Source organism: Vanellus vanellus (genome assembly GCF_965231255.1).
Source record: "Vanellus vanellus genome assembly, chromosome: 2".
In the NCBI taxonomy this organism is placed as follows: Eukaryota; Metazoa; Chordata; class Aves; order Charadriiformes; family Charadriidae; genus Vanellus; species Vanellus vanellus.
The window spans coordinates 168,894,520-168,964,819 of NC_138906.1; the positions used below are offsets into that span (position 1 = coordinate 168,894,520).

Genomic DNA, 70,300 nt, shown 5'->3' on the forward strand with positions numbered 1-70,300 from the left:
TTGAGAGCAGCTGCCGCAAGAGAGCAATGGCTTTGGGATTCAAATGCAGAGACCGGGACACCGGAGGTTGGTTTCCAGCTTTGCAACAGCTCTCCTTTGCTAGTCTGAGTAAAGGGTAAAAATGTCTTTGTCCACCTTCTACATTGAGCCTTCGTTTCAAAGTCCTGCTAGATACCACTCAGGTATCATGTTCTCAGCCTTTACAACTTCTCTGCATGCTTACAATTTGGGTGGAGCAGGAGCTGATAATTTCAGCCCTTCTGGGGCTTCCATCTGACTGCCTGTCCCACTTCTGCTCCCAAGGAAAGAGTTCCCAGGAAGTTTGGTGCTGAACATCAGCAGACATCTCCGTGAGTCACCACGTGACTGGCCTCCAAAGAGCAGAGAGGACAAAGCAGGAGCAGCCCCTTTGAATAAAGCTGCTTGGGCAATTGGCTGTCTTGCTCGCCCCTTCCTTCTCCACCCTGCAAGGCTCGGTCTGCAGGGAAGAGAAGAGGGATCCAACTGTAGCTAAACAGCCTGGGGTTTAGAAGGTGAAGATGCAGAAGGAGAAGAGGCAGAAGCTCAGAAAACATGTGGAAGAAAGAGCTTAGATGGACAAGGGGAGGGCTAAAATGATTGGGGGCCAACATTAGCTTCTGGGCAGGAGATCAGTCAGATGAGCAAGCATCCCTGAAGCAGGGCTTCTGCTCATCAGAGACATTTAGAGCACCTGATGGGGCTAATCATTGCTCATCACAGCAAAGGCGTGGCCAGAGGAAGTTCAAAGGGACACCAAACCCCATATCATCTTCCTTTTTAAGAAAAAAAAAAGGGGGGGGGGGGGGATCATTGAGGTGGGATTTTTTGGTTGATTTGCAGATATTTTTGAGGTTTCTGACACCAGCATTAAACCACTGGGTCTGCCAATATAGCTGACATAAAGCAGGATCAACAGGATGGTGAAGTCAGCCCTGATAACCTCATGAAGCACTAACCATTCCTCTCCAATGGACATACACCTTCTGGGCGTGGAGAGGATAAGCCACATCGCTCTTGCCCAACAGATGGAAGTTCTGCCAGACTCGGGGACTGCATGCCACCGTGGATGCCGGAGAAGGTGTGTCAGTCCTCCCAGATGTCACGAGGCAACAACAGAAGAGCGAGACCTATTCCAGGGAATACAGATTGCCCAGCGTGATTCACTGTGTGGTGTCCTCCTGCAGGGATGACCCTCTGGGGCAGTCTGGACTGAAGCCAAGCTTCAGTGTCCTGCAGCAGCAGGAGCACTCTGACAAAGGTCTGCGCTGATAAAGTAGTTTGCTTTAACCAAATATGACTGGTTTTTTGAGGAAGAAGGGAAAAATAATTGTGTTACTCACAAGTATGATTAACAAGGTGCATTCTTGACTGTTTTTTTTAAACAAAGAGATGTCTCTGACTCAGTTTATTCCCAAGGACTGATGGTGTGAATGTCTCCTCTCTGACACAGAGCTGGAGAAGAGTCACCCAGTCCCGGGATTCAAATCTGCTCCTCGCTGACAGCAGGAAGATGATCTGCAAGACCAAGGGAAGTGGTCCACCACTGGTCCACTGACAGGAGTGGTTTGATGGACAAGTGTGATGATGGACAAGAGGACACAATGGACCGCTTGGCATTTTGAGGGTTGCCGGTGGCCCATTGAGCCAGATAGTTGGGAAGTTACCATCCTGGCCTCAGGTATGTCTGATGCATATGTGTGAGGTGTGGGACTGCCGTGGCTGGCATTTCCTCAGAGGCACATGGGAGACTGAGGTTGGTGGTGTCACCCTGGGTGGCCAACACATGGAAGCAGTGGGACTGCAGCACAGAAGGCAACACTTGGCTGGGTCAGGGCCGGGAGATGCAAAAAAAGTCCCAGTATCCAGCATCACAGAGCAGAAATGAGGCTACAACTATAGCAGTAAATTAAATGTGTCCAGGACTATCTCCAGCATGGAGGCCAAGAGGTGGACATCAACAGGGCCTCTTGGGAATAGTCTTTCCCTTGTGCTATCTATCATCTCCTCTGTTTTTGTCCAGACACTTCATAGGGCAACGGTGGTTGGTCCATGTTAAAACCTTGCCAGGGAACATGCTAACAATTAAAATGATTAATTAAATGTTGTGCATGATGGCGTTCCAGATCAGGGATGTTCCTAGGAACTGTTTATTTCCCTAGCTTAGGTTCAGCCTTGGAGATCAGACTCTCGCAGGCACATGAATCACATCCTTCAGGATGAGAGCTCGGTCCCTGATTTTACCCTTGGCTGTGCCACACTGCACTACGCAACTGTGTTGGAGCTGGCTAGTAAACACAGCTTTATTTGGCTGCCCTCTGCAATGTTCTGGTCATTGAGTCTTTCTGGACGTAGAACAGAGATCAGAAGTCAATGAACAGAAGTCAGCCAGGGATCTGCTCATTTTCTGGGAGCCTCATGCTGGGTTCTTCTCACAAATGGCCTCGGGAGAAGTGTCCACATATGAAACCACAGCGACAAGGAGGGACAGAAACACCATGGCTTGGTCTCACGGGATCTCTTCCTTTTATTTGCCCTACAGTTTTTAACTACTCAGCTTCCCTCTGGTCAGAGCATGACGTCTCCCTCACCACTTCTTAGGTTCCCAAATATTTCCATCTATCCCAGAGTCATCCCAATAAGTTTGTATTTCCATTTCCCACCCAGTTGCTAATACACTAGGGGATGCCAGGAGTTGCAGGACTGAAGAGGTTCTCAGCATCAGGTATGATGGCACCACCAGGGATTTTCCAGCCCTATAAAATATAAAAATGGAAACAATTGCAGAGTCTGACCCTGTCTTGTTCCCCATCCTTCATTCTGGGTGGGGTTGTGAGGGAGGAAGAAACCAACATAGTACCACTTGTTTTTGGCAGGGAAGACAGTTTGAAGCATGCCCTGGGAGAACAAAAGGCAGCTGTGTGTGTTGAGCACCTCCTGGGTGAGGGCAAGCTCCAGCTCTTCCCATCCTTGAGCCCAATGACAGTGGCCAAATAGTGATTTTCCCTTCTGGCTCTTTCCCTCCATCCTTCTCCTCCTGCTCAGGGATTTACTTGTCCTTGGTCCTGCAAGGCTTGTTCTTTGTATCCTTCCTGGTCATGACCTCCCCAAAATCATTACAGCAAGGTGGGTTGTCATCACCATTCCCCTGACACAGAGCTGTCCCCACTTCAGACCCTTCACAGATGTTTCAGTGCTCAACCCCCAGGGAAGCCAAGGGGACCTCGGAGCTAATCCCACCCATAGGTTTACTGCAAACTAATATGGGCTTAAACATGGTCATGCCAAATCGCTGAAGGACTCAGACCCCATGGCTGCTCCTGCCACACCTCCCATGCACTCTCCATTCCATGTGAAGGTGGCCAGGTACTCGCCGAGGCAGTAACGCTGTGGGGCAGAGATACTTGAGTTCAAGAACACAATGTGGGCAGCCTGAGGCCAGGTTACACCAAGGTGTTGAAATCCTTCTGAGAACTTGCCCTTTGGCTTCCTCTCTTTCAAGCAGGGCAGGAAAATGGTGCCCCAGGGGCATCCCAAATCTCTGTCTACCAGTATTACCTGAATTTATGGTGTCTCTGGGACTCCTGTATTGCCCAAATCCCAGCTGGGTCTGGATGAAGTTACATGCAGGATCGTACCTTTACTCAGGGGCATTAATAGGGGTAACCAGCAGTGATGTCCTGGTCTCACAAGCTCCGGAGGAGGTCACCACCCTTCCAGCTGCCCTGGGGCTGGAACCACACTGCAGAAGTGCTGTCATGGAGGCGGCTAAGTCTATATCAATAATGCATGGAAAGTCCATTCACAGTTTCAAAGGCTGTCCCACAGTTGTCCACACTGTTTATTTTTTAGCGTGCTCCTTGGCACAGTTTTGTCTGACCAACTAGGACCATCCCTGACAATTCCAGATATACTTTCCAGCTGGTATTTTGGATTCAACCACCTTATTTTGGAGGGAGAGAGCTCAGCTATACAGATGGGCACCAGCTGACTGCAGGGCCAGGAACTGTCACAGGGTGTTTCATTTGAAAAGAGAAGGCTCCGAGGAGATCTTATTGCAGCCTTCCAGTATCTAAAGGAGGTGTCCAGAAGAGCTGGGGAAGGAATTTTTACTGGGGCGTGTAGTGATAGGACGAGAGGGAATGGCTTTAAAGTGGAAGAGGGCAGATTTAGATTAAACATTAGGAAGAAATTTTTCACTTGAGGGTGGTGAGGCACTGGAACAGGTTGCCCAGAGAGGTTGTTGAGGCCCCATCCCTGGAGGTGTTCAAGGCCAAGCTGGACATGGCCTTGGGTAACCTGGTCTAGTGGGAGGTGTCCCTGCCTATGGCAGGGGGGTTGGAACTGGATGATCTTCAAAGTCCTTTCCAACGTAATCCATTCTATGATTCTATGATTCTATTTGAGATCCCACCTGGAGTGCTGCGTCCAGCTCTGGAGCCCCCACAATAGGAAAGACATGGACCCGTTGAACTGTATCCTGGGCTACATCAAAAGAAGTGTGGCCAGCAGGTCAAGGGACGTGATTCTGCCCCTTTGCTCTGCTCTCTTGAAACCCCAACCGGAATACTGTGTCCAGCTCTGGAGGCCTCAGCATAAGAAGGACATAGACCAGGTGGATTAGGTCCAGAGGAGGGCCACAAAGATGATCAAAGGGCTGGAGCACCCCTGCTATGAGGAGAAGCTGAGAGAGTTGGGGTTGTTCAGCCTGGAGAAGAGAAGGCTCCATGGAGACCTTATTGCAGCCTTCCAGCCCCTAACGGGGCTACAGGAGAGCTGGGCAGGGACTTTTTACAAGGGCATGTAGTGATAGGACAAGGGGGAATGGCTTCAAACTGGAAGAAGGGAGATTTAGATTAAATATTAGGAAGAAATTCTTCACTCTGAGGGTGGTGAGACACTGGCCCAGGTTGCCCAAAGAAGTTGTGGAAGCTTCATCCCTGGAGGCTGGATGGGGCTTTGAACAACCTGGTGTAGTGAGAGTTGTCCCTGCCCATGGCAAGGGGGTTGGAACTGGATGATCTTCAAGGTCCTTTCCAACCTAAACCATTTTATGATTCTATGATTTGCTAATATGCGTTCCCCATGCTGTTCCAGACCTTGTCAAGACCAGAGTCTTGCCAGCATACTAGAACAATACAATTGAAGATGCAAATTCATTATTTTTCCAGACTTTTTTCTATAAGCCTTCAGAAATTTCTGCCTGGCTGAAACTGCAGGAGACATACTCTGATCCAGGGCTGTGCTGATCGGGCGGGATTGTATCCGCCTCCTACTCACCTCCATTTGTTTAGCTCTCTACGTACTTGCATGAACGACCTGACCATGCTGCTTGCAAAACCCCAGCCCTGCTGTGAGTCAGCACTCAATAAAAAAAGAGAATAAATAATAAACATCTTGGAATTTATTTTTTTAAATGGTGGCTGCAGAGCCCTGTTGCACAAGAAGCAATAAAAGAATAACTGAGGGGTCCCTTCTCCATCAAACTCAAGCTAGCTTCAGATTGGCCTTTCCATGACTGAACATCAGATGTTCAGAAGATGTTCTGGGAACAGATGGGCAAAATGACTGCAGGTGCTAGGGGACGAGGGTGGGTTAAGAATCTCGCATGGGTTATTCAACAGGGACCTCATCACTGTCCAGTCTAGGGAAGGGGCCTAGTAACACTGACCCCACTGCAGTTCCCAGCACCAGCGTGGGAGATCACATCCCAGATGCCTCATTGTGATTTCAGCAGCATTCATAAGAATCTCGAAACATACTGCAAGTTGAAATGCAGTTTTTGCAGATAAACTTCTGTTGGTGAGTGCCTGGATAAAAAATCAAATAAAACCAACCCAAGAATCTTTCTTCTAAGGGCAAATCCTGACCTTACTGTGTAAGCTGTGTGAGAGATCACCCAATTCTACATGGGTTACGGTGTTTATTTAACTACCGCTGCCTCACTGTTCAAGGAAAAATAATTGGTCTGTAATGCAGCACTATTTAAGTTCTCCCAAAACCTCCATGGAAGGGGAATGGTTTAGATATGAGTGCACAGGAACAGAAAAGGGGACAGCCCAGAAGGCCAACCATATCCTGGGCTGCATCAGAGGTGTGGCCAGCAGGGCGAGGGAGGGGATTCTGCCCCTCTACTCTTCTCTGGTGAGACCCCACCTGGAGTACTGCATCCAGCTCTGGAGCCCCCAACATAGGAAAGACAAGGACCTGTTGCAGTGGGTCCAGAGGAGGGCCACAAAGATGATCAGAGGGCTGGAGCACCTCTGCTATGAGGACAGGCTGAGAGAGTTGGGGGTGTTCAGCCTGGAGAAGAGAAGGCTTTGGGGACACCTTATAGCAGCTTTCCAGTATCTGAAGGTTGCCTACAAGAAAGCTGGAGAGGGACTTTTTACAAGGGCACATAATGATAGGATGAGGGGGAATGGCTTCAAGCTGGAAGAGGGGAGATTTGGATTAGATATTAGGAAGAAATTTTTCAGTGTGAGGGTGGTGAGCCCCTGGAGCAGGTTGCCCAGAGAAGCTGTGGCTGCCCCATCCCTGGAGGTGTTCAAGGCCAGGTTGGACGGGGCTTGGAGCAACCTGGTCTGGTGGGAGGTGTCCCTGCCTATGGCAGGGGGGTTGGAACTGGATGATCTTCAAAGTCCCTTCCAACCTAAACCATTCTATGATTCTATGAAGAACACAGACTCACTGAGAGCAAGGCTGGGGCAGGGACACACAGGAGCCTTGGACAGCAGAGCTGGGAGATAGCAACCCAGGCAGTTCATGGCAATGGGACACACCAGCACCTATCTTCTCAACTATAGTCACACAGGCTGTCTCATTTTTCGTGTGGAGAAGTCGTCACACACCATTTGGTGCTGGTCTCGTTGGTGCAGGTGCGGCATATCAGTGATTTGGCTACAGGAGAGGAACATAAATGATTAGCATAAGGTCAAAGCCAGAAACCCCTTCCCAGCTGGACCTGTTTCCCTCCTCATGCAGGGTATAGGACATAGAATAAGAAATGGAAGATTTGGCTGAGCCAGTTCTACCACTTCTACTATCCCACACCCAAAATTGCTAAACACACACTTCCTTGTAGAAAACCCCTCCTTCCAGGTGAGTGGGCAGCAGAGGTTTTCTGCAGACACTGATATTCATCTACCCCATTACAGCATTTAGGAAATGGTCATGGGATGAGAAGAGCAGCGAAAGCCACACTCAATTTTTAGCTCAAAGCTTAATTGCACCCCCATCCAAGAAGTGTAGCATTAGCTGCAGGTCTCAAGATGTGATTGTGTTTGCAGAGAAAACCCAAAGGGCTCCTTCCAGTTGCACATTGTGAGAATAGGGGAAGGTGACATATTTGGGCTTGCTCTGTGGGCAGCCCAAGGCTGCAGGGTACCTGCAGCACAAGTCCTTTGGCAGCAGGGCCCTGCTGTGACAGCATGAAGGAGAGGCAAAGCTGAAGATGCAGACCAGCTCTTTATCTGTCACCTTCTACTGACTTCTTAAAGACCACTGAACTTAGAAGTTATGGATACAGGTTCTCCCCAGAAAATACCAGCTCTCTCCACCCAGTGGTGTGGCTGACACACCTGAGAGATGGGATGCCATCTAGAAGGACCCAGACAAGCTCAAGAAGTGGGCCCATATGAATAGCATGAGGTTCAACAAGTGCAGGGTGCTGGACCCGAGTCAGGGTGACCCCTGGTATCAGCACAGGATGGGGGATGAAGGGATGGAGAGCAGCCCTGCTGAGAACTTGGTGGTACTGGTGGATAAAAAGCTGAACATGAGCTGGCAATATATGCTGGCAGCCCAGCAAGCCACCAGCATCTTGGGCTGCATCCCCAGCAGCATGGCCAGCAGAGCAAGGGAGGGGATTGTGCCCCTCTGCTGCGCTCTGCTCTGGGGAGACCCCCCTGCAGTGCTGCCTCCAGCTCGGGGGCTTCAGCACAGGAGAGACATGGACCTGGTGGAGCGGGGCCAGAGGAGGCCACTGAGATGCTGCGAGGGCTGGAGCCCCTCTGCTGGGAGGACAGGCTGGGAAAGTTGGGGGGGTTCAGCCTGGAGAAGAGAAGGCTCTGGGGACACTTTCTTATGACCTTTCAGTACCTGAAGGGGCTCCAGGAAAGATGGGGACAAACATTTTATCAGGGCCTGTTGCAATAGGACAACAGGTAATGGCATTAAACTGAGAGAGGGAAGATTTAGACTGGATCTAAGAAAGAAATTTTTTACTTTGAGGGTGATGAGACACTGGCCCAGGTTGCCCAGAGAGGTGGGAGATGCCCCATCCCAGGAAATATTCCAGGCCAGGCTGGACGGGGCTCTGAGCAACCAGATCTAGTGGAAGATGTCCTTGCTCATTGCAGGGGGGTTGGACTAGATGGCTTTTAAAGGTCCCTTCCAACCCAAACTATTCTATGATTTTCTGATTCAGTTATACTAATAATATACACACACACACACACACGGTGTGCTTTCTCTTTGCCCATAATGAGAATTTCAGGTTGAAGCAGCAGCACGGCCTCATTCTCTCAGTCTTTCTCTGGTTCTCTTGGGCTCTCCTGATCTTGCTGGTACAACACCAAGCTTAGAGTTGTGGTAAGAGAGCTGGTAGAGCAGCAATTGGGCCAAGTCATGGGATGGAAATCCGCATAGCCACAGGGGGAACAAGCTTTCCCAGTGCTAACCCAAGGCTCCAGTCTTGAGCCTCCTTGGGCAACCTAAGATGGGGGTCCAAATCCTCAGAGAGTGGCTCCTTCTTGCCGGACCCAGCATGAATATCTGCCTTTCTGTAGGACCAATGCACAGCATGCTTGGGCTGGGATTGTAATTGCAATCTTAACAATCTCATCCAAGAACGATTGTTGGTCTAGGTGTAACTACTACAGGAAAAGAAAGAATAATGCTATGCAGAATGATATTATTAAATTATTACACGCACTTAATGGCTTTTACCCCTTTTCTTGGTGTTATGCTCTCCTTTCCCACTCTCTGGGGGTTTCATGCTGGTGGCATTATGGTGAGTCATCAGCATCTGGAGCCCTGTGCCAGGAAAAATAAGATGTTCACGCTGATGTTTCCTTCCTCTCCCCAGGATCTAATGAGAGTCATTACAATTATGTTTAGTAACTTTTTTGTTGTTGTTACATAGCTTTTTTATTGGTCTGCAGCTGTATTACATCTCGGTATACTATATGCAATGCCTTTTACATATGTTAGGTGCTACATCTGTATTGTTTGTTGCCCCTAAAACCAGTCCGGTCCAGCTCCGGGTCTGCATTTCTTCAGCTGAGTGGTTTATCATAGAATCATAGAAAGGTTTGGTTTGGAAGGAACCTTTCTGGGCTGCAAGCGCTCGTTGCTGGCGCATGTTGAGCTTCTCATCCACCAACACCCCCAAGTCCTTCTCCTGAGGGCTGCTCCCCATCCATTCTCCACCCAGGCTGTATTTGTGCATGGGATTGCCCCGACTCATGTGCAGAACCTTGCACTTGGCCTTGTTGAACTTCATGAGGTTCACACAGGCCCACCTCTTGAGTCTGTCCAGGTCCCTCTGGATGGCATCCCTTCCCTCCAGCATGTTGACTGCTCCACACAGCTTGGTGTCATCGGCAGACTTGCTGAGGGTGCGCCCAATCCCAACATCCATGTCACCAACAAAGATGTTAAATAGTACCAGTCCCAGTACCGACCCCTGAGGAACACCACTCATCACTGCTGGCCACTTGGACATTGAGCCATTCACCAGTTTATAGCCAAGGAGTCTCCAGTTCCAGCTCAAGGCCCATCTCATTGCCCCATACCTGCACTCCTCTGCCCCACATCCCACATCTCCACTTCATAAGACCTTTCCTGTTGTTCCAAGCCTGCATTTCTCTACACTACGCCCTTGGGTCAGAATCATAAATACCTCATTCTACAGAAAATAAAGGCTTGTTACTGCTACCTGTATAAACTTAAAGCCGCATTATATAAAGACACACAAAAGCAAAACAAATTAGCCATAGCCGCTTCGTCAATTAGAAAAATTGCTCTTACCACACAGCCAAGCTAAAAAAAAAAGCCTCAGGCAGGTCAAGACAAGCTCAGTCAGAGCAAACCCAGCAAGCCTCAATCCTGAGCTCTCGCAAACCCAGTGCAAAGCTTACAGCCTGTTACTGGCAATGGCAATACCAAATCAAAGTGCTAAGGGCTAACGAACCATCTCGTCTTAGACTCTCAAAGAGGAAAAACTGGTCTTGTTTATAGAATTACAACTCCCATCTATTTTTCCTTTTCCAGCGCACAGAGAGGCACTATGAGGACAATCCGGCCCCATGTAGAAGTGCTTTCAAAGGTGACAATATAAAAGAGGGAGGGGGGAAAAAAGGGGGGGGAGGGAGGAATAGGACAAAAAAAAAAAAAGGGAGGGGGTGGGAAGAGTTATTTGCACAGCAAGTGAGTGAAGGGTTGTGCAGCCACAGTCGTCATGCCACTTGCTAAAGGGGTCACTCTGCAAAACCTACCTGACTAGCTGTAGGGTAAAGGAAATTCAATCAATCGCAGCTAAAAGCAATAAAGGAGGACATCACGGAAGGATTCAGGACTGAACCACAGCCTGTTGCAGCACAGACCACACTCCACGTCGCGAAGATGCTCGGCTCGTTGCCAAAACCCCATTGCATTCTCACATCACTACATCAGGACAAATCTGAGGTTGGTGACCCTCCATGAAAGACATGGGGGTGAAGCAGAGCGCTGGATGAGACGTGAGGACGTAGCCATTTAATACAGGGTCCCAAGGGAAAAGGAAGAGAAGCCTGACGCAAAAAAATTGGGATTGTGCCATGTGCCTGGGCTAGGAAGAGAGGCCAGACCTGCAAGGTCATCTCCCCCCACATCTCACCACCCTGGGAAAGGCAGCCAGCAGAGTTTGCTTTACCAGGCACTGGAAGTCATCCCGTGCCTGTTTTTGTGGGCAACCTTTGTGCGTGCAGAAGTGGGGACAGTGCTGGGTCTGAGGATGGGCAGGAGAGGGGGTGGTGGAGATTTAACCTCCCCCTTGGGGCCCATTTCTGACACAAGTGGGGTTTGCAGCACCAAGGACGAACCACGGGAAGTCAGGACATGTTTCTGCCTGGGGGACTACCAAGAACAAAATGTGAGCACTAATTAAAGCTGGTTGCATTCATTGCCACCTCATTCTCTTCCGCTTTGGCAAACTAAGCCTTCAGGAGTTGAAGAGGCCAGCGGTGGCTTGAGAAATAGATGGAAGAGATTACACAGAAGAGCTTTTAAAATAAAAACAACCAAAGCGCTCATTCATGTATCGGTGACCTGTGGGATCAGAGACTTCCTCGTCTGACCCACCTGGGCAGACAAGTAATCTGTCCTGTTTACAAGAGAAGGGGCGGTCTGGATGCAATCCACCAAACTAGAAACACAGCATTTTTTTTCTGAAAGGCATCAGCTATCTGCCTCACCATCCCTCCTGCAATACAGGGCGACCCCAGGGAACCACTGTGAGCCACCTCCGTTTGCAGAGAGCTCGCATCACACTCTTCTCAGGCTCATGGCAGCAGAAGGAATTTATGAGCCCTCCTGCAGCTGTGAGAGCAGTTATTCAAAGGCTTATTTCTGAGTCAAGACAATCACTCATAATTGCATCTTAATCCAGACTTGGATTAAAAATATTAATTAAGTAATTTATTGGAATTCCTCATGCCCCATCTTTCAGCAGCTCTGGATTAAGGTCTATAGAAGCCATTCTCAGAGCTGGGGACAAGCTGAGCTGAGCTGAGCTCTTCCTGATTCTTTGTTTTCTTTTGAATAACACATGCACTTGGCTGGCCAAAAATATCACTACTACGGCTAAAAAGAAGCCATAGGAAGAACCAGCCTATGTGTCATCTGTGGGACACCCACAATGGGGAAACCATCCCCCTTCCACAGCTGTGTGGAGCAAGTGCCAGGGGTTGTCCTTTGCAGGCCACAAACCTACCCAAGGTTTTATCCTTCCTTTGGAAGTCCTTGCTCTGCCTCTCGTTAGAATCATAGAATGGTTTAGGTTGGAAGGGACTTTGAAGATCATCCAGTTCCAACCCCCCTGCCATAGGCAGGGACACCTCCCACCAGACCAGGTTGCTCCAAGCCCCGTCCAACCTGGCCTTGAACACCTCCAGGGATGGGGCAGCCACAGCTTCTCTGGGCAACCTGCTCCAGGGGCTCACCACCCTCACACTGAAAAATTTCTTCCTAATATCTAATCCAAATCTCCCCTCTTCCAGTTTGAAGCCATTCCCCCTCATCCTATCATTATGTGCCCTTGTAAAAAGTCCCTCTCCAGCTTTCTTGTAGGCAACCTTCAGATACTGGAAAGCTGCTATAAGGTGTCCCCAAAGCCTTCTCTTCTCCAGGCTGAACACCCCCAACTCTCTCAGCCTGTCCTCACAGCAGAGGTGCTCCAGCCCTCTGATCATCTTTGTGGCCCTCCTCTGGACCCACTCCAACAGGTCCTTGTCTTTCCTATGTTGGGGGCTCCAGAGCTGGATGCAGTACTCCAGGTGGGGTCTCAGGAGAGTGGAGTAGAGGGACAGAATCACCTCCTCTGACCTGCTGGCCACAGTTCTTCTGATGCAGCCCAGGATACGGTTGGCCTTCTGGGCTCCGATCATGCATTGCTGGTCATGTTGAGCTTCTCATCAATCAGCATCCCCACATCCTTCTCCTCGGGGCTGCTCTCAATTAGACCAGCCTTCATTTTACCACAGGGATCCAACTTCTAGTAGGTTAATCATTTGCTTTCCTTCGCAGGCACTCTCCTCAGCATTAGCAGTGCCGCATTTACAAACACACAGCAAGGGCGAGTGTCTGTCCAATTTGAGCTTATTTTACAGCAGCCCAAACTTGGCTGACTGTTGATGGACACAGGCTATGACCGCGTAAACCCAGGGAGCTCCTTCAGCACATATTTTATTTATACCAATCCACTGATGTGATCTCTCCTGCTTAACCGCGTTGGAAAAGGAAATGCCTCCACTCATTGTGTTCAGAGACAGAGGGTCTGAAGCACAGCAGTGATGGTCTCAAATGTTTTCTACCCTTTTCCTCTCATACTGACTAAAGCATTCCCCTTTAAAGTTTCTCTTCTATTTTACCCAGTTTTGTGGTTGTTTGTGTTGTTTTTTTTTTTTTCATTTTTGCAACATCAGACCTCAAGGGAAGAAGGGAGGGAAGGAAAAACCCTCTGGAAACCCTTCACATTTCTCTTCCTCACATTCCCACAGGGGTTTCCCACCTCTCACATGTCTGCCAGACTACAGCTGTTTTGTTTTCCCCTTAATCTGATCACTCACCGGGGAGCAGATGCAGAGCATAAGCAGCAGTTCAACAGCAAGTGCTCCTCGCTGAGGAGTTTTCATCACACCCACTTCCCTCTCTGCACCAATTAAGATGAATCAGCCAAAAGCCCATCTCTCCGAACCACCTACGGGCGAGCATAGGCCCTGTCATTAAGCAGATGAAAGAGCAGCTAAGCAGCTCTGATGACTGCCCTTCCTCAGATCCCCCGCCAGGACCCCTTTCTCCATTCCATGCAGTCCCGATGGGCAGGGGAGCAGTGCTGCCCACCCCACTGCCAGCCCCCGCCGTGATGGAAAGCAGCTCTGGGAAACAGGAGGCCGATGTGCTTTTTTCCGTCAACGAGGATCAATAATCTGTTGGCTGCGCATCAAGAGCTTGACTCATCCCCAGGAGAAAGCACGACGTGGGGAGGTTTCTGATGAGCACAGCTCGGTCCAAGGGCTTTAGTGTCTGCAAAAGATGCCAACATGCAGGCTTTATATTCCCCATCACTCCAGGATGAAAGATGAGAGATGGCACTGGCACAGGTTGCCCAGAGAAGCTGTGGATGCCCCATCCCTGGAAGTGTTTAAGGCCCGATTAGAGCAACCTGGTCTAGTGGGAGGTGTCCCTGCCCATGGCAGGGGGGCTGGAACTGGATGATCTTTAAGGTCCTTTCCAACCTAAACTATTCTATCATGATGCAGAAGCAACAAGCGGGGATGGAGCCCCACCAGAGCCTTCAGTTGCTCCAACAACTTCCTAAGTGGGAGAGAGATTGCTCATACCCACCCCCAAGCTATAGATTGAGATGGTCCTAGGTTCTTCAGCCAAAAGCTCCTACCACATCGCTCCAAGGCTGAACAGGCTGGTGTTTGGTGGAAGGTGAAGTTCAGAGAAGCTCATGAAGTTCAGCAAAGTCCCAGATGTGGGGCTGAATGACCTCATGCAACAGAGCAGGCTGGAGGAGAGCAGGCTAAGGGGGATCAAGTTGCTGTCTTCAGCTATTTAATGGGGGTTGGATATTGAGAGGCCAGATCCAGACTTTCCTTGGACATGCACAGAGAAAGGACAAGCAGCTGCTTACAAGACGCAACAACGGAAATTCTGACCAGATATAAGGAGAAGAAAAAAAAAAAAAAAAAAAAGGCTTGCTAGGGTTGCTAGGGCAGTGATTAATTGCCAAACCCTGAGATATGGTGGAGGAATCTCCCTCCTTGGAGATACCGAAGTTTAGCCAGAAAAGGCCTTGAGCAACCCAATCAAAGCTGGCCCTCCTTTGAGCAGGAGGTTGGACTCGAGCCCTCCAGAGACCTTCCCACCCTCAGCATTTCTGGGAAAAGGCTGGGCATGGGCAGCAGATGCCAAAACAAAGACAAGAGGAACTTCTCACTACCTCCTACCACTCAGAGGTTCATCCTATCAAACAGTATCAGAGCTGTCCTTGTGCCTTCACACAGTGCAGGACATACCCAGCCTGCAGGCAGGGAGACAAACTCTCCAGGCCCCAGAAGGTTCGGGTTTTTTAAGCATCATTATGTATCTAGAGCAGCCCTAAGCCTGTCCCGTCCCAGCATGAGTGTGAGCAGTCAGCTTTGTTCCTGGTAAATTTGCCTTGAGGTCTTCTCCCAACCAATATGAACAACAGGCTTTTACGAAAAGCACATTAGTAACTTGAGAAGTTACAGCGGAACATACCACTTCTGGTTTTGCCTGAAACCAGATCTTCCCTTTTTGCATTTTTTTTTTTCTTTAAAACACACACACACACCAAAAGAAAAAAGGATGTAATTGCAAAGGAAAAATGCTAAACTTTTGGCTTTGCATTTCACTGTGTAAATACTGGCAAAAATGATAGTGTCTTGACTTTGGGCTACCAAGCGTCTTAGGCATCAAAGCACAGGCTTTTATGTGATTACAGAAAAGGCACTTCATTGGAGAAGCCGAGTTGAAAACATCCCTGTAAGGTCCAAAGCAGGTAGAATTCATCCGAGTGTGACATTATTGCTTGGAGTCACCAAATAACCCCAAACTATTGGTCTGGAAGAGGGATCCTACTCTCAGAGGTGTCCGAGATCCTGCTCCACAGGGTCTTGAGCAGTGGAAAATCCCCATCAGACTGAGCATTAGGACAGATTGCTGCTTCATGCCACTGTGATGTCAACAGCGAGTAGCTCAACTTCTCCAACCTGCATCTCCCTTGCTTATGGCTAAGGGCCAGGAGGACACTCCCCAGGCTTATCAGCCTCTCTTTAAAGCCTAGCTGTTCCAAACACACTGTGTTACTCACCCCAGTACGGGTTATTTGATACCTGGCAAAGCGCAAAAACTCTCCACCTTGGCTTTTGCTTCACACCTCCCGTGCATTTGGATTTCTAGCCTTGGTTTCACTAAGCTTTTTGACAGATATGCTCAAGCCCCACAGAACCGGTTTACAGGGCAACGCAGACAACAGGAACACCCTTTGGGGAAAGGGCGCTTCATTTAAGCTCCGGAAGAATAGCCAATAATTGCCGTTTAGCTGATGCTGGCAGGTCTTTGCAGCCCTGACATCCAGAGCATCTGAGCATTGTTCCCCTGTACTTGGCACTGGTGAGGCCGCACCTGGAATGTTGTGTTCAGTTTTGGGCACCTCACTACAAGAAAGACATGGAGGGGCTGGAGCATGTCCAGAGAAGGGCAACAGAGCTGGTGAGGGATCTGGAGAACAAGTCTTATGAGGAGCAGCGGAGGGAACTGGGGTTGTTTAGCCTGGAGAAAAGGAGGCTGAGGGGAGACCTTATTGCTCTCTACAACTACTTGAAAGGAGGTTGTAGAAAGGTCGGGGTGGGCCTCTTCTCCCCAGTAACAACTGATAGGACAAGAGGAAACGGCTCAAGTTGCCCCAAGGGAGGTTTAGATTGGATATCAGGAAAAAGTTCTTCACTGAAAGTGTTATCAAACATTGGAAGAGGCAGCCCAGGGAAGCGGTTGTGTCACCATCCCTGGAGGTATTTCAAAGACAGGTAAACATGGTGCACAGGGACATGGTTTAGTGGTGGTTTTGGCAGTGTTAGTTTGATGGTTGAACTCCATGATCTCAAAGGTCCCTTCCAACCTACACAATTCTGTGGCTGTGTCCTTCAGTACTGCACAGAGCCCATCTTCCAGCTTGTCTGGATCCTCCTTGTCTGCTGCAGCACAGGAGGTAAACACAAGGCCTCCAGCTTAATTAGCTGAGCTCTCACTGGGGCCGAACCACCTCGATTTTGCTCCAAGCATGACCTTTTGGAAAGAAGTAGGATGCTTTGATAGAGAAAGGAGAGCTGTTGAGGAAAGCACAGCCCTGTGAGTATGAAATGTTGCCAGCACCTACCTTGTGGATCCACCACCCCAGCAAAAACAGGCTGAGGATGTATAGGATGATGTGGGACAGCAATTAGCCAGCCTTTCCACCCCATTAACCCAGCAGAGGATCACAGCACTGATGGGAACCTGCTGGAGAAGAGGCCAACGACCACGTTACTCATTCCCCCCCCCCCCAAAAGCTGCAGTAGGATTTGCTTTCTGGGGTGATTTTTCCCCTGCTCCCCCAGCAGCTGTTCAAACTGCTGCAGCTGCTCTTACTAAAGCAGCTCCTTTCTCTCATATGGTACTAAAGAGACTTTCCTCTAGGAAGTACTTAAAAAAAACAAACAAAAAAAAACAAACAAAAAACACCCTTCAAAACTATTGGTTCAATGGAAAAAGCCACAGTGCTTATCAAATTGCATTTTGCTCCTATTTTTCTGGCAAAACAGGAGCACTGTTTCACTAAGGACTTGGCTAGAATTACTTCCTTACTTGGGAGGGAACAAACTTGCCACCGCAATTAGGAGCGAATATTCACTTTAAACTTTTTTTGAAAGCCAGAAAGCATTCAGCCGGGTGGGCATAAAAAAAACAAACAACATCTCCATCCACTGGGACCAAACTGGTTACACCTCTGTTTCACAGGTACAAATCCAACGTGGGGGTCAAGGCACACTTGGCAGCTCCCCCCTGGTGGTCATGCAGCTGGTAACTGGTCTACCTTTGCCAGAAAAAATAAATCTCACCACCGTTCAAGGCTGATTTAGAGCCCTCTTTTAAAAGTCAGTTGCCTCATTAAAACCAACGTGACCTCCTGGGGCTTGCAGAAACAGGCCGGTTAGAGTTTCACGAGCTGCCACATCTCAGCCAAGCGGTGGAGAACTCCCCCAGTGCGGCTGCGAGATAAAACAGCATTGGCTTTGCCCGTGCATTTTCCCCTTCCCGTTTGTCACGACTCTGCTATCCTGCAGCAATTCCATTTTGGTGGTTGGGTTTTGCATACGAGCCCTCGGGGACCAAGCCCAAATGGTTTTTGAGATCTGCAGGCAGGCTCTTTGCTTGAAGGCAAAGGATTTCCTACCAAGCCTAATCCTCGGGGTTCTAATTGACAAGCGGCTGAATATGAGCCGGCAGTGTGCCCAGGTGGCCAAGAAAGCCAACGGCATCCTGGCTTGTATTAGAAATAGCATGGCCAGCAGAAGTAGGGAGGTGATTGTGCCCCTGTACTCAGCACTGGTGAGGCCACACCTCGAGTATTGTGTCCAGTTTTGGGCACCTCAATACAAGAGAGATATGGAGGTGCTGGAGCGAGTGCAGAGGAGGGCAACGAAGCTGGTGAAGGGCCTAGCAGACAAATCATATGAAGAGCGGTTGAAGGAGCTGGGACTGTTTAGTTTGAGGAGGAGGAGGCTGAGGGGAGACCTCATCACTCTCTACAACTATTTGAAAGGACACTGTAGAGAGGTTGGTGCTGGTCTATTTTCACAGGTAATTAATGACAGAACAAGAGGGAATGGCTTCAAGCTCCAACAGGGTAGATTTAGACTGAACATTAGGAAAGAATTTTTCCCAGAAAGAGTGGTCGGGCATTGGAATAGACTGCCCAGGGAGGTGGTTGAGTCACCATCCCTGGATGTGTTTAAGAGACATTTAGATGCGGTGTTGGGGAATATGGTGTAGGGGAGGACTTTGCAGAGTAGGGTAGATGGTTGGACTCTATGATCCCAAAGGTCTCTTCCAACCTAGACAATTCTATGATTCTATTCTTTGCTGCCAACCGAGCATACGCAGACCCCATTATAGAGGCTGAGCCCTGGCTCAGACCTCTTCACATCAGCTGGCAGCAGAACGGCATCCTGGATGGGTTGCAGTCACCGGAGTGACTGCAGTGATCAGAGTCACCAACACTCAGAAAAAGAAAAAACAACCCACCTCACTTCCAGTTTTAGTGAAACGCATTTCAAGTACCTGACTTCCAACCAAAATGGCAGGAGTTTAAACACGAGAACAAGCGGCTGTCAACAAACACATGGGAAGCACCGAGAGCTTTGGACTTACAGCCACCTGAACATCAGCCCTGGGATGCCAGAAGGCTTTGCTGCCAATGCAGCAGCTTGCTTACACCTGAGACTCACCGATACGTAGGCTAACTGTTGCCAGGTACATGCTGATACCACTTTTTTCTTTCCCCTCCTCCTCTGAAAAAGCAGCCAATTAGGCAGCAAGCACCAGCAGTTTATCCTATCCATCCCTGCCTGCTCCGTGCCCAGCGGGAGCAGAGTGGGGAGGGATGCAGCCCGATGACGAAGCCATCATTCATCGCACGCAGGCACAGCTCCGGCAAGACTGGTACCATTCCCCAGCACGCTCACATCCCACCGTGGTCTGGTCCAGCCCCACAGCCAACACCACCCTTTCCCAGCGCTAAATCTGGGGCTGGACAGTTTAGTTTCTGCTACGGATCCAGTGAGCTGAACCAGAGACAGTCAAGGCACGTAGGGGGAAAGAAAGTATGACCCAAATGAGGTTTCGTCTCCCAGACCAAGGTTTAACCACGTAGGGATGATTAAAATACACTTTGCTCATGCCAAGGTGAATTTCAGCCCCCCCAGTGTGAAACCTTTTTAATCCAGCATCTTCCCCCCCCTCCCCCCTCTCCTCCCTCCTGCCAGGGCATTCGCTCCCTCCCACAACATTTTTCCATTTTGGTTTGTGCAACCGCACAATTTTCTCCTCTCCTGGAGGCGAAAGGGCAGAAAATACCCTGAACATGTAAAACCCTGAGATTTCTCCCCTCCCCCCCCCCCTTCCTCCCAGTGCATCCCTGACCCGAGCCTGGGTCTTCTACTGCAGCTGCCTGTTTCCACACTGTTATTGCCTTGTGTTTCCCCATCAAGCCAATTCAGAGAGTCCGAAAAGGGCAGCACAGCTCCACTACATCAAGGAGATAGGATTAGATCTAATCTTGTTTATCAGCACAATTAAGGTTCTCATTCAACCTGCTTCCCAGACTCCGGAGGAGGAAAGAAAAGATCCCGCTTGGCAACTCTGAAGAGGAATTAAAAGTTCACATCAAAGTCACTGCAGTCAGGATGAGTGTCACAAGTCAGCAGTACCTGTTTCAACTAGAAACTGCGTGTTTTCTTTTGTATACAAAAAAAAAAAAAGGCACAAAATACCCGTATTAAACATGAGACAGCCCCAACCCTGCATCAACTGCAGCAGCACGTTAAAAAAAAAAAAAAATAAATCCTTCCAACAGCACCAAACAAGTACATTTTAACGCGAAAGGCACTGCCTCAGAACTCAAAGTCCTCGTCGGCCATGTCGATGGCCCAGGCAAACTTCTCCCTCTGCGTCTTGTTGTAGATCTTCTCGATGGGCACGCCGAACTTCTTGCACCTGTACAAACCACAAGGCAGCTGTGGGGATGCACTACCCATCCCGCTCTGCTCCCACCACAGCGGTCCTCTTCCGCTCAGGGTGCAGCATCTTTCACCCAAACTCCTTAGCCCCGAGCTCTTTAACAAATTAGCTTTGTGCCACTGCTGATAAAGACATGCAAAGTGACCCTTTCTTGCCCTAAATCCAGAAGGAACGTCCTGCAAACAGTTATTTGCAGCAAGGGAAGCCTTAGCTTTGGATTTTGCTGGCTTCCACAAACACCTCCAGGTCTTAGGCGGGTTTCTCTGGGCTTCTCTGGGTTTCTTCTTCCTTTCCCCCAAAGGCTCAGGTGTGTGTTTATCCCCCTCCTGAAGCAGTGCTGGGTGATCTGCACATCTCTAGAGGAGCATCTGCCCCATCCCTGGAGGTGTTCAAGGCCAGGCTGGATGGGGCTTTGTGCAACCTGGTCTGGTGGGAGGTGTCGCTGCCCATGGTGGGGGGGTTGGAACTGGATGATCTTTAATGTGCCTTCCACCCTAAACCATTCTATGATTCTCTAATATGCCTAATTCTTACCAAGCTATGCTAATCCTGGGGTCCAGGTAGTTCAGCTTGGACGTGCCCAGAGCTATCTGCTTGTTCTCCTCCTTATCCGTGGCCTGGACGTTCAATTTGGCCAGCTGCTCTTCCAGCCGCTTCAACAGCTTCTTTTTCTTCTCCACGTTGCTGAGGGCAGAGGAAGAGCAACACAGACAGCATGTCACAGGGGAAAAGAAGCAGCAGAGGTAAAATACAGAGCAGTTCTTCTGGTCTGCTGTTGCCTGGGAGCATGATGGGAAACCAATGAGCTTCAGTTCAGAGTAGTCTCTACACTCACCTGAAGTCCTACAAGGCCTGAGCCTAGAAATATTCCATCCAGAATGGCAGAGTCAAAGATGCCATTCAGCACTAACCTATTTCTCAAGTACGTCGATGTGATAAGACACTTTTATAAGAACGTTGTTACCACCCAGGTTGGGGGAGCATGAAAGCCAGCATGCAGCAAAGACCATCTCCCTCACATGCACGCTCCATGAGCAAAGACCACCTCTGTTAACCTGCTCTGCACCTTACCAATGCAGGGCATGAGCGGAAAACAAGAAACCTCAGAGCAGAACATAAAATAAATGCCTCATTTGTCTCCTCCAGTTCCCTCCCGTCTCTGGGCAGCAAGTCACATTTGGGGTCTGGGACAGGGAGCAAATTTGGACAGACCCCATGCAATGACTATTGTAGAGATCAGAGAGGCCCCAATCCACCACTCAAGTGTCCCACAAGAAAAACAATACATCAAGACCAGTCTGCATATCCCTAGCTCTAACCTCAAGCGAGGCATCCTTTGCACCACAGCACTTGCCATTTCAGGCTGGGAGAGTTGGGGTTGTTCAGCCTGGAGAAGAGAAGGCTCCACGGAGACCTTATTGCGGCCTTCCAGTACTTAACTGGGGCCTACAGGAGAGCTGGGGAATGACTTTTTACAAGGGCATGTAGTGATAGGATGAGGGGGAATGGCTTCAAATTGGAAGACAGTACATTTAGATTAGATATTAGAAAGAAATTTTTCACTCTGAGGGTGGTAAGACACTAGCCCAGGTTGCCCAGAGAAGCTGTGACTGCCCCATCCCTGGAGGTGTTCAAGGCCAGGCTGGATGGGGCTTTGAGCAACCTGGGCTGGTGGGAGGTGTCCCTGCCCACAACAGGGGAGCTGGAACTGGATGATCTTCAAGGTCCCTTCCAACCTAAACCCTTCTCTGATTCTATGATTTGTAGGATAACTCCAAGGTTTGAAGTCTCAGTATTCAATGAGGTGTGCCCTATCACAAATAAATCCCCCCAGAGGAGCTCTTTGCAATCCTACTGTTACAAGGAACCTTCCACAACACCTCCACTCATCTGCCAGGCTGCCATGGGACAAGAGGCAACCGATACCCAGTTTCCGTTCTGATGAGCTGCACGTAGGGTGTTGGACCGCACTGTCCCCATTTGCGGGCCCACTGCACAGAGATCCCTCTGCCAAAGAAGATTGTAAGGAAGAGTCACTCACACTTCTGCTTTGGCATCTTTTGTGTCTTCGAACTCATCTTCAGCTTTTTTTAGCTCTTGCTGAGCTTCCTCCACCTGTTGCTTCTTGGCATCAATCTGGGAAGGTAAATACAAAGTCAGCCCATGCTCCTGTCCTCCCTGAAGGTTTCAGCTGCCTCCCTCTTGCCCTTTCCTTTGCCAGATTGCTCCTCAATTTCTCACCAGCCTTACTGCAGATGCTGCTGGAGCTCAAGTATTTCTTATCATCTTGCAAAAAATCCTTACAGCACGGATGCCAGAAACACTTGCAGCTCTTATCCATTCATCTTGTGCAACTGCTGGAGACTGACTGGTTCGTGATAGTGCTGGAGCCCTCTACAAAGTCCCAGCAGAGCATGAACAAAAGCTGAGGACAATTAAAAGTGGTAGTTTGAAGTATTTCCATAGCAGACCCATGAAATTTCAGCTGGTCCTCCTGCAAACAGCCAGAGGGGAAAACCAGTTTCCCTGGTCCTGAGCCAACTGTGTTGAAGCTGTGCCATCGTAAAAGGCACCCAGCTTGGTTTGAAGACACCAAGTCATGAAAAAATAACAAACACAAACTCTGTGCCAAGTATGCTTTATCCAGCATTTGAGCTTACTCCACCCCCCTCCACCACTGGGTTGCTAATGTCTCTGTTTAAATTTAAAAAAAGCCACTATTCCTGGTTCATTCCCCACCAAGCTTCACCAACGCATTCTCCTTTAGGCATCAGGTTATTCATAGAATCATAGAACTGTCTAGGTTGGAAAGGACCTTTAAAATCATCGAGTCCAACCAAACTAACACTGCCAAAACCACCACCAAACCATGTCCCTCAGCACCACGTCTACCCGTCTTTTCAATACCTCCAGGGATGGTGACTCAACCACTTCCCTGGGCAGCCTCTTCCAATGTTTGATGACCCTTTTAGTGAAGAATGTTTTCCTAATATCCAATCTAAAAAATTAGCTATTGTCCCCATATTCACGCTTTCCACTCTCCACCCCCCGCCAAAAAAAAAAAAAAAAAAAAAAAATAATCAGAGGTGAGATCAGGTCTGAGGGCTCTCAGGTTGGTCTGTCTCACCTTTGCCTGGAGGTTTTGCATTGACTTCTCAAAGCTTTTTGGTGTAGACCTCTGATGGTTGCACAGGATGGCCACGGCTCGGTTAGCTCGGTTGTAGGAGAGGAGCTTTCCCGCAACGTTGTCTTCAGCTGGAAACAAATGGAAGCATCGCTATGTCTCCTTTCTGAGAGTGGGGGAAGGCAGGGAACAGACCAGAATAACACTAAGTTGTTTGCCTTTCCCATCCTTTCTCAGGGGAGAGCAATACTGGTTGTAGACATCTGTGAGTAACACGATCTGATATTGTGCCTCATCACTCACATATCCAAGAAGGGAAAAATAATGCAACCAACCAGCAATGCGAGGAAGGAGGGAAAAAAAAAAAAAAAAAAAATACTCCCATCTCAGCTATCACTTTGTCAGACTATCACTGAGCAGGTAACTATTTCTCACTTAGCATGTGGTATTCAGTACTTAAAGGGGGCCTACAGGAAAGATGGGGACAAACTTTTTAGCAGGGCCTGTTGCAATAGGACAACAGGTAATGGCATTAAACTAAATGAGGGAAGATTTAGAATAGATACAATTTTTAGAATGAAGGTGGTGAAACAGTGGCCCAGGTTGCCCAGAGAGGTGGGAGATGCCCCATTCCTAGAAACATTCCAGGTCAGGTTGGACGGGGCTCTGAGCCACCTGACCTAGTTGAAGATGTCCCTGCTCATAGCAGGAGGTTGAACTAGATGACCTTTAGAGGTCCCTTCCAAGCCAAACCATTCTCTGATTCTATTCCATTCTATGATTCCATGGTTGCCAACCTGTTGCGTGGCCCCATAAGTTATATACCACCCTACAATGTGGTACATGACCTGCCAAGGAGGGGCAGGCAGTTCTAGGGACCCCAGGGCAATGGACAGACACTGCTGAGCCCACTGGTCACACAAGGCAGCTGGTGATACCACAAACACTGTTAGTGACTCACAGTTAGTGAGTGCCTTGAGCTGCTCCTGCAGGGTGATGGAGGCGTTGTAGGTCCTGAACACTTTGGCAGTCAAACCATCCATCAGGCTCTGGAGGTGTCTGTTCAAGATGGATGTCTGGAGGAAGGAAGATAGGACAAAGTTGGGGGAGGAGGAAGGAAGAAAGAAAAAGCAAAAGCTAGGACGATAAAGCACTTGCTTTACAATCATTTTCTGCCTAAGTACTCAAATTAGGCATTAAGTCTCTTGTAGCTCGCAGTTCTACTCGTTGGGTCAGGCTCTCATCTACCAAAAACTGGCACAAATTCCACCTAAACCCACAAAGAATTTCTCTGGAAGTCAACAATTTCTGCCCATCTATGTCCAAGAGGACATCCGCCGTCCAATATCACATCTCACATACATCACATCTGGTATCTCTGTTCTACAGAGCACATGGGGCTGCAGTTGGACTGGAAACAGAAGATGCTAAGAAGAATCACCTGGGGTTTGGAGGAAACCATAATTGTACCAAGAAAGCCTATGACAGGTAAATCCTATATAACCAGAGAGGAGCAGCCTCTTCAGAGGCAAGATGGGCAAGTGGCTTTGTAGGGGATGCAGGTAGAGAGGGAGCACAGGTGGCACCACCCCATATCCCATACTGAGGAAGAGGAGGGAGGAGGTTTCTGCAGGGGAGTAGCTCAGGAGGGAAGGCTGAAGCACATTTCTGCAGCATCTCTGTGCTCCACCAGCCTCTCACACTTCTGCCGAGCCCCGGCGAGGTGCGAAACCGTCAAACAGCTGAGGGTTTGACACCTCCAGCAATGCCCCGAGCAATGTGTGCGTGGGCAGATCTTCCCAGGCTAAAAAAAGCCCAAGCAGATGAGTTAGAGGAGGGAAGGAGCAGAAAGCCACCTCCTTAGCAGGGATGCAGGTTACTCGTGGGTGCAGGCAGGCAGCCAAGCCTGCATTCAGAGAAGCAGAGATGCTACCAGTGCAGGAAGAGGATGGGGAAAAAAAAAAAAAAATAGGACAGCATCCTAACTGGATGTTCAAGCAATTACAGTGGTGTCTCCAGAGGTGAGATAGTTAAAACCAGGATAAGGGATGACACCAATGCAGCACCACAGCCTGGGAGCCTGCAGGTTGGACAGGGGTGTCCCGGTTTGGCTTTTACTCCCTCTGGGCCACCAGTGCTGTTCCAAAAGCTTAGAAGTGACAACTCACATTAAGCCTGTCAAAGAGGTCATCTGCTGGATCCTTGTTCTTCATGAACAGCTGCAGGTTCTTGAACACCTAAAGAGGAAGAAAAGATGGCCCCGGTCAGGGACAAGGAACCAATTGCTTCCAGACATGTCCCTCATTTCTGTCTGCCACCTCATCCAGACAGACTCTGATTCAGACTCATGGTAGGATGTGTACTATACACCACCAACACTCTCAGCTTCAAGAGCTGGGACCTCAAAGCCACTGGTGCTACAGACTGTCCCCCCCCCCCCCCCCCCCGCCCCAATCTCTGCTACCCCTAGAACTCCATTTTCCCCACAAACATCATTAAAATCATCTATCTGATAGGCAAAGCAAAAAATAAAATATAAATGAGGACAGTTCAAGTCCTAATGCCCACCAGTCAAGAGAGGATGCTCCAGCAGGAGGCAGGACTTCTCTCTCATGGTTCACGGGCTAGAACAACCTTGAAAGCCCTACCCCAAAGTTTCTCCCCCTTCCCCAGGGCAGGGTCAGCACGTGTGTGTCCTCATCACCCAGGACTACTGCATCTCATGCACATGCTGCGTGGTGGTAGACATGGTGGCATCTTTGCAACAGGCTTTGGATGCAGATTTGGGACTGATGACCATTGAGTGAATTGAGCCACCCGGCTAACCCAGCACCAAATTGCCATGCCAGCCACTCCCTCCATTTCTGCCCTACTTACCGGCTTCTCCACCGACACTTTGTTGTAGTAACGGATTGAGTCTTTCCCAAGGAAGTCAAACTCCACCACGTGCTCCTGCCCATCCAGCTTGGGGTGCAGTTTGATGTGCTCCACGCGCAAGGAGCAGCAGCCAACGGTGTCCGCAGTCTCCCCTTCCTCCTTCTCATTGCCGGCTCGCAGGGCCAGCTGGAAGGAGACAGCGAGTCATCCAACCCATCCCACCTCATATCCCCTTTCCAAGGTTATTCAAGCAGATGTGGACACCAGGAGGGGGGAAAAAAGAAAGCTTCCTGAGGACAGTGCCTCACTGAATGGCTACTGGGACCCTGGTGGAAACCAAGCAGTGACTGCCTCCAGCAGGAGATTATTTCACTGCTCTAAAAAACCCTAAAACATCCCTCTAGAATAAAGTTATCCGGCTCTCCAGAGGGGCCTTTGCCATCATGCAGAGACACAAATGCGGGTAAAGTCCAGGAAGGACAGTACAGGTCCTACACTGCCACACAACTGCACCCTCAACACAAGCATCAGTAGATAGTATGAGGTATCTGGCAGTGGTCATGGAGGATGGTGACTCCTAAGGAACAACCCTGGCTAGTACAACTAGAGGACACCAAAAAAAACCTACAGGGTGGGGTGGATCAGGTAAGCTAAGCCCAAACCTCATCAGGGATGGGGTACCTGTGGGCCAGGGTGAGGCTACAGATACCTTATCAATGAAATAGAGGGCCACTGCTCTTTGCCGCTTCTTCATCTCCTTGGACTTCCAGTCAGCTCGGTACTGAGCACGGATTTTGTGGACAACATCCTTTAAGCGCCGGGCTACCTCATACTTCTGCCAGTCTTTCTCCCCCTGGAAAGAGAGGCTAAAACCTAGTGCCCCATCTTCCTTCTGCCCTTACCAGCCAGACCCCGTTTTGGGAACACCTCCAGCATCTAAATACTGCTCAAACCCCATTGTTTTCTTGAGAAAAAAAAAAAAAAAAAAATCGTAAATCTATGAAGTGGAAAAATCAGAGCAGAAGCAGCTCATCTAGGCTTTCTGTGCCCTCTGCTGGCTGTGCTAGAGCTGGGATCCCGGCCAAGTCTGAGCTGCTCATAGTCTGGAGGTTTCCTCCACCAGCTAGCAGCCAGCACACAGGGAGTGAGAAGCCAAGTGGTCCAGTGCTGCATGGCCATGGCCGCTGCTGCTTGGACACCACTAATGTGGACTGATACAATGCACTTGCCCAACTTGCATGCCGTGTCCTTATTTGCATGGAGGACTGGAAATAGCTTAGAAAAGGAAAGGACCTTGAAGATCATCGAGTTCCAACCCCCCTGCCAACGGCAGGGACACCTCCCACCAGACCAGGTTGCCCAAGGCCACGTCCGGCCTGGCCTTGAACACCTCCAGGGATGGGGCCTCAACAACCTCTCTGGGCAACCTTTTCCAGTGCCTTACCACCCTCAAAGTGAAAAACTTCTTCCTAATGTTTAATCTAAACCTGCCCTCTTCCAGTTTAAAACCATTCCCCCTCATCCTATAACTACATCACCTTTTCCTCCCCACAGTATTCTCTCCCTCCCTCCCATGGTACTACAGATGGTGATCCCACCTCCCCCTACCCTCTGTTTACTGTCATAAATAGAGTCAGCCCCATAAACTCTCGTTCCCGTGGGCCCTCTCAGCCCCTGTCTGGCTTCCAACAGCTTTCCCATGACACACATGAGCACCGGGATGGCTCTGCCAGTAGTAATCCATTCCCGGGAACAAACTTGATGCTTAACAATCATCTCTGTTCTTCCCCCCTCACCACCCAATGGCACACCAATTAGTTTAGTTCACCCCCTTTTGGGGGGAGGGGCGGAAGAGCACATTTTGGTTGATGTGTCACATCTCTGCTTTCCCCTGATCTTTCCACCCAGCAAAAAGCGGTGTCCCAACAGGCAACAGCTCTGCCTGAACAGCAGCATCACTCCAACCTTCAGCTTGGAGCTGGGATTCAGCATGATGTACTTCAAAGTGTTCTGGATGTTTTCTGTCCACGAGGCCAGCCAGGTCACCGTGTTGTCGAAGCGTACCTCCTTCCACTTGTGCCCTTCTGGTGGCTCGGGGATCTTAGAGTCCCTGTGGGCAGAGCAGGGTTACAGCCTTCAGACCATGAAGAGGAAACAGGTCGTTAGCTCAACTGCTTCTTCACAGTGAGCCAAGGAATGTCACCACATTGCAGCATTACTTACAGAAAAGATACAGCCTGCCCAAAATTGCTCCACAACATGATCAGGTCTTTATCATTTGGATGCTGGGGACAACAGGAGAACTTGCTGGGCTGGTGGGGAGTGTTTTGAATCAAGGCCACACGGTCTTCATATGGGTGGTTTAAGACCAATCCAACTCACGTAACTTAGAGGCCAAACACTTTTAGCCCAATCACTGTTTTTCCTCCCTCCAGTGAGCATCCTGATGCTTCCAGCCAACACGAGGGAGCCAGAAAATGAGGAGGAATGGCTCGTGTGGAAGAGGAGCACAGGAGAAAGAGTACAGACTTGTCCCTTCTTCAAGAAGGCCATAGGAGCACTGCAATGTTTGCAAGTTGATGTTGGGTAAACAGTGAGAGATGGGAGCTGCTGACCTGCTTCCTGGCCACTGTACATCCACAGAGAAACTAAGAGTCAGCTCTAACTGCAAAGACAACATCTGAAGGTAACCAGGAGATGACAGAAGGGCTCCAGTGAGTTCAGGCCTCAGGGTGTGCAAAGCAGTGATTGTAGGAGACAGCAAAACCCCACAGCAGCTCCAGGTGGAGGAGGTGTGCTGTTTACCCCAGTCCCAAAAGCAGCCCCGCGAGCTGAGCTCTTCCCGTGGCAACTCACTTGCTGCAGTTGATAACAACATCTTCTGGCATGATCCTCTTCTTCAGCATGCCCATTTTGGGGTGGTCACCACGGCCACGGAAAAGCCCTGGCGGCTCAGTTTTGAAGTTGCCTATCTTCTCCCGGTGCCCATCAAGGATGCAGTACCCATACTTCTCCTGGATCTTATCTGCCTCCTCCTTCAGTTTCTGAAACGAGCACCATGCCACCATCATCCCACAGGATAAAACCAAAATCCCATGACTCGTGCCTGCCTATCACTACCCTCACTTCCCTGGAGAAAGCAAGGCTGGAAAGGCAGAGCTCAAAGGGTTGGAGGAAGAGATGAACCATGGGTCCAAGCCCACTCCCAACAAATGGTCCATCTCCACTCACTTTGCAAACCCTGACGGTGACACTGTCCCAGCATGATATACTGATGGAACAAGCCTGTGCGCCACCAGCCCCTTAGCAAGCTCTACTCTGGACAGGACAGGACCCTAAACCATAGTCTAAGGATGACTGGTACATTTCAAAGCCATGAAACACACAGCAACTACAGATAAACTTAAAAAGGAGGGGGGTGATGGAGACAGAGCTGGTCCAAAAGCCAAAGAAGTCCCATGTCAGGGAAACAGGACAACAAGGAGCCAAAATACCCCAAAAACATATCAGCCAGTCCCAGATGTCATTGGAAACAGTCCTCACCTGCTTCTCCTCTTTGGAGAGTGCTTTCCGTGCCTCGCTTTTGTCCATGAAGTACTTGTGGATCTCCCTGAAGTCACACTTGTCCAGGTCCTTGATTATGTTCTGCTCCTGTGAGGTCATCTCCTGAGCAAGAGACAAGAGGGGCTGGGTAAAGCCAGGAGGCAAAACCAACTCTGCACGGAGCTGCTGCCTATCCCCCTCCTTCACAGAAAAGGAAATCAAAGAATGGGTTAGGTTGGAAGGGACCTTAAAGATCATCCAGTTCTAACCCCCCTGCCATGGGCAGGGACACCTTCCACCAGCCCAGGTTGCACCAAGCCCCGTCCAACCTGGCCTTGAACACCTCCAGGGATGGGGCAGCCACAGCTTCTCTGGGCAACCTGCTCCAGTGCCTCACCACTCTCAGAGTGAAAAATTAAGAGTGAAATAGAGACCCACATGCCAGTTCTTCAGAAAAATATCAGAAGAAAGCGACCACCCCCAGCTATTCTAGCCACATCCACTCAAGGGTGGACAAAGCTGCCATGGCAGGAGGCCAGGCTGCCTCTGGACACCTGAGCCTGTACCCACAGAGAAGTGAAACACAGCCAGCTCTGGGGTGGAGCAACCTCTAACCTCTGCTGTGGAAACAAGCGGTCCCCAGGCATGACTACAAGCAGCCTGCAGGGACTGCAGAAGCAGCACCAAAGGTATCTGGAAGCACGTAAACTTGTGCTAGTAGGGGTCTGGCTGTTATTTGGGGACTGAAGCATGGCACCGTGGGACTACAAGGTTAATCCTTGAGAGGGACACATGCCCCAAACCATTTGTGAAGCTGTTTGCAAGACCCAGCACATGCTTTCTGAGGTAGCATCTCTAAAACTCAGAGGGAACACAAGTGCCAACGTGAAGTCTTCAAGGATGCTGCAAACAGTGAGCCCCAGCCCAGACCCACAAGAAGGAAGGAAATCAATCATGTAATTTAGAATCTCATGGTCATATGATTATAAATAAAGAACTAAACCACAAAGAAACCTCATCCCTTCCATCCCACACCGCAGCCTAAGGTCTGCCTGGGGACAACAGGTTTAATGCTGAGCGTTTAATGCAGAGGACAGACAGCAAGGAAGCCCTCCCAGGGAAGGTACCTTCCTCCAGTCGTTGAAGAAGTTGTTCTGGAAGATCTCTTTGGTTGTGTATTCATGATCGAGCATTTTGGCATAGAAGGTGGCAATTTCCTCCGTGGCCAAGCTCAGCTTCAGGGGTTTGCCTAAGAAGAGAGGGGACCTTTAGCATCGGTTATGGGGACAGCCCAACCCCACAGCCCCAGGCAGTTGTTCGGTGAGTTTCCATGCTCACCACAGTGCCAAAACAGGGATGAGGAGTAAGAACAGACACTGGCAAGACTGCAGCCCACCCCTGCACCAGGCACAGCCTCATCTGCAGATAAAGACTCGGAGCACTTGACACAGCGGGATGCTGCCGCAGCCCATCTGCAATCACACGCTTCATTTTCTTTTCCAGGAGTGCAGAAACCCTGATTCATGTTAAGGTCACTGAGCCACAGGGCTTTCAGCAGCCACCATGCCACGATGAGTCCCAAATCAATGGCTCCACAGGACAAGACAAACATTTGCTTTCTGTCCATGATCACTTCAGGACCATGCGGACTAGCCAGGATCCCACTTGGAGAGGTTTCAACTCAAATACTTTCCCATGCGGATGGAGTAATCATGGGAAGTGCAAAGCTGAGATCTATGCAACAGATCGAGATACAAGAGCCTCGCATGATTGTACAGTGGGTCTTGGATCATTTCTTGGAGATGGCAAAGCCAATGTCATCTCCTGAGCTCTTTGGCTAGAGCAATGAATTCGGTGAAGCCAAGGAACTGGGAGGGGTGGCTGACATGCTGGAAGGCTGTGCCACCATACAGCATGACCTGGACTGGCTGGAGAGTTGGGCAGAGAGAAACCTTATGAAATTCAACAAGGGCGAGTGTAGGGTACTGCACCTGGGGAGGAATAACCCCATGCATCACTACAGGTTGGGGGCTGACCTCCTGGAGAGCAGCTCTGTGGAGAGGGACCTGGGAGTTCTGGTGGACAACAGGATGACCATGAGGCAGCAATGTGCCCTGGTGGCTAAGAAGGCCAATGGCATCCTGGGGTGCATCAAGAAGAGTGTGGCCAGCAGGTGGAGGGAGGTTATCCTCCCTCTCTACTCTGCCCTGGTGAGGCCACATCTGGAGCACTGTGTCCAGTTCTGGGCTCCCTGGTTCAAGAAGGACAGGGAACTGCTGGAGAGGGTCCAGCAAAGGGCTACAGAGATGATCAGGGGACTGGAACGTCTCTCTTATGAGGAAAGGCTGAGGGACTTGGGGCTTTTTAGTCTGGAGAAAAGACTGAGGGGGGATCTTATCAATGCTTATAAATACTTAAAGGGAGGGTGCCAGGGGGATGGGAACAGTCTTTTTTCAGCAGTGCCCAGTGATAGGACAAGAGGGAACGGGCACAAACTTGACCATAGGAAATTCCATCTTCACCTGAGGAGGGACTTCCTTCCAGTGAGGGTGGCAGAGCACTGGCACAGGCTGCCCAGAGAAGGGGGGGAGTCTCCCTCTCTGGAGACATTCCAAACCCGCCTGGACGCCGTCCTGTGCCACTGCTGTAGGTGCCGCTGCTCTGGCAGGGGGGTTGGACTAGATGATCTCCAGAGGTGCCTTCCGACCCTAACCAGTCTGTGATTCTGTGACTCTTCCAAGGAAACCAGTACTTTGAAATAGCTTTTCTAGGCACGCTGCAAGAAAAGCACCCTGCAGAGCTCCAGGGGATAGTTCAATCCTGCCTGCACCAGCTACTCTGTTTTTTTTGGATTCCTGACCTCCACCTGAACTGCAGGGCATGGTGGGTCACAGCCTTATAGCAGCCCCATGATGACCTCCATACACCAGCTCAGCTGTGGTCCCTTCCGACTTGGTCTTGTTGCCCGTCCACAAACATTTTTTCATCCAGGAACGGTGGCACCTTTTAACAAACAAGCCAACATCACCCAAAATCCAAGGCCAAAGCCACCAGCCGAGATAACGCACAACACACAGATGGGTCTCCAACAACTCAGAGGCCACAGAGAAGGTCCAAACCTTATGCAGGACCACATAAAGCTGCCAGGGTTCCTCCTTATAGAGCCAAAACAAGCCTCCGACAACCCATCGATGTCCCAGCAGTGCCCTCTGGTGACAGCGTTGCCAGGCACCTCATTTCCCCAAATTGGCCTTTCTTATTTTCTACTGTAAAAAACCCACAAGATATAGGAAGCCCCAGTGAGAGGGCTGAGGGGAACCAAGACCATGGGACTGCAGTCCCCTCCGATCTCCAGCATCCCTTCGTCAAGCCCCAAGGACCTTCTTGCCTCCTTCCCTTGATCCATCAGAAAACAGTTCAGGGAATGGGGAGAAAACAGCCCAGCAGGCGCGGTGGGAAACCAAGGAGGACATCAGAGACCCGGATCTGTCCTGCCAGTCTCTCAGCCTCATCATTGACGCAGCGGGTTGCTGTCAGGTGATGCATGGTGGCCCTGGGGGCAACATCAGGACTCATGACCAGGAACTGGGAGCAGTCCAGCTAAACCCTGCAATGTCTTGGAGGGCAAGTGACGTGTCAGTCACTGAGGCCATGGGAAAGGCAAACTGCAGCTCTCAGAAGCAAAACCACATTTTCACAGCTTGCAAGGAAACCATGCACGAGCTGACCTAAAGCTAAAACCCATCTTAATGCGAAAAAATTACTCCTTTTTTTTTTTTTCTCCAGTCCATCTTCACAAGAGGTACAAAAGGACTTCAGGCAACAGTATCAAGATGCATTGCTTCCCCTCAAGAACCTCAGGGTCCAGCCCCACCACTGCACGTCCAGCAGCCAGGAGAGGCTGAGAGAAGAGGTGCAAGTCCCAGATCCACACATGGCTGCATTACAGCACCCTAAAACCAGCTGCAGGCAGCCGCACAGGAACCCTCACCCTGTCCCAGGGTGCTCTGCATGGAGGGGATGCAATAACCCCATAACTCCTACCAGAGGCAAAACCCTCCAGCTTTAACCCACGGTTTAGGCTTTATCCAACAGGGTTTCACAGAATCCCACAATGGTCAGGGTTGGAAGGGCCCTCTGGAGATCATCTAGTCCAACCCCCCTGCCAGAGCAGCGGCACCTACAGCAGTTGCACACGATGGCGTCCAGGTGGGTTTGGAATGTCTCCAGAGTGGGAGACTCCTCCACCTCTCTGGGCAGCCTGTGCCAGTGCTCTGCCACCCTCACTGGAAGGAAGTCCCTCCTCAGGTGAAGATGGAACTTCCTATGGTCAAGTTTGTGCCCATTCCCTCTTGTCCTCTCACTGGGCACCACTGAAAAAAGACTGTTCCCATCCCCCTGGCACCCTCCCTTTAAGCATTGATAAGCATTGATAAGATCCCCCCTCAGTCTTCTCTTCTCCAGACTAAAAAGCCCCAAGTCCCTCAGCCTTTCCTCATCAGCAAGATGCTGCAGTCCCCTCATCATCTTTGTAGCCCTTTGCTGGAACCTCTCCAGCATATTTAGGCCCTTTAATAATTTGTGGTCTGCAATACTTCCCCCTGTCCCATACAAGAGAAGGTACCGGTTCTTTGGCCAGGCAGTGGACAACTCCACATGCCCCATCACCAGGTGGACGTACCATCGTAATAAAACTGCACATCATCAGGCAGCGGTTCGTAAAGGGGGGCGAAGTAGGGTCCTCGGTGCTCCAGTTGCGTCCACTTTACCCCATCTTCTTTCTTCTCCTCTTCCCACCTGGGAGAGATGCACAGAGACTCACGAGAGCATCCCCACCCTGGGGCCTGGGACCTTCTCCCAAGGTCACACCAGGGAGATGCTCTCTCAGCAGCGAGGGTTGCCACAGAACCCGGGTGAAATCCTGTCATCTCCACTACTGCCTCAGTTTCCCCATGCTTTCAAACAAGGCAGGCTGCAACACAACCCAGGGAAAGGTGTCTTGAGAAAGGGGATGTGCTCGGCGCAGTGACATGGAAGAACGCAAGGGGAGAGCAAAAGGATGGATGGTTCGGCCAAATCCACGGGGACAGGCACAGAGACCCCACCGCTGAGCCACAAAGGCTGCTCAGTTCCCACCAAAAAGGCTGCGAGGGTGAAAACACTCATCTCTTTCCTCTGCAGATCTCGCAGCATTTTTTTTTTTTTTTTTTAAAAGCACACCAAAAAAGCTCCAGAGGAGGAACTCACACCACACCATGTTCCGTAGCTCAGAGACCACCACCCCATACTACTTATACCTACTATCTTAATGCAAATAAAAACCTTAAAGTACGTCTCCCCCCCTGCAGAGCAATTAGGATTTTAAAGTCACCACCAGCTTTAGCGGAGAAATGAGGATTTTAAAAAAATTAAAATAAAAAAATGAAAAAAAAAAAAATAATGCAAACACCCACCCTGAAGAGCAGAGGAATAACATGGAAAAAAAAAAAAAGTAACCCAGGTCAGAGGCACAAGAAACCCGCTGGAGACGTGTTCGCTGATGGCAGTGCATGGGACAGGCAAGGGATCCGCATGCTTCGGGGCTCAGCGCAAGCCAGGCGGCCACTGGCCCGTTAACCCCCAGCATCACCAGGAAAACAAGGATTGCTGGGAAAACCCGGCAAGATTTCACTCTGGGGAAGCAAAAAGGAAGAAAAAACACCAAACCAAACAAACCCCGTGTTTCTTGCTCAGCAGCGCCCCGGAAGCATTTCTGACCTTTCTCCTCCCCGCGGGAAACGGGGCGGAATAAATCAATCGCATCAAAGAGCGCAGGGAAACAAAGGGGGGTAGAAAAGTTATTAAACAAACAAAACAAAAAAAAAAAAAAAAAGAGAGATATCAACAAGCTACAGAAAATTTGGCTGAAAGCATCCCAGAGACAGGCAGCCACAAGGGTGATTTGTGGGATGCTGGAAGGGCTCCGATTCTCCTCCCAAACCCACGCGATCCCACATCCCCGGTGGAGGGTTGCCCGCACTCACCTGCTGCAGCCCCCCGAACCTGGCCGGGGGCAAATGGGAGCGAGCCAGTGGGGATGAACCCCACGGCCGAGAAAGGAAGAGGCGAGACGCCGGTACATGCCACCAACCACCCCAGAGAGACGGCAAGGCTGGTGGTGGATGTCCAGGTCACCCCAAGCATCCTGACCTGGCACCTCGCTACCCGCTGGGGCACGGCGGTGGTGGTGGTACCACCACCCAAGGCATCGCCATGACAAGCCACCACGGTGTCCAAGCAGTCCAAGGTTGTGGCACCCCCCACGTGCGGAGGCAGCGCAGCCTTATGGGAAATGTAGTCCCGCACATGTTTCGGGGCAAAACTGCTGCGAATCGAGTGGATGCCGTACCGGCCTCTCACCTCCGTGCCAGGCTGCAGCCCCCCAAAAAACGAATTACTTAGCAAAAAAAGCTGCATAGTCCCACTTTTCATGTTACCCTGTGCCCCCCACAAGAGCTGTCCTAAAGGGTATCCCTGTCCGGGATAACACCCTGGCAGCTCCGCACAGCTCAAGTTTACAACAGGTTCCCAAAGCATCCAGCCCCCTAAAAGCACCTTCTCTACCCCAGATATTGGGGTGCCCTGGGAGAGAGTGACACCAAGTGGCTAAAGCCACCGCTCCCTGCCACCTCAAAAAAAAAAAAATAATATAGCATCCTTCAGCCTCACTCATACACCCTTTCCCAGTGCTCTCCTACCCAAAAAGCTTCCCTGGATCATCCAAAAATTGCTGCAAAGAAGGGGGGGGAAAAATATTGCAGCCCCTTTATATCCCTCTACAACTGCCCAATATGGGGTCCTGCCGTCTTGGAAGCCAATTTATTACAGAGGGTTATGGGGATCATCATCTTCCACCAGCCGTGAGCATCTCCCTTCCCTGGCTAGGCACCAGCAAAGCCATTTCAGGAGGATCATATATTGTATATTCTGTTATAAGAATAAAAAAAACCTATTATACAACTACTATTTTGTATTCAGGACCTCCCGTTATCTCTCGCCCCCCGTCCTCCTGCCAAGAGTGCTGAGTTCAAGGCTTAAGAAAATATAGCAGAGCAGTTTAAAAATTGTAATAAAAAAAGGATTTTCACCGTTTTACCCTAAGAAATAAAACTAAAACCCCAACCGCATCAGCGTTAGACCTGCTCACAGGCCAAAGGCACACAGCACACTTACCATTTCCATTTGTTTTCTGCTTCTTCTTTCTTTTCTTCCTCTTTCCCCTCCTTTTTAGGCCTTTTGTTGCTGTTTTCTTCTCCTTCTTCCTTAGATTTCCTTTTCCGCGTTTTCCCCAGGGTCTTCTCTTCTTCACTCTTCTCTTTGCTCTTCTTCCCTTTCTCTTTTGTTTCCTCCTTTGGCTTTTCCTCCTTGATTTTCTGCTTTTTCTCTTTCCCCGGCCCATCTCCCGTCCCTGCCTCATCCCCCTTCACCTCCTGCCCAATCTCTGTGCTCTGGGTCTCGCCCAATCCTTCATCCCCTTTCTCATCCACCTCCTCTTCCTCCTCCTTTATTCTTTTCCCATCTTCACTTTCCTTTCTCACCCCATCTCTCTCCTCCAGTCCCTCTCCCACTCCTTTCTCTCCTTCCTCATCTGTCTTCTCTGGCATTTGCTCCTCTTCAGACATTTTTTCCTTCTTTGTTTTCTTCTTCCCCATCTTCTCCACCCCTTCTGTTTTCACCTTCTTGTGCTTCTCTGCTTTCCCCTTCTCCCCTTTTTGCCTCCCATCACCCCGTCCCCGGGTGCTGCTGCTCCCTCGCTTGGCTCTGCCCTGTCTCCCTGCCCGATCCCTGTCCCCATCAGCACCCTCCTCCTCCTCCTCGATGCCCTCCATCGCATCACTGGGGCTTTCCTCAACTTCATCCTTCTCGCTCCCTCCTTTTCTCAGCCATCCCTTTTCCTGCTGCTGCCTTTGCACTCGCTTCTTCTCTCTTTCTTTTTTCCTTTTTGAGTCTCGGGCATCCTCTTGCTGCTCTGGGACAGGGGGGTCCTGCTCCTTCTTCTCACCCTCCCTCATACCGGTGACCCCCACATCCATCTCTGAAGCCCCAGGCTCTCCAGAGAGGGATGCAGCCCCATCAGCAACACCATCGCTTGGCTTTGGGACCTGTGGGAAGAAGCCAGAAGGCAAGAAAGGTTCAAGCGGGGAAAGGAGAGCGATTATCCCAAAGCCCAGGTGTTCAAAGGAGATACTAAGGGGTGCACCCCATGCAGGATTTGGTCTGGGGGGTGACAGTGCCCTCCTGTCTTTCCTACCCCAACTCCAGCCTTGGTCGCTGAGAGCCGCCGTCCTGCTGTGGGTTCCACTCTCCGAGGTTTGCGCTGTGACCTACAGCAAAAGCACAGTCACTTCTTGCCATGTGGGTGAGCGTCAGCCTCGACCTCTTACATGCAAAATTAGGGGACTGCTCCCAAATGAGCCCTTGTTTCCCTTCAAGCACGGCAGCATCCTGCAGCAAATGGAGATACCCCAAAGCAGCCATAACTGGCCCCCATGGGAACAGGATGTCCCCAGGTGGCAGCTTACGGCATGAGGAAGCTCAAATGAGCACAAGGTCTCCAGACCAAACGGAGGAGACCCCAAGAAAACGTCCCCAGAGACACCTCTGCCCAGAGAAGGTGACAGGTTTGCAAGGTTTGGCAGTGCCAACAGAAAGCAGGACAGAGATGGCACCAGGCTGGGCATTGCGGACATGCTGGAGGAGGAGACCTTGTGATGGGACACATCTCCTGGGACTGTGGGGACAGGCTCCCCCACTCCCCTCCCAAGAAGGCGGCCTGAGCATCAGGACAACAGGGAAGGACACAGCCTCATCAATGCAACAAGCTGCAGGACCAGGAGTGTCCGTATCCATGACGTCCACCATCAGCAATATGGATGGGGAATGGAGGAGTTTCCCTGGTCAGCAAAGGGGTCAGGTGAATTTGGGGGATTCCTATGGGAGCTGCAAACATTACAAAACACCGACCTGCCCCTATAAAATACTTTCTCCCAAGGCTTCTCCAAGCCAAGCAGGGAGTTTGGAACCTCATCTTTGAGTTGTTCATGTTCCAGGAAAGCAAAGCAAGAGATCACCAAGCACAGCCTAAACCAAGCCAGACTGAACCTACGTCTCCACAGGGTTGAGATGAAACTTGGGGCTGTCCCTGTTGAGTCATGGCCACCTCCCAACCGAGTGAAATGCCCACCAGGCTACAGAGCATCACATCCCCAGCTTGTGACCAGCACCACCACAAAAAAACCCAACCAACTTATCCAGGCCAGCAGGTGAAAAGCCACCAGAGCCACATTCTTCCAGCCCATGCCAGCCAAGCTTGGAGCTGAGCTCAGGTTCTTGCTCCAGCCCATGGGTCAGACCCATTGTCTGCCTTTTCCCCCCTCCTGGCACCCCTCAGCAGGACCAGTTTGGAAACATGGCCAGTTGCCCCAGCAACACCCAGGAAGGCACTGGGAAGCCAGGTTTCTCCATCCAAGGAGGGTGGTGACAGCTTTCCTGCACATCCAGGTGAGCACAAAGAGAGGAGAGCCACAATTTCTGCTTTTAGCCAAAACACAAGGTTTCCGCAAGGGAAAGGGAGATTTCGTTGGCCCTTTTCTAAAAGATCGTTTAGGCCGATGCTAAATTACCAGGCTGTGGGACATCAGGGCAACACAAGGTTCAGGAAAGCCTTCGAGCTTGCTTGGGATGGAGGTAACAAGTTCTCAGAAGAAATAGGGGCCAGATGCTTTTTCTACACAGCCGGAACACACGTTACACAACCTCCGCTAAACTCATTAGGGCAAACAGTCCAGCAAAACATGCTCAGCCCCTCCAATCTCATTAGCAGCCGAGCAGATTCATGACTCAGAAGTTAAAGTTCTGCCACCTTTTGGGATCGGCTCCTTCCCCAGAAAGTCTTATTAGAGGCCTCTCACCGGACATGAAAGCCCCTGCCTCTAAGACGCAGAGAGGATTAGCCTGCTACGGGACAACTTTATGAATTCAGCTTCATATCTCTGCCCCGATCTAGCATGGGACGAGAGAAAGAAACACCCTTTTCCCAGGCTTTGTGAGGCCGGTTGTCCCCACTAGCATTTCCCCACCGCCTACCTCTGTATTTATGTAGGTATGTGCACCCGAGCGATCGCGCCCTGCTGACTCGAGCATCCTTGGGGAGGTTGGATGGGGCCAGGAGGCTCCCTCTCCACCCTCAGATCCCAGGATGGGGCCTCAAAATTCTACTTGCGATGTTTTTGGCAAGCTTTCAGGTCACTGAAGGCACCAGGACATGGCCAAGCTGCCCAGCGAAGGCATCATCAGCAGGGTGGTGTCGGTGATGCAGGAGAGAAAACCAGGGTGATGCAACCCCACGACGAGAAGAGAAAAAGACAAATTTCCATTTGTCTGGGAAAAAAAGCATTCAGAAAGTAGCCCAACTTACCTTGAAGAGTCTTTCAGCCCCACTGATGGCCCTTGGTGGAGGGTTGATTTGGTCTGAAAGATATTAAGAGTGGAGAGGTTAGCTGGTACAGATACCTCAAAAGCAGCATCACCCCCAAGCAATCATCCAGCCCTCGTGATGGCAGCCAACCAGGCCACAGCACCCATGTTCCATTGACATTGTCTCTCCCCTTCCTCATCCACCTTGGCTAGCAACCAGGAGCCCAAAATGGCAAGTTTTTCCAAGCATGAGGAGAGATTCAAGGTTTTATGGGGTTGGTAAATCCCTATCTCACTTCCAAGAACACTGAAAAGGTATTTGACAGAGCAAATACACAAAAACTATCACCCCTCCTCAACCACCTGCTCATTAAATGCATTGCTGCTATCAGGGACACTGGTCCAGAACGGCAGAAGGGATGGGAGGGCTCCAAAACAAAGATGCATCAAATGACAGCTTATGTGCATCCACACCAGCTTGGTCCTTCAAAGATCAAATGCCCCTTGGAGCAGATGGTAAGGGGTAAAGAGAGGTGGGGGGCAAAACCACAGGGTGGGAAATACAACACAGGTGAACAGAGGGCAAGGAGAAAGAAAAAGCAGAGATGTAGGAAAAAACAGGGACAGCACCTAGAAGAAAATGAGCTCAAAGGGGACTCAGAGCCCTAAGAGCTGACCCATGGTGACCAGCAGAAATATTATCACACCTTTTGCATGTTTGTTTTCAAAGCTAAAGCCAGGTTCTTCTGCTCCTGGCCGTGCAAGGCTACGTCTAACCACGCAGCGCCCTGAAACCCATCCCAGCTTCACTTGATGCGTGCCAAGCATGGAGGCTCTCGTTGTAAATTCTGACTTCCCCAAGTTTCTCTTTCAAAGGCTTTCAAGGGAGGCCAAAACCACACAGGGATTTTTCTTTGAAAGCTGATGTTGAGAAGCTTCTGGGTCAACTCATTAAGGTGGAAAAAAAAAAAAAAATAAAACCAAACAACCCTGAGTTAATTATAGGTTGGTTATGGCAATATACACTTTCATTGCCTGGGAATACACCTGCTCTCGTATTCACAATCCTTCCACCACTGTCAGAAATCAGGTTGGTAAACTCAAGAGCAGCCACAATCTTCCAAAAAGTTCCTGCCTGGCGCTTACACCAGGAACACCGGCAACACCAGGACACTGACCGCAGGCACCCTTGGGGGGTTTCAAGGCTGCGGCTCTGGTCGCATCCATCCAGTAGAGTTTGCTGACGTTTCAGATGCTGTTTGTGGGAGGGACGAAGACTCATCGTGGGGGAAGGGAAAAAGCATCTTTGCTGGTTTTATACACTAAGAAGACAAGCGTGATACGTTAATGTGGGCAAAGCAAAGAGCAGGGGAAAAAAAAAGCAGCCAGGATCTGCGCTCTCCAGCATCATCAACAGGCTGAGAGAGTTGGGGTTGTTCAGCCTGAAGAAGAGAAGGCTCTGGGGAGACCTTAGAGCCGCTTCGAGTATCTGAAGAGGGCCTACAAGAGAGCCGGAGAGGGACTTTTTACTAGGGCATGTAGTGATAGGACAAAGGGGAATGGCTTCAAACTGGAAGAGGGCAGGTTCAGATTAAATATTAGGAAGAAATTTTTCACTTTGAGGGTGGTGAGGCACTGGAACAGGTTGCCCAGAGAGGTTGTTGAGACCCCATCCCTGGAGGTGTTCAAGGCTTGGCTGGACGTGGTCTTGGTCAGCCTGGTCTAGTGGGAGGTGTCCCTGTCTATGGCAGGGGGGTTGGAACTCTATGATCTTCAAGGTCCTTTCCAACCTAAACCATTCTATGACTTCTTCCAAGGGCCTGTAGTGATAGGACAAGGGGGAATGGCTTCAAAATGGAAGAGGGGAGATTTAGATTAGATGTTAGGAGGAAATTTTTCACTTTGAGGTTGATGAGCCCCTGGCCCAGGTTGCCCAGAGAAGCTGTGGATGCCCCACCCCTGGAGGTGTTCAAGGCCAGGTTCGACAGGGCTTTGAGCAACCTGGGCTGGTGGGAGGTGTCCCTGCCCAGGGCAGGGGGGTTGGAACAAGATGATCTTTAAAGGCCCCTTCCAACCTAAACCATTCTATCATTCTATGATCCCAAGAATATCAGTGAAGACCAAATGCCTCAGAAAGGGGATGCTGACAAGATGAGACCAATCCCAACCTCATGCTTGGCAAGTGACAGTCACCCATGTCCTGGTGCTCCCCATTAGTGCTACTTCATGCTCTTGGTCCAACCCCAAAACGTGACTGATTCAATCCCAATGGTGCTCCCTATTAGAGCTACTTCATGCTCTTGGTCCAACCCCAAAATGTGACTGATTCAATCCCAATGCCTCATGCATTTGAGCTTCAGGTAATTTATTCTTTAATTTAATTCAAGATGCTCAAAGAATCCCTTTTAGGGGCTTGCCCACAACCACAAGTTGTAGGACACCATCCTCACAGCTCCCTTGAGAGCAAACCACATGAGTGCTCCTTAGTCCTTCTGCACGGAGACCATCACGTACCAACCCAGACGCATCTCCCTCTTCTGCTTGGACCCCATGGCACGAGCTCGAGCCGAGACCTTTCCATTCTGCAGCCTCTTGCTTTAGAGAGCTTCTTAGCCCAAAAGGAGGGAGAGAAAGAATACAAGTTTTTCTCAATTAAAAAGCTTTTTTGATAATCAAAGCAGCCCAAGGAGAGCGGACTTGGACATGGCGCTCCTGTGCACAACTCTGGAGTGAACCCCAGCATGGGGGGCACAAAGCCCCACCGATGCCATCTCCTCCCTGTCTGCTACCATCAGCTCTTCCATCCAGCCAAGGAGTTACCTGCTGATGATGTTTTCCTGCAGCGGCTTCTCCTTGACCTCTGGCAATTTCTTCTTCTTCCCTTTTACTACAGGGGGCTGCACATCAGGACAAAACGGTGTAAGAGAGAAAGACGTCTGTGCATCGGGTTTGATGCCCACAAAACATTGGGGACAGTCATACAGGTCACCCCAACGCCTGGGCATAGTGAGGGCTGGCTGGTACCTGCACCAAGCATGGCGTTTCCTCTGGATCCTTCTTCACAGCCTTTTCCCTGGGCTCCTTTGGTACCTCCTGCCCCTTCCCCGACTCGTTCTTTCGCTTCCTGGGACAAGAGTGAATTCATCCCCCTGAGGCCGAGCAGGCAATGCCTGCAGCAAACCCCATGGTGGTGGAAATAAGCTATGGCGTGATGCCACACCACCTAACCCTTGTGTCCAGCAGCACCAAAAAAAGGGCTCCCAAAAGGAAATTTGGAAGGACTCCCCTGATGACCACTTAAGAGCCAGCTGCAGCAAGCGTGATAACATAATTCTAAAGCCCCCCTCCCCCCCTAAAATCCCCTCCCATGACCCATGGTACCCACCTGCTGCTGGTCTTCACCCCACTGGCCCTTGAGACGCCCATAGCTCTGTCATCCACCAGCTCTCCAAGATGTGATACGGGGTTAAGGCAGCATCCTCAAGAATGGTCACTGCAACACGACAGAGACAGTGCGTGGCTGGTAGCACCCCAATTTTGATTCAGGGGAAACCCCACCAGATGTTCACTCCATAGCTCAACCCTGAAGTTTGCAGCCACCCAGAGGGTCAAGCTCAACTTTAACAAGGACCCAAGTAGAACATCAAAATGAAAAGCCTTGGAGCTCAGTTCCCATGTTGCTGATAGAGGTGGTAGAAATAAAATTGCTAAAATAAAAGGAACATCCACATCCACCCCCATCCCCACCCGACAACATTGGAATTCACAGCTCCAAGTAGGTAGAATCACAGAATGGTTTAGGTTGGAAGGGACCTTAAAGATCGTCCAGTTCCAACCTCCCTGCCATGGGCAGGGACACCTCCCACTAGACCAGGTTGCTCCAAGCCCCATCCAACCTGGCCTTGAACACCTCCAGGGATGGGGCAGCCACAGCTTCTCTGGGCAACCTGGGCCAGTGTCTTACCATCCTCATAGTGAAAAATTTCTTCCTAATATCTATTCTAAATCTACCTTCTTCCAGCCTCAAGCCGTTCCCCTCATCCTATCACTACATGCCCTAGTAAAAAGTCCTTCCCCAGCTCTCCTGTAGGCCCCCTTTAGGGACTGGAAGGCCACAATAAGGTCTCCCCAGAGCCTTCTCTTCTCCAGGCTGAACAACCCCAACTCTATCAGCCTCTCCTCACAGCTGACGTAGATGGGGGTTGTGTGCTGGGGTGGATTTGCGCCCTCAGAACAGCACAGGGGGTACGCAGCAAGTATTATCCAGGCCCTAATTACATCACAACAATGGAAAATAATAAAAAAACACAACAAAGACATGAGTAAAATTGAGATATTGCCTCCCCCCCTGCCAAAGTGGGCAGCTGAGCTACCACCACCCAGCTATTATTTCTCTTCTTCTCATAGCTGAAGACAGACCCCCCCAAATCGTTACTCCCCCTGGAAACTCAAGGCCTTGGAGAACACAAGAAATAAAGATCATATTCAAACAACACCCAAGTTGTCCCCACCCATGAAGAACCTCAAACACTGAGGAAAAAAAGCAGACTTCTCAAGGAGAGAAGGACAAGCTACAAAGCACCATGAGGCATCCTGCAAACTTTTCCAGGAGTAGAAAACACATCAAAACCCTCCATATTTTACCAGCCTTTGCCGAGCCACGAGCACTTGCAGCTGCTGGTGGGCCCACACTCACTCAGCACAGTATGACATGCTCCCTCAAAGCCACCCAGACTGGAGAAGACCTCACTCCCTTACCCAGCTGCCCCACTAACAGCAATGCCCCCCTACCAGCAGCTTATTTAAAGACTCCCACAGCCCTGATTGGAGGCTTCTACCTCAAGATGCACCCTGGGAAATGAAGTTTTAGCCCAAAAGCTGAATTTTAGGAGAACCCCTAGCCAGCATCTCCTTGGCAAGGAGACCTGCTAGGAGGAAAATGCTTTGCACGGCTCAGGTAGAAGATAGGGCCAAACAGATTATTTTAAAAACCGTGTAGGAACATCTCTCTCCCAGGAGTTATTCCCCCCCCCCTTGCAATTAAATTAGTCCCAAAACTCAGCTTTTCTCAGCTGTCTCTTACCCATCAGAGCCCCATGGTTGGGTTTGAAGTCTTTGCGCCCACACGCTGGGTGTAGGGGCCAGATCCTGCAAGGTGCTGCATACTGTAGCCCACAACCCTCAGCCTGAAACCCTCACCCATCCTACTCCTCTCCAGCCCTCTTCATGAAGGTGGGTCCATTGCTTTCACCTGCCGAGCTTGCCATCAAGCACCTCATCGCAGCTGAGCCTCGAAATAGTCTCATCCTCAGAGAGTCATAGAGTGATTTAGGTTGGAAGGGACCTTGAAGAACATCTAGTTACAACCCCCCTGCCGTGAGCAGGAACACCTTCCACTAGACCAGGTTGCTCAAAGCTCCGTCCAACCTGGCCTTGAACACCTCCAGGGATGGGGCAGCCACAGCTTCTCTGGGCAACCTGGGCCGGTATCTCTCCACCCTGGTGGAAGCGGTGCTGTTGGGAAGGGGCTGGTGCAAAGGGGCTTCACACAGCATGAAGAAAAACGAGCTTTCCTCAAAAACGCAGGAGTTTTGAGCCCCCCCCCCCAAAAAAAAAAAGGCATCGTTCCATGTTGAGAACCTCAGCTGTGGTGAGTAGCGGGGCCACATGTTCCCCTGGGAAGATGCCTCCCAGTTTGCGGCCGGGAGCGGAAACCCCTGGAGACAGGGCTGGCTCTGGGAAAACCTCTTTGATCCCCGTTGCGCCACCCGGGGAAAAGGCATCCAAGCCACTTTTCTTGCTGGATGAGTAAAAGTTGTCAAGGGATGGGAGCCAGCCCCGGGGCAGGGAGCAGGAGAGGACGACTTCATGCTGGGGCTTGTTCGCTCTCGGCCACCTTCTGCCAAGTCAGGGACCGGTGTATATTTGATTTTCTTCCGTTTTTATCCTGGGTCCTATATAGATTTATTCAACCCTGATGCTTGGTAAAGGTTTCTTCCAAGCTTTCCACACCAGTTGGGATGTCCGTGATGGGAAATGATGGGGTTTGCAGGGTGGGTGAGCTGGGAGAAACCTTTCCCAACCCAAACCAGCTCTGGTTTCCCTATACACCCTACCCAAGCACAAACTGGGTTAAACCTCTTAATAACAAGATAGAGTTTATATATTTATATTTTTATATATTTTCCCTTTGCAGATACTCTTCACAATGGGGGAGACAGGAGGAGGACGGCTCCATCCAGAGCTCCACAGTGGGGAAACGTGGACCACAAAGCTCTTTTCTTTGCAAACCACTGCGATATTCACCCGGAAAAACATCGCTGCCATTCCAGGTTAAACAGTAATTCCACCTTTCTTGTCCTCCTTTCAGATTGGGAAATCCAGGAGGGGGAGAAAAGTCCCTCCTAACATACTCCCTTCCCCAGGATCGTGCAATCCTTGAAGCCCCAGCACGGAAAAATTGGCTGGGAAAGGTGGAAATGGTTTAATATATTCAGGTAGTTATAACATAAATTCATGCACTATTAAAAGGTTTAATGTATGCCGGGCTAATTGTTATTTTTCCCCTCGTTAAACAGCTGAATCTGCCCGGTGTTCCCCGTGCCCTATTGACAGGAATAGGATTCATCACGCACAAGCACAGTCTCGTTAACTTCATTAAAAAAATGAAGCCAAGTCCTGGTAAAGACTAAAGGACCTTTTCGTGGTGACACACGCCGGTGACAACGCAGCTCAGCGTCCCCATGCCGGGCGCTGTGCGTGTTAGGGTCCCCCGTGCATCTCAGGAACTGGATTTTTCCAACCCTGGGAAATTTTTCCATAAAATTTTGCCGGCTTTAACGCCGTTGCCCAGTCCGACTCTTATTTTATGAGTGTGGTTGAGGGTAAAACCCTTCTGGGGCTCAACGATATGTCTCCGAGCGGGGAAAATTTGCCCATGTCAGGTCAGAAAAAAGTAAGAAAGTGGATTTTATTTTATGTTTTTATTTATTTTTGCGTCGTGTTTTGTATTATATTGTGGTTTGTACGGGAGCAGCGTCTCATGGCTGTGGCAGAGCAAAGGCTCAGCAGTCCTAGGTGTTGCCGAATTGCTCTGGCAGCTGTGCCAGCTGCAGTGTCACCATCCAGATGTTTTGTTTTCTTTTTTTTTTTTTTTTTGGGGGGGGGGTGATGTGGCCAAGGGTCTGACACAGAGGGGACCGCCTGGGTCACGGCATCGGGGCAGAAGGCAGCTGGACCTGGCTGAAAGGTGGGTGCACGATGGGTGCTGCCCTATTACCCCCCACCCCACCACAGCAGCCCAGATGTTGCACGGGGGGGGGGGGAGATGGAGGGGCTGAAGGATGGGGGAAGCCCAGATGTGGCCGGGGTGGTGGTGGTGGGGGCGCCTGTTTGCAGGTGGGGTGGTGCAGATGTGGCTGGGGGCGGAGCGGACGCTCATCCAGAGGTGGTGAGGAAAGGAGGGGGGGTGGGGGGGGACGCGCCCCGCGAGGCCCCGCCCCTCCCGTGACGTCTTCGGCGTTCTAATTCCCACCGTTGCCACGGGCGACAGCCTCTCCGCCCCGCCCCTGCCCGAGCCGCTCCTCTCCCCCCCGCACCTCCACCGCCTCTCCCTCTCCCGCGCTCCCATTGGGCAGCGCCGCCGCCGCTCCGCGCCGTCCCTTTCTTCCATTGGTCGCAGCCGCGCTCCGCCCCGCCCCGCCGCTCTGCTTATGGCCGGGGCCGGCGCCGCGTTCGCTCCTGCTCGGCGGCACCGAGGGGTGAGCGGGGGGCGGCGGTGGCGGCGGCGGCTCCCGGGATCGGGGGTGCTCAGAGCTTGATCCACCCGGGGGTGAGGAGGTTTATGGGGGCTGTGGGGTTTGCCCCCGGCTGGGGCATCTCCGTAGGGGAGTTTTTGGGGGGTTGCTCCCCCCTCCCCCCCTCGGATGAGGTAACTCTGTGAGGGGCGTCTGTGGGGGGGTTGTCTGTGTGTGTGAGTTCCCCTCAATTTGGGGTAGTTGTGCAAGGGTGTGTGTGTGTTTGTGGGGGTTCTCCCTTCTTCCCGTTTAGAGTAGCTCTGTAAAGGGGGTCTGTGGGGGTTTGTGTGTGTGTGTGTGTGTCCCATTTAGGGTAGCTTGGCAAGGGGGGGGTTGCCTGTGGGGGTTTGTCGTGTTCCTCCCCCCCCCCCTCAGGTAACTCTTGTAAGGGACCTCTGTGGATTCCTCCCCCCTAAATTAGGGTGGCCTTCAAAAGGGGTCTGTGGGGGTTTGCCCCCCTCCACCCCCCCATCTGGGGTACCTCTGTGAAGGCGGTGGTCTAGGGGGGTTTGCCTTCCCCCCCCCCGCCCCCCCCAATCTGGGGTAGCTCTGTAAAGGGGTTCTGTGTGGTTTGCCCCAGGTGGGGCACCTCTACAAGAGGGGGTCTTTAGTGTTTCCCCCCCACCGCCTGCTTGGGATATCTCTGCAAGGGGGTCTGTGGGGTTTGCCTTAGCCCCCCCCCCCCACCTGGGATAGCTCTGCAAGGGGGTCTTCCCTGACTGGTATACCTCTCCCCAAGGGGGTTTGGGGCTTTACCCCCCCACCCCACCCCAGTAGGGATAGCTTGGGAAGGGGAGAAGTGGGCTGTGGGCTTGCATCTAGCCAGATGTTGGGTGCCTGGGGACCTGCAGCATTAGAGGGCAGGGGCTAGTGGGGGTTTAAGCCCCCACCCAGGACTCTGAACCCCCACCTCGGGGCTAGAAGTGTGTAGGGTTAAGGCCAGAAGAACCAGAGCAGCCCAAGGAGGGGACGCTGAGCCCCAAAGCCACCCTGTGGGGTCAGGCAGGAGCCCCCAGCTGTGGGCCCACCCCACCCCCTCTCAGCCTGTGGATGCTGTGCCACTGGAGATGATGCCCCCCGAGGAGGAGAGCCCGGCCGGTGGTGGGGAAGGGGACGATGGCCTCATCCTCTTGCAAGCCTTGAAGAGCGGCAGCACCCGGAAGGTGAGGCACAGCGGTGGGGTGGGGGCAGGATGGCAAAGCACCCCCAATGGAGGCTCCATGGGGCTGGATATCACTGTCTGGTCCATGGGGATGGTGGTCCCCATGGATGCCGCAGGGCATGGGTGGGGGTGCAGGACCATCCTGGCTGTCAAACAGTGATGGGTGTGTCAGTAGCTCATCCAGAAGCAGCCCTACACAAGCATGAAAAGAGGCAGCCCAGGAAAGTGGTGGAGTTGCCATCCCTGGAGGTATTTAAAAGACATGTAGACATGGTGCTGAGAGACGTGGTTTAGTGGTGGTTTTGGCAGTGCGAAGTTGATGGTTGGACTCGATCTCAAAGGTCCCTTCCAACCTAGACAATTCTATGATTCTGTAACTGTCTGATAGCTCATCATCTCTTTAACTCTACTCCTCTATCACATCTTCCTCCGCTGGCTCCATCTGCAAGCTTCCCAGTGACTCCTTTTAACCCAGTTCTTCTACGTTTTGGCTTTTTCTCCTTCCTGCCTGTAGGAAGATGGTCCAGCCAAGCACTGCCTGTCCCCCCCTTCTCTGCTCACCATTAGAGATACGGGGCAGGGTGTTGCTTGCTGACAAACTTCTCCTGGGAGCTGCCCATAAGGAAAGTCAGTGCAACGGTAGCGTGGTTATGTGTGTGAGATGGGGATGATAGCTCCACTGGTGTCACTCAATTAATAACAACAGGGTGAAATCAATGGGGATTGTCCTCGGGCTGTCACCGACCCTGCTGCTTGACTTTCCCTTCCGTCCCTTGGGTGTCAATGCATGCTCCTAAGGTCGAAGAGGCTTTAAAGAGCACCACTTTTTGTGAGAAAAGGTGGGTTAAAAACATCAGGTTTTTGGGGTTGTTAAAGTGTGGCTCCCGTTAGGTCTGTCCCCTGGGAGCCAACTTCATTAACCTGTCATGAATTTGCCCTGTAATCCAAGCTCTTTTTGCAAGTATATAATTTTCAAAACTTGTTCTTTGGCAGAGAGATGCATTTCTGCAGCCCTTTAGCCAAAAAAAAAAAAAAAAATCAAAACTAAAAAAACCCCAAACAAACAGGAAAAAAACAAAAAGCAAAACTCGGCTACACTCTAGAGGTGTGATTGTTGGTTTGTTGTGTGTTGTTTTGTTGTTTTTTTTTTTTTTTTTTTTTTTTTCCCCCCCCCGAGTGAGTGAGATCACAACCTTGGCTGAACAAGTATCAATCTGATCTTGAGTCACTTGAGCCTGGCCTCTCTGACTGCAGCTAAAGAGGTTGCAACCTTAAACCAGGTTGGAGTTTACCCAGGGCCTTGTCTAAATAGCAGATGCTGCTTGTAAGGGAAAATTAGCAGGAGGGTGTGTTGTTTTTTTTTTTTCCAATTTATTCTGCGTACAGACACACCATTTCCTTTGTGCGAGCAATCAGTTTACCCTGTTTGGATCTGTCGGACAGTATCACAGAGGAGAATAACATAGGAAAATATTGCAAAGCTCGGGGGGGGGAGGAAGACTGGCTGGGGATATGCAGCATTTGTCATAACATGATTGTTTTTTAATTAAAAAAACAAAACACCTGATTAGATTTCCTATTAATGATACCAGGGGTTTAGTTAAAATAAACTGTCAATATAACCTCTTCTAGCTGCTTTTTTTTTTCACCCTGACAGCACTAGGGGCTGTGGATGGGACCGCTGCATGCTTGCTCCCTTGCAAGTGATCCTGAACACTGCTGCAACGGTGATTTTTTTTTTTTGTGGTTTTTGTTTTGGTGTTGTGTGTTTTTTAGTGTTGTTTTTTTTTTGTTTTTTTTTTTTTTTGCTAGGGTTCACATAGTGGGGCTGAAGATTTAATACATCTGTTTCCTGCTGGCGTCCTGCCCTGGCTCTCATGATGCACTGTGCCTCCCCCAGCTCCCCGGAGCAGTTCCACACTCCTAAAATTCAAGCTCTGGATGTGGACTTTGCTGTTTAAAACCCCCAATCCCCCATATTTTTATTTTTTCTCCCTCATTTTAATTTTTCTTCTTGCTGAGTGCTTTAGCCAACAGTGAGGGCACTTTGTTGGGAAATTTAAAACCTTAATCCTCCACTCATTTGTTAAAAGGCTGTGTGATGTAACCATATTCTCAATAAAAGGTTTTAGAGGTTTTAGCTGGTAATGTCTCCCACAGAAAAACAGCTTGCAGCCGGAGTGCTTCATGAGATTAGTTTCATGATAGGGACTTTTATATATAAATAGATGTTCAGGGAGCAAAAACACTCATTGTAACCTACTGGTTGTCTTGTAATAACAGCCCATATTACTTTCTGAAATGCCCTTGGCTGGGAGGAGAAGGAAATTATCGATAATCTTATAAAAAGGAGAATTTTAAAGCCTGCTTTTGTGTCTGGATTGGTTCTCTGGCTTTTGTTTTGCTCTCTATCCCACCAGCTAACACTGCTAAACCAGGGTCACTTGGCCACTTGTCCTGTGCTGGCCTGACTCAGAAACTCGTGGGTTGCAGAGAGGAATAATAATACCAGTTGACAGCTCTGACTCCATCTAAATAGCTCTTAGACCAGTGTGGTTCTGGAAATAAAAAGGTGCAGAGAGCTTGATGCTCCAGTTACCCAATTTCTACAGCAAGTTTTCCAGCTGCTGGATCATCTGTGCACTTGGAAATGCCCCTTTTTGGGGATAAAACTCTGTTAGGAAATATTTTTTGCTCCTAAAGGTGGATGGAAATAAGTACTTGTCTATTTTTAATTTGAATGGGAGATGTTGTAAGCGTTTAGTGGGTAAATCCTGCAGGGTTGAGGTTGTACCTAGAGACTGTGTGTTCCATGCACAGGGTTGGGGTCATAGATCAGGGGTACCTCTGTTAATGACAGTGGTAGCTTTTGTGTCAGCGCTTCCTAGAGCTGCAGAAATTGAAATCTTTGGCTGTTCTTTGTCTCTGCGCAGCTATTTTGCAGTAGGTTTTACTAGAGAGCAAATGTTGATATTTGAGAGCGTGCCCTGATGCAAGCTGGGTGAATTAATGGAGAGCAAACGAGGCTTGGACTTGACCACTTCTCATGGAATTGCCCACCTCTGCCTGAATGACACTTGGTGGTTGATGCTTGACCTGCCCAAGCATTGATCTTCAGCTCTTTGTTCACCATCTGTGCTGGGGTTGAAGGCTTCCTGGGTGCAAGCCATATGATTTCTTTGTGAATTAGCACCTCATACTCCTTCATGTGCTGTTTTCTTTAACTGAATCGTGAGTGCAGACTGGTAGCACTGGAAAGGTTAGTTGGTCACTGACTTGGTGGTGTTGAGTGCTGTAGGAGCTTACCACCCAGCAGCCACTTAGCAGAGAGTTTTGAAGACTGGGGACCCTTAGGGTTAGCAACAAAACATATCCAGCACTGGCATGGATTTGGCATCGCCAGAGTTGTTTGTTTTGTTTTTGTTTTTCTACTTATTTTATTCTGACTGCCAGTTCTTTGTGTGTGTAGAAGGAGTACCTGGGGTGGCTCTTATGGGAACTGCTGGGATAGGAGGAGATGAAGTGGAGGTGAGATGCTGGGAGCCAGGCTCTAGCAGAGCTCCTGCTGTCTTGTCTGAGGGGTGTATTTATACCCTGAGCAACCAACCTCAGCAACTGGTTGGTGTGAGGAGGGAACGAGGCAGCACAGGATAGGTCAAATGAGTGAAATACAACGGATTGTCCAACAGAGGAGTTGAACCATGTCTTCTTCCTTCCCTGGGGGAGGGTTGAGTAGTAATACTCTTGATGCCTTTTGACTCTCTCCCTTAAAAAAAAAAAAAAAAAAAAAAAAACAACCACACAAAACCCAAACAATAAACTATTTCCTGGGAGGGATAAATTATGAAGTTAAACCAAAATAATCCTTAAGGCTTTAAGGAACATATGCAGCAGTTTGGGATAGTGGGAATGCTGAAGGCAGTTGAGGCTTCAGGGGATGTAGCAGATAAGCATCACTTTGCCAAAAGTAGCTGGGCTACGCTTGACATATTCATGGTTTCCACTGCTCAGACCAACTCAGGACATGGTGGAAGGTGAGATGGGCCTAATCCTGCCATTAGTCCTCAGCTATGTCCCTGAGCTCTGATCAACTGATCTCAAGCATGTCTCTCTGTGTTGTGAGACTGGGTCTGAGCATGTGTTGTCTGATGTGGGGTACCAGGACTGCAATGCAGGTATGCTGCTGCCCATGGGCAATGTGTGACCTCAATGACAAATTTTAGGGCAGATAATTTGATTTCCATGAAACGGGGTTATTCCCTTATTGCAAAAGGGGAGAACTGGGGGGAAAGATGCCCGATTTCCCTGAAGTAGCAGCTTATCCCTTATATACACCCTTGGTGTCAGGCAATACAGTGTATGTATGTTTGTATACCCACACGGGGCTGGCTGGTGCCCTGTTCCCCTTGCACTTTTCTCCTTGAGCTTCCCTGTCCTTGGGGATGTGAAGGTTGTGCACTTGGTGGTGGGGCTGGCTGTAGAGCCTACATCAGCACCAGGTGATGACTCATCTCACCACTGCCATATTATGGGTGTCTCCGATCTACATGCAAGTTGAGCTTCTTTAGTTTTTCCTGCTATTCTGTGGGTGCTCTCCAGCTGCTCTAATTGGTGATAATCCTGGTAGTGGCTGTTCTGTGGCTAAAGCCAGTCTTGGAGATGGCACAGCTTGATCCGTTCTTTGGCAGCTGGGCTGTGGAGCACTTCCCGTGATCCAGACAAGCTGTGCGGATAGCTCGGACCTTTTACTGCAGTACCCATTCGGGCTGTAACTAGTCACCAGCTACGCGTGCTGACAGATCACAGTCATCCCTTTATCACTTCATAGCCTTAAGTTTTGCTTTTGCTTAGTTGCTTCCAGCGAGCAAGCTCCTGTTCTTCTAACGGAAACGAAAGAGCAGAAATTAGTCCCTTTGTGCCTGACTTGCCCTTTGGACTTGCTTGTATCCACCTCTTCCTACAGGTGATTAGTTTTTTCTGTCATTAATGCTGGGAGGAGATGGCCTCGTTTTGGCACTGGGATCACAAATGACGTTTTAGGTGTGCCTCATCACCCAAGACACATACAGGCTTCATGTCCTTGTGTTTACTGGAGATGTGAAGTGCAAAGTACACTTGGTGATCGTCTCTAAACAAACATTCCCTAAGGACTTGCTTATACAAGGAAACCTAACCACATAATTGCCCTATTTAACACCCCAGATGGGTGCTCTTGAACTGGAAGAGGTGTTGGAGAGTTACCACCACCATTACATCATTGTATATGTTCCCTTCAAAGATAGGGTTTGAGTTGGCAGGAACTTTACGTCCCTCAAATGGGGTGTGTTTGTCTTGGCCTCCTCCGGAAGGGGTCTTCTGGCCTCTTCCCTTTTCTCCCTTACGTGGAGGCGTTGACCGAGTGCTTTCTGTAATGCTGTCATCTTTCCACGCTGAGGGTTGAATGCAATGTTATTTGGCAGATGACTTCTGAGCATAAAATTGAGCCTTGCTACAATAATACTGTCTCTAATCCTGCTTTGTCAGAGGCAATAAACTTCTGAGCTGGGCACAACTCACGTAACCTAATGACCCACACCCCATTCATTTTCATGGCTTTCTTAACATACGCTGTACTCTGTGTACATACAAGCCGTGCCATTCCCTGACTGCTCCACGATTTATGGTCTCTCACTGGAAGAGTTATGCACTCACGTCTCCTTTGTAAAAGCTTTAAACTAGAAAGGCTCAGAAACCTAGCGTTCAACCTGGCCACTTCTTAAGCACCAAACTCTTCTCTTCTGTTGGTGTCTGTAGGTGCACCCCACAGCCCAAGAGGCTGGTTGAAATAACACATCTTTCTCCTGACCTTAAGAGGGTTGACCTCAAGAGCTTGTACAAAGAAGAATTAAGCAAGCAAAATCCCTTTTATAACCTAACAGGGTGTTTTGATGTTGTGGTTTTTTTTTTTTTTTTTTTTTTTTCCCCCCCCCCATGTCCCCCTTATGTAAGGCATGCTTAAATCCATCACCACTTTAGAAGCTTTGTGTTGTGGTTCTTAGCTTTTGGTTGCAACTTGGAGAGTACAGGCACAGGTGAAGTGTTGAATGCGAACTGTTGGAGGATGGGCATGCTCTCCTCTTGACTTTTTATCTCCCCAATCTACCTTTTGATTTACATATGGCTTTTCTTGCTTGGGGTGGTGTTCCCTTTCATATGAAAGTTCACCTGGGCTAAGCATCTCATTCTGGAGCTGAATTTCCTTCTTGCTCCAATACGTGTGAAATGACATTATTTCTGCAATGCTCCAGGAGCAGCTGCAGACTAGGCTTGGTCGTTCCCCACAGTGGCTTTGGCATAACGCTTATATTGGCCCATGCCAGCCAGGGATGATGCTTTGGGACCAACAGCAGATCCTCTCAAGGCAGGAGGTGCTGCAATTCTGTGGGTTACTGCAGTTACCCAACTTCATAAAGGGTGAGGAGGAAAGCAAGGTGTGGGGAGATCACATGAAGTCCTTAAGGGCAGCAAGTCTCGAGATCCTGACTCGACAGCCTCATAAGGCTTTGGTATTACATCAGGTGCTCCAATACCTGACTTTCCGGTACTTTTTTTGCTCTTGGCTTAGGAGCCTGGGTGGGAATTGATAACTATCTCATTAAATCAGATTGAAAAGACACCCAGTGTTCAGATGGGGGGGGGACAACCTCGTAGGTCTACAAATGGCTTAGAGGGGGAATAGAACAGAATAGACTCTTCCGGTTGAAAGGGACCTACAGTGATCATCTAGTCCAACTGCTGACCAAAAGTTAAAGCATGTTAAGGTCATTATCCAAATGCCTCTTAAACACTGACAGGCTTGGGGCTGCTTTCACCTCTCTAGGAAGCCTGTTCCAGTGTTTGACCACCCTCTCAGTAAAGCTTCTTCATGTCCAGTCTGAACCTCCCCTAGTGCAGCTTTGACCCATTTCTGAGTCCTATCAGTGGATCCCAGGGAGAAGAGATCAGCACCTCCCTCTCCAAGTCTAAGCGAATCCAAATGCCGTGATGTCCTGGATGTTTTTGAACTGTGTTTGGTCCTCAGCTGCATCAGGGCTTGCAAGCATTCCTGAAGGGCAGCTCCTTTTTGGAATTAATGGATTAATGGTTATCAGTGCCACTATGTTTGCCTGCTTGAGAGGGGTCTCAGTCATCAGGTTTCACACTGTAGCCACTCAAATTTTGCCCCTTGGTGTTGTCTCAAGCTGGGCATGGGAGAAGTGGGGAGCTGCCAAGTCAATTAGCTAAACCCCTTAGTTGCTTTTGCAGTGAAGAGGTTTTAATGCTGTTTTTTAATATCTTGTAGAGTCATCCTAGTGTCTTCTCATGCCACTCTGCATCTTGCTTCTTTCCCTACTTAATTTCTTCTTGCCTCACTTCCAGACAAGGAGGCATTCATGGACCTTCTCTGTGGTTTTAGATAGTCCTTCCACTTGTGCTTCTTTCGTCATCTCTCACCTGCATGTCCTCTGGCCTCCTGCCCGTGTATTCAGGTAGTCTTTGCTCTTCTTCCCTCCTCCCCCCCCCCCCAAAAAAAAATATCTTAGTCTTCTGACTGCTTTCAAGCAAACCTTTGTGAGAAGTGGAGAGGTCTCAAAGGTCATGAAAGCACCTGTAGGAAGAGCTGAAGGCAGAGAAGAGGCGCATTCCACCTCTAACAGTTGCTACTGGAACTGTTGAGTTTTGGGTGGATTTGTATGGCTCTGGAGGCAGAGAAAGGGGGCCTGGATCCTTTCCATTTGCATGTGTATGCAAATATATCCAAATACATTTGGCTTGCTTGTCTGTGCAGCTGACAAGTGCACAGCTCTCATCTGTAAACCTGAGGGGCTGTTGAAATTTTAATAAACACCACCTTCTTTTTACAGCTCCTTCCCCCCCACTTAAGCTTTAACTTCCATATGTAGGTTAATGTCTTGCACTGTATGAAGAAACAGCATTGAAGACACAATGTTTGTAATCAGCCTTTAATAAAACAAATACTTGTGCCATATCTTGGACTACATCTGCATGAGCAGCTACTTTCTAAACAAGAGTTTGGTGTTGTCTGCTTTGAGAGCCTCTGGGTGCTCAGATTTGAGTCTGTGTGGTTGGGTTGGGGTTTTTTTCAGGGCCATGTTCAGCAATGACCCAGCTCCTTCTTGTGCTGGAGAAAACCTGGCATGGTCCTTAGGTGGTCTCTATGCTGTGGGGTTACTCATCCTTTTCCTTTTTCTTCCAATTTCTGGATTTTTCCCTGGGGAGCTAACAGCGTGTGCGGCATGGGTGGGTTGTTCCCCAGGGGACTTCTGGATCAGCCTTTCCTGTGTTTGCTCCTGACCCAAGATTTGTGCAGCTGTTGTGTTTTTTTTTTTTTTTTTTTTTTCCTTAAGGTCCCACTTAATTGCTTTTCCAGAATAACGAGGGTCTCGTGCTTCCATCTTGTTCCTTCAGTAATTTCAACAAATTCATGGATTACTGTAAAGCACTAAGCCTGCAGATTTATGGACCAGATGGAGTGACTCTGATTCCTCAGTCTCCAGTGTGCCAATTAGGAGCTCAAATCTTTCAGTCGAATATGCAAATGTTAATCCCAGACCCTTTTCAAAGGGGACACCACTAAGTGGACTTCAAATACGAGAAATTAATTTTCAGAAAGCTGAAGTCCATGAAAATACAAATTTTTCCATTCCCTACATACTCGGCAAAGCTGGCCTCGTACTTTTTTGAGGAAGGATTTCTTTTTTTTTTCCTTTCCTGCTTCCCCAGAAAAATCAAATAATTTGTTAGAAGTAAGTTTTCCCAGAGTAACACTGGAACCTACAGTGTTTTTTGGAGAGGTAAACCAGGCATGGCCCCGGCTTGTTGGATTTGAGACTGTTGTGACCCATTCTGGAGGATGAGGTGAGACCTGGTGAAGCCCATTGAGGTGTCTACATGGAAGAAGTTAGATGAGGAGGTGTTTTGAATAGGATGGTGAGAGCAGGCACTGTTGGAGCTCTGCAGAGTCTCCTGGGTGGCAAAACACCTTCTTGATGTGGAGGCAAGTGGTCGACCAGTAGCAATGGAGGTAGATCAGTGGGGAGCAGGGCAAGATTGACATGCACAGCAAATGGAGGCTTCCTAAGAGAAGCAAGAGAGTGAAATAGTGGCTTTGAGGAATTTCTTTTAGTGCTATGGTGGATTTTAATGTGTTCTTGGAGGGATCTGCCCGTGCTTTGCACTGGTGTATGACAAGCAGGCTCAGAGGTCTCCATCTTCTTAAACCGCTCAGCCTTGCGCCCTCCCAAACAGGTGTTGTTTCTTTTTTTTCATGCAGGGATCTTGTAGAGGTTCATTTTATCCATCTGAACTTCTCCTTGCACAATGGAAATCATCGCTGCTTGGGTAGAGCTTTTGTGGCCCTGGATTCAGAGACCCTCATCCTGGCAACCTCTCTGCCTGGGGCATCCCGTAATAACCTCTTGCCCCCGCGAGACAGAGGGGATATTGCCGTCTGTTATTTCCTGAAGTTGGAGATTAAACGTGTTTTTCCCCGTCTGCAGAAAGTCCGAGCCAAAGCCAAGGAAAGGAGGCAGGGATGGAATTAATTTACTGCTTTGTGTGACTCGTTTCTCCACCCCCGTGAACTCTTGACTTGCTGCCTGTGCTCGATCCCCTAGAGCCGGCAGGAGATGGGAGCGCTTCTAGATGTTGGGGTCACATCTGTTCCTGAGTTTGAGGGTTATATTGAGCTCATCTACAGCCCCTGGGGTCTTGTCTTGTGTCTGGATGGCGAGACCCTGGCAAGAAGATGCTTAGTTCCTGTTCCATTTGGGAAGCCTTTTCTGAATACCTTTGAAAATAAATTACTGTAAGCAACACGTGGTGTTAGATAATGAAACCTCTATTTCAAGTGCAACGCTGGGCTCTGAAAGTGCCCTTTTTAACCCCCAAATGGGGGGATTGTTGGTTTTGGGTTTTTTGGTGACATTCCTACCCCTCTCTCTCAGCAGGGCTGCGACCCCTTCGCCCAGACCCAACGTAGCAAACTGCAGCATCGCCGGGCGCGGATTAACCAGCAGATCAATAAGGAGATGAGGATGCGAGCTGGGGCAGAAAACCTCTTCAGGTGAGTCCTGGTCCCCAGAGCATCCCTCTGGCGCGGGGATTTGGCTGGGGGTGTAAATATAGTCTTGACAGCTAGGAGCTAGGGGATGCTGGTGCTTCCATGGCTACAGTTGGGATTTGCTTAGGCTGCCCTTGACTTTGCCACATTCACCCTAGAAATGCCCGCCCTCCATTGGGTGCAGTGCTGATGCTATGCATTTTGGTGAAAAATTGAAATTTTTATGTCCCAAAAGCTTGGTACAAAGCAGAGTTGTGAGCGGATGGAATAATGGGAATAAACTTTTAATCAGGATCGAGCTTGGACTGCGGAGCTCTTGCCTGATAACCCCCAGCAAGTGGGTTAAATCCAGCTTTAGTTCCAAAAATCCCTATCCCAGTGCTTCCACCAGAGTGGGATCTGAAAATTCGGGTATGTCTTTGCAGATGGGCACAGTCCGGTGGCTCTCCACCCTGTTGGGAGGACGCGTTTATGGGATAGTGCAAAAGATAGCACCTTTTTATGGCTTTCAGATTGTCCAGTGCAAGTAAAGCTGGCGCTTAACTGCCTTCCCCTGTAGAGGGTTCCTGATGCAATAGCATGATTTTTTTGCTGCTACTTTTATCTTTTTTTAACCCGCAGATGACTTTTTTGTAGCTTTTCTGTGTATCTCGTGTTCCTGTAGGATACTGGAGCACATGTGCAGGGTGGGCAGGTCTGTCAGTATAAGAAAATATCATAAGGCTGCCCTAAACTAGCTTCTTTTTTTTTTGGTGTATTTTCCCATTTTATTGATTTATTTCTTTTTTCCCCTCCAATAAAATAAAATGGACTTTTCACTTCTGAACTTGAACGATTTGGCGTCAGTGGCATATGCATCTGGAAGGAGAGATTAATATTTGCTCCACCAAACTGTAGGAAGAAATAGTATTTTACTGGTGGTCGAAGATGGCAGGGCTTCCCCGGGGGAGGTGAGGTTACAGCCCCCACATGCTGCTGCTTCAACCAGGCTACCATGCCTCATCTAATTAAAAAAAAAAAAAAAAGCTGTGAAATCCCAATGTGTGCTGCTCCACGCAACTCCCCTTTATTAGAAAGGAAGAAAAAAAAAAAGGAGGAAAATGTGCTGGCTCAGCAGAAACACGCCTGGCCGTGGTTTTGGTGCAAACAGCAGGACTTGGAGCTGCGTGCAGGGGAGTGAGCAAAAATGGGATGCAAAACACATCTTAATTACTCGGCCAGGGAAAATGCACTGATGGGGCTGCGCTTTTTTTTTTTTTTTTTGCTGGATCAGCAGTTTGAATGTCCTTTGGTAGCAGCTGCTTTTCTTCCCTCCCACAAGTCCACTTTGCAGCTGAGTAATAATGTGGGTTTCTGGGCGCTACGGTGCTCAGAGTTTATGAAACATGGGAAATCTGGAGGGGGAAAAAAAAAATAATCAAACTTGTGCATGAAATTAAAGGCTGAGGGGGGGGGATTATGTTGTAAATCTAAAGGTTATTGCTTAAAAATTACAGGCTTGAGTTGCATGGAGAAACTTCCTTTGCATCTCTCTATTCCGGGGCTAAACGCAAATGGAAAAAAAGCTGGGGTATGCCCAGCCCAGTGCTTTTAAAAAAAAAAAAAAAAAAAAAAAATTTCCCCAACCCTACTGTTCAGCATATCGGTCTCCTTTCCTGGAGAGGTTGCCATGAATAGTGTGTTGGAAAAAAACGCACGTGGTGTTTGCTCAGCAGTGTTAAGAGGGTTTGTTTGCTGGATAAATAAACGGGCAGAGGCAGCAGAAACCTTCTCCTTTCTTGTTCAAATACCGGGGCTGAGCGAAGCAATCGGATAGAGATAAAGGTGTCGCCAATAAACCAGTTTCTTAAAAAGAAATTTTTTAAAAAAAAATAAATCAGCAATCTTTGTTTGGTGTTAGCTAAGCAAACAGCTGATAACTTCACCGAGGAGGCTGGTGGAGACACGTAGGCTCTGTGTGCTCCTACGGAGATCGGTGCTTACCCTGGCCAGGGAGCACAAAGCGCCTCAGTGTAGGTTTGCTCGTAGAAACAATTGAGTGCTCCCCTAAATTACCTCTCTGAGAGGTCCTGTGCTCTTAATTGCTGCATGTGGCACTTGCAGAGCGCAAACTGAGGTGCCCTGAAGCGACATCAGGCTTTAAAACCTTAACCTGGTGACAAATCCTGGAAAAAAACTTGCACGCGCGTGCAAAATCCTACAGGGTGAAATTGGGCTTTGGAAGCCGACACCTCTGTTCTGCTGCAGAGCAGGGGTGAAAGCACTGGTCAGAAATATATCATGTGGACGTGCAAATGTTACCCTGGCATTGCTGGGTCGCAAATCAGCTCTTGGTAACATAAGAAATTTAAAAAAAAAAAAAAAGTAAATATTGTTGCCACCTGGGAGCAAGAAAGTGAAAGTCTTTTAATTCATATTGGAAGAGAGTTATAGCGACAGCAGTAATGCACCTCTGTGTCCTGGAGGTGTTGTGATGCGTGGAGGACTAAATTAGCAATTAAATATTGGTTTATAGGAGGAAAAGAGTGGTTACTGTCCTGATACCATATGGGGGAATAGCAGAAATGCTGAAGGATGTTTGAATGGAAGCAGCTGTGGAGATCGTTGGACCGGCTGTGGTTTTGCTTTGTTTGTTTAAAATAAAAAAATTCATTGGTCTTGGGAAATCCCAGCAAAGGGGAGTTGGGGGAGGAGACGCTGAAGGACCAGCATCTTAAAAGAAAAACGATATAGCTGCTTCTTGCCAGGTCAGGGCAAGACCCCTGAAGGATGCTCTCCACAAAAAAAAAACCCACAAGTCGAAGGCACCGTGCTCTGCAAAAACTGGGGGAAAGCGTTGCCCTCGCCGAGCAGAGCTTGTACACGTGTTGTTTTTCCTGTACCCCGGTGTGATTTAGTGCAAGCAGCCAGAGCCCCTTTCAGCCGACAACTGCATGCTGTTATCTCTCCCTGCTTTCCTTTGGAGCAGATAAGAAGGGTATAATCAGCCTGGGAGCTTGTCTTGCAGGGAGTGGGCAGCTGAAATCAATCCTTGGTGTTTACATCTCCTGACGTGCGCAAGTGGGGAAGGGACGGCAGGATCTGGCTGCACTTGTGGGTGAGCACAGCATGCCTCTTCTCCTGCAAAAGGGTTGTTTGGACCCGAGAAGAAGTTTTTTTCTTACTGTCGTGGTTTAACCCCAGCCGGCAGTGAGGACAACACAGCTGCTCACTCACTTCCCCCTCTCTGTTGGGATGGGGGAGAGAATCGGAAGAGTGAAAATGAGAAAAAAATTCAGGGGTTGAGATAAAGACAGTTTAATAGGTAGAGCAAAACAAGGAATTCCTTCACTGCTTCCCACTGGCAGGCAGGTGTTCAGCCATCTCCAGGAAAGCAGGGCTCCATCACACGTAATGGTTACTTGGGAAGACAAATGTCATCACGTCAGATGTCCCCCTCCTTCTTTCTTCTTCCCCCAACATTATATACTGAGCATGATGTCATATGGCATAGACTATCCCTTTGGTCAGCTGGGGTCAGCTGTCCTGGCCGTGTCACCTCCCAACCCTTTGTGCACTCCCAGCCTACTTGCTGGCAGGGCGGATTGAGAAGCAGAAAAGGCCTTGAGTGCTCAGCAACAACCAAAACCATTAGTGGTCTGTCAATACCATTCTCATCCCAAACCCAAACTACAGCACTCCACCAGCTGCTAGCAAGAAAGTCAACCTGTCGCGGCTGAAACCATGACAGTTCCTCAAACTCAACTATTGAGCACTTTTAGTTGGTGTGGGTGAGCAACTGGAGTGCTCGTAGCCAAATCTGAAGCTGCACTGGAGGTGGGAGTGTGGATGGGCAAGGGGAAGGTTGCTCTAGGGGGAGAAGCAGTAGGTTCATCTGAGCAGGGTGCAACACTGTAATGAGTTTTGCCTGGCCTCAACTCTCACAGCACAGTAGTCTGGAAGCTCTGGCTTCCCCAGTCCCCGTCATGTGCAGAACAAGAGGCATGGTTCTGCGGGAAGGTTTGAAGGGATGCAAGTGGTATTGCACCGATGGATAACTTAATCTCTGCTTATCGATGCAGTCAAGTGTTGATAAATAAAGACACTGATGAAATGGGGGAGGTTTCATCCACACGGTGGTGTCTTGCAGGGCCACCAGTAACCACAAGGTCAAAGAGACGGTTGCCTTGGAGCTGAGCTATGTAAACTCCAACCTGCAGCTGCTGAAGGAGGAGCTGGAAGAGCTGAACAGCAGCGTGGATGTCTACCAGAACGACAGGTACGTGGGGCAGCTGCCTGCAGCATGGGAAGAACAGCTTACTCAGTTGGGATTTTATTTTTATTATTATTATTTGAGTTTTGCTCTTTCTGGTAGTAAGGCAGCCTCTCGCCTTGTACCCATTCCTCTGCCTCCTTGTTCTGTGCAAGGTTTGGCCCTCTGGCAAACCCCTCTGGTATGGACCATGAGGTGGTGGCTGGAGAATAGGGGAGGACTTGGGCATGGACCAGATTTGCTGGAAACAGTTTTTCACCCTGGGAAAATCCACGTTTCATCTGTAGAGCTGCAGGCAGAACTCAACAGCATTCCCAGCTGATACTTAGAATCGTAGAATGGTTTGGGTTGGAAGGGACCTTAAAGACCATCTAGTTCCAACCCCTTGCCATGGACAGGGACACCTCCCACCAGACCAGGTTGCTCAAAGCCCTGTCCAACCTGGCCTTGAACACCTCCAGGGATGGGGCAGCCACAACTTCCCTGGGCAATTTGTTCCAGTGCTTCACCACCTTCAAAGTGAAAAATTTCTTCCTAATACCTAATCTAAATCTCCCGTCTTCCAGTTTGAAGTCATTCCCCCTTGTCCTATCACTACACGCCCTTGCAAAAAGTCCCTCTCCAGCTTTCTTGTAGGCCCCCTTCAGATAGTGGAAAGCTGCTATAAGGTCTCCCCCCAGACTCTTCTCTTCCTCTTCTCTTAGGAGACATTTAGGAATGGATGGTGTGTTCTTTTTACACTAATGTCCCAAAGCAGGATGGATAAGTCAGAAACAACCAGCTTCACTTGCATTGTCCGCCTTTCCTGAGCATCCCACTAGTTCATGATTTTTTTCCAGCAGGTGAAATAGGGTATTTAGCAGAAGAAATTAAATGCGTGGCTGCTCAGGTGTCCAACCTCCTTTTCTGATTGTTCCCAGAGTGGATTACTTACTGGTTTCTTTTCCCATCGAGGGTATTAGGTTATTTTACCCTCTTTCCGAGGTTAGAACTTTTGTTAATTGTAAATGCTGTGTCACTTTGAAATGCTTACCCAGCCACCTCAGGCTTGACTCACCGGAGCGGTAATCCTAGCACGCTCGCCAGCAGCAAATCAACGTGCCGGGGCGGCTCAGCAGCACTGTTTCTCTGGGTGAGAAAAGCAGAAATCCCTGAGGCAGAATAGACCAGGGACGCTGCAGCAACATGGGAGCCGCTGCCGCTCCTTCCCATCCGGAGATGGATAGGCGTATGGTGTTCGATGACATCAAGCTGAGTGGTGCGGTTGACACGCCTGAGGGATAGGATGCCATTCAGAGGGACCTGGAGAGGCTTGAGGAGTTGGGTCTGTGTGAACCTCATGAGGTTCAACAAGGTCAAGTGCAGGGTCCTGCCCCTCGGTCGGGGCAACGCCTGGTATTAGCACAGGATGGAGATGAAGGGATGGAGAGCAGCCCTGCTGAGAAGGATTTGAGGGTACTGATGGATGAAAAGCTGGACGTGAGCTGGCAGTGTGCGCTTGCAGCCCAGCAAGCCCCCGGCATCCTGGGCTGCATCCCCAGCAGCATGGCCAGCAGGGCGAGGGAGGGGATTGTGCCCCTCTGCTGCGCTCTGCTCTGGGGAGACCCCCCTGCAGTGTTGCCTCCAGCTCGGGGGCCTCAGCACAGGAGAGACGTGGACCTGGTGGAGCGGAGCCAGAGGAGGCCACCAAGATGCTGGGAGGGCTGGAGCCCCTCTGCTGGGAGGACAGGCTGGGAGAGTTGGGGGGGTTCAGCCTGGAGAAGAGAAGGCTCCATGGAGACCTTCAAGCCCCTTCCAGTGCCTAAAGGGGCTCCAGGAAAGCTGGGAAGGGACTCTTGGTCAGGGAGTGGAGCCATAGAATGAGGGGGAACAGTTTTACACTGAAAGAGGGGAGATTTAGACCAGAAATTAGGAAGAAGTTCTTTACTGTGAGGTTGGTGGAACACTGGCCAAGGTTGCCCAGAGAGGTGGGAGATGCCCCATCCCTGGAAACATTCCAGGCCAGGTTGGACGGGGCTCTGAGCAACCTGGTCTAGTTGAAGATGTCCCTGCTCATTGCAGGGGGATTGGAGTCGATGGCCTTTAAAGGTCCCTTCGAACCCAAACCCTTCTATGATTCTGTGCCAATCCATGTGCTTTTCCCAGCACATGGTCTTCCTTGGGGGAGGATTGCCGTGCTGCTGGGGACAGAGAGGAGCAAAGACCAGGAGAGCATCAGTGACTCTGTCCTGCAGGTTACTGCAATGATATTAAATGTAGGACCAGGATGATCTGGGTGTGGGATTGTATTAGGGTCACGCGGACTCCTATGTGGAGAAAGCCAAGGGAGCCCGTATCTCCACCACCTTTCGGTGTTTGCTGCACTCAGAAGGTCTGTTGCAGTTTCTGAATCTAATCCTGGATGTTGGTCCTTCATCTTCAGTGCTAGAAGTAGGGATGCATGCAACATCTCCCATGTTGCGTGCATTTTCCCCGAGTTCTTCCCTATCGGGGATGCTCAGCTTTTCCAATCCACCCCTTGTTTGCTCTGGTTTAAAAAGAAACCAGCAGCAGCAGCAACCCCAAAACCCTGCCCAGGCCAAACAAAAGCCTCTTTGTTTTCTCCAGGCATTGGATTCAAGTGGAAATCTTGTTAGGAAAGGAGCGATAATGGCTTTTCTGCACTAATTATAGCTCTCAAAGCTGTTTATTCAGTATGAACAGATGAAAATGTAGGTGCAACCTCCTGCCCTGCTCCCCAGGTTGTTGCAACTTTCTTTGCCTCTTTTCCTTCCCGTACTAATGAGTGATGTGGTAACAAGTTATCAGCGGTCACTGGAGGTAATGAGAGGGGGCTGTTGTGCAAACCTGGGCTGGCAGGGGCTTGATGCTGCCCGACCCACTTTCCTTTTCTCACTCTGTCGAACCCCTCTCATGTCTTTAAACCAGTCCCCTGGGATGGCAAGGGTCTGGGGATGCGGTAATGTGGCTCAGTGCCAGGGCTGGGGACATCCCCGAGAGATAGATAGGTACTGGGGAAAGCATTTGAGGAGCCGATGTGAGCTGTGGGTACCACCACAGGTTCCAGTTCCCCATCACTGGATACAGGAGTCGAATGATGGGTCCAGATTTGGGGCTCTTTGCAGAGCAGTAACGCTTTAATTTCCTGTGTGCTTCAGGCTCTGCTGCTGGGGCAGACCGTTTACTTCTTGGCAACAGAAAATCAAAATAGCTGCTAAATCCCCCAAACGATGGTCCTTCCTGGCTGTCATCCTGCAGCGTTTCTTCCTCGGTGCTGCACGATTGCCCTGTTTTTATGTTGAAACACAAACCACTCCCCAGCTGGGTGTTCCCAAAGTTGTCATCATCTTCAGCCTTTTACAATATCGAACGGCTCTGTGATAAGAGCTATTATTAGACAACTTCTTTTAATAGAGGTAGAAAATTTCAATATCAGGCACAGGGCTGCAGCCCAAGCAAATCCTTATCAGCGCCAAAGCCCAGATTAGCACGTAGGAGTGGGTGAATCAATGACCTGTGCTCGCATCACGCCCAGTTCCCGAGGGCTGGTAATTAAAGCGTCTTCGTTGTTGGAGTTGATTTGGGCACTATTGTACTTGTTATGGAGAGAAAAGCAGAAGCTGGAGGAATAAGGGTGATGGTTTCACATTATTTTTGTGTCATATATGAAATATATGATATGAAAAATACATCATATTCTATGATTCTATTTTCTGCGCACCCCTCCTCCTACAGTGCTGTTCCAAACATAATGTTGGGAAGAGAATCCTTCTGCTGTGCAGAGTCCCTCTTCTAGTTTTACCCGTTAATAGGAGCAGCAGAAGCCCAGGGCAAAGAGCTGCTTTATTTTAGTCCTTCCAAGGCTTTTAAACCAACCAACAAATAGGTTGCTGTCTTCTTCCAGTGAGTCCATCAGCGTCCCCATGATCCCTTTGGGCCTGAAGGAGACGAAGGAGCTGGATTTGCTGGTACCACTAAAGGTGAGCGTCAGGGTTTCGCTCGCTTGGTGCAATAAAAGACGATGGAGGGGAGCGACCATGTACTTTGGGTGCTGTAGGGGAGATCATAGAATGGTTTAGGTTGGAAAGGACCTTGAAGATCATCAAGTTCCAATCCCCCTGCCATAGACAGGGACATCTCCCACTAGACCAGGTTGCTCAAGGCCATGTCCAGCCTGGCCTTGAACACCTCCAGGGATGGGGTCTCAACAACCTCTCTGGACAACCTGTTCCAGTGCCTTACCACCCACAGAGTGAAAAATTTCTTCCTAATGTTTAATCTAAACCTGCCCTCTTGCAATTTAAAGCCATTCCCCCTCATCCTATCGCTACATGCCCCAGTAAAAAGTCCTTCCCCAGCTCTCCTGTAGGCCCCCTTTAGGTACTGGAAGGCCACAGTAAGATCTCCCTGGAGCCTTCTCTTCTCCATGCTGAACAGCCTCAAATCTTTCAGCCTCTCCTCATAGGGGAGGTGCTCCAGCCCTCGGATCATCCTCGTGGCTCTCCTCTGGACATGCTCCAGCGGGTCCATGTCCTTCTTGTGCTGGGGACTCCAGAGCTGGATGCAGTACTCCAGGTGGGGTCTCACGGGAGTAGAGTAGAGGGGCAGCAGCTGTAGAATGTTTTCTATTTTAGAACATTTGCAAATAAAGAAAGGTTTATGGTGAGGAGCTGGACTTAAAACATGGCAAAGTAGAAGATGAGAGTCTGGAGATGCTGGAGAGCAAAAGCCAGGCAGGGGAGGAGATGGCTTTCCCTGGCACAGGTCTCCTTGCATAGGGAGCTTGTAAATGGTCATCCTTTAAATTTTGAATATGTATTTCCAAAGGTGGCCCAGGCTTTTCTTTTCTCTTTTTCCCCATCCAGGATCTCATCAGTGAACACTATGGAGAGGAGGGCATCTTGTTTGAAAAGGAAATCAAAGAGTTCATGGAGCTACGGCAGGTCGGTCTCCCTTGAGTTGCAAAGTCTTGCTTTGGCCTGTCCAGAAACGTCCGTTGGAGGTGCCGCATTTTGCTCCCATGTCCCTTCAGCCTCTCTCCAAACTGCACTTTATCCTTGTGTCTCGGGGTGAAGGATTCCCGTGCTAGAGCACCTCAGCATCGGTTCATAGCTTACAAAATATTACAGACCATTCAGTAATTGTTTTCTTTCTCCGTCCTTTAACGCCCTGCTAACCTGGAACTGAACAACAATAAAAGTTATAATGCAGTCTATTACTGGTTTATGAATATTGTTCACCCCCAGCGAGGCTAAATGACCGCTCTCTCTCCAGCTAGCGCTTGGAGATGAGGAAATAGAAAGCAATCCCGTAAAGGTGAATTTTCTTCTCTCCTATGAAACAGCTCTTACAAGTAACTTCAAGTTTCGCCTTGCTGTGAAGCTTTGATCTGGGAGAGCAGAAAGAAAGAGGCTTGCTCAAGCTCTTGTGAAGGGCCTGATCCTTCTCTTCACACTGTGGGAGGGGAGCCCTGCAAATTCAGAAGCTGGGAAAAGCCCCATAGTTAAAACTAGGCATTAAGACGGCTCTGACCCTCCTCCTGTGTCAGGTCAAAAGCTCAAGGGCTTTTTTATTAAGAACAAAAAATCCTATTTCTTCCCTAGCATTTATTTCAGCAGACTTTGCAGGAGTTTCTTAAAAAAAAATAATCATCCCAGCTTGGTTCAGGCAAGTGTTGCCATCAGCACAGCTCCCAGGCTGCTGGCTCTGGATTTGGGTGTCCTAGCACTGAATTGGTGCCTCCCTGACCATTTCCAGGGCTGAACCTGTGCTGGGAGGCTGCCTCCTGCTGCTGCACAGCCTCTCGTCCACTATTGATCTAATCCTGTTGATCATATTGATCTGATCCTGTTGATCTAATAACTCAGGGGGAGTTTCTTCCCCCATGGGCTGGCCAATGTGCAGCTCAATAAATCTGATGTTTCCTCCCCATTTCCCCCCCCCTCTCTTCCTACCCACATCTCTCCTCTCCCCATCCCCGCAGGCGATGCGCACCCCGAGCCGCAACGAAGCCGGGCTCGAGCTCTTGATGGAATATTACAACCAGCTCTACTTCCTCGACAGCCGTTTCTTCCCTCCCACCAAAAGCTTGGGTGTCTTCTTCCACTGGTTGGTGCAGCTTTCCCCATCCCACTTGGGGCATCGCGAGTGGGGAGGGAGACAGGGCCAAGCCTCCACGATGGGATTGCTGCCTCGGCAGTAATGCTGGGGCTGGTGGATGCGGGGAGCTGGGTTTTCCCGTGCTCTGGGCTTGCTGTTGCCCTCGGTGGGTTGGTTAGGGGAGGCAGGGGAAAGTGTGTGCCCCACGGGGATGAGCCACGATGGGAACGGTGGCTGCGAGCCCACGCAGAGCACTGAAAACCCTCCAGGCTCCTCCTGCATCCATGGGCGAGGACATCAAGAAGAGTGTGGCCAGCAGGTTGAGGGAGGTCATCCTCCCCTTCTGCTCTGCCCTGGTGAGGCCACATCTGGAGTATTGTGTCCAGTTGTGGGCTCCCCGGTTCAAGACGGACACAGAACTGCTGGAGAGGGTCCAGCAAAGGGCTATGAAGATGATGAGGGGATTGGAACGTCTCTCTTATGAGGAAAGGCTGAGGGACCTGGGGCTTTTTAGTCTGGAAAAGAGAAGACTGAGAGGGGATCTTATCAATGCTTATCAATACTTAAAGGGAGGTGCCAGGGGGATGGGAACAGTCTTTTTCCAGTGGTGCCCGGTGACAGGACAAGAGGGAATGGGCATAAACTTGAACATAGGAAGTTCCATCTTAACATGAGGAGGAACTTCTCTCCTGTGAGGGTGGCAGAGCACTGGCACAGGCTGCCCAGAGAGGTGGGGGGAGTCTCCCACTCTGGAGCCATTCCAAACCCACCTGGATGTGTCCTGTGCCACTGCTGTAGGTGC

General features: G+C 49.8%; 2 protein-coding genes across 3 annotated transcripts in view; one reads left to right on the forward strand and one right to left on the reverse strand.

Annotated features, from left to right (window-relative positions):
- Positions 1 to 19,690: 19,690 nt before the first annotated feature.
- TOP1MT (DNA topoisomerase I mitochondrial) lies at positions 19,691 to 30,840 on the reverse strand. The gene is made up of 12 exons (XM_082499535.1): positions 30,760 to 30,840; positions 29,633 to 29,755; positions 28,946 to 29,133; positions 28,055 to 28,199; positions 26,799 to 26,942; positions 26,090 to 26,275; positions 25,381 to 25,449; positions 24,174 to 24,288; positions 23,216 to 23,343; positions 22,130 to 22,224; positions 20,623 to 20,772; positions 19,691 to 20,064 (listed from the first exon to the last, which is right to left on the reverse strand). Exons 1-12 carry the CDS (start codon positions 30,823 to 30,825, stop codon positions 19,962 to 19,964), a joined length of 1,512 nt encoding a protein of 503 aa, XP_082355661.1. The 5' UTR covers positions 30,826 to 30,840; the 3' UTR covers positions 19,691 to 19,961.
- Positions 30,841 to 48,821: 17,981 nt separating this feature from the next.
- RHPN1 (rhophilin Rho GTPase binding protein 1) overlaps positions 48,822 to 70,300 on the forward strand; it is a 32,707-nt gene continuing 11,228 nt past the window's right edge. The window contains exons 1-6 of one of the 2 annotated variants that reach the window (XM_082479121.1): positions 48,822 to 49,046; positions 59,032 to 59,150; positions 63,277 to 63,405; positions 67,304 to 67,379; positions 68,265 to 68,342; positions 69,383 to 69,507. In XM_082479121.1, coding sequence (XP_082335247.1) covers positions 48,951 to 49,046; positions 59,032 to 59,150; positions 63,277 to 63,405; positions 67,304 to 67,379; positions 68,265 to 68,342; positions 69,383 to 69,507 — 623 coding nt within the window. In that variant the 5' untranslated portion in view covers positions 48,822 to 48,950. The remainder of the gene's footprint in view (positions 49,047 to 59,031; positions 59,151 to 63,276; positions 63,406 to 67,303; positions 67,380 to 68,264; positions 68,343 to 69,382; positions 69,508 to 70,300) is intronic. The other variant, XM_082479122.1, reaches the window with a different exon arrangement.

What these genes read in the sequence shown, in the direction of transcription:
- TOP1MT (XM_082499535.1), bottom strand. Translation starts at nt 30,825, where the DNA reads ATGCTCGATCATGAATACACAACCAAAGAGATCTTCCAGAACAACTTC. An exon ending in ATCCCAGCTCCAAGCTGAAG is followed by an intron (nt 26,943 to 28,054) that starts GTTGGAGTGATG and finishes CTCTCTTTCCAG; the next exon opens with GGGGAGAAAGACTGGCAGAA. An exon ending in CCCAGGATTAGCATAGCTTG is followed by an intron (nt 20,065 to 20,622) that starts GTAAGAATTAGG and finishes TGGTTTGTACAG; the next exon opens with GTGCAAGAAGTTCGGCGTGC.